This window comes from Bos indicus x Bos taurus, chromosome 8 (assembly GCF_003369695.1).
Source record: "Bos indicus x Bos taurus breed Angus x Brahman F1 hybrid chromosome 8, Bos_hybrid_MaternalHap_v2.0, whole genome shotgun sequence".
Lineage (NCBI taxonomy): Eukaryota > Metazoa > Chordata > Mammalia > Artiodactyla > Bovidae > Bos > Bos indicus x Bos taurus.
This window is the reverse complement of record NC_040083.1, coordinates 7,630,978-7,702,469: the sequence shown is the minus strand read 5'-3', so window position 1 is coordinate 7,702,469 and position 71,492 is coordinate 7,630,978. Positions and strand designations below refer to the sequence as shown.

The 71,492-nt window shown below is 46.7% G+C and overlaps 1 protein-coding gene across 2 annotated transcripts; it reads left to right on the top strand.

Annotated features, from left to right (window-relative positions):
- Window positions 1-18,304: 18,304 nt before the first annotated feature.
- BLK (BLK proto-oncogene, Src family tyrosine kinase) lies at window positions 18,305-70,197 on the top strand. Of its 2 annotated transcripts, none has more exons than XM_027548990.1 (13): window positions 18,305-18,479; window positions 51,689-51,797; window positions 54,126-54,180; window positions 55,603-55,696; window positions 56,536-56,634; window positions 57,627-57,730; window positions 61,860-62,006; window positions 62,469-62,621; window positions 63,888-64,067; window positions 65,168-65,244; window positions 67,641-67,791; window positions 68,746-68,877; window positions 69,561-70,197. In XM_027548990.1, exons 2-13 carry the CDS (start codon window positions 51,690-51,692, stop codon window positions 69,764-69,766), a joined length of 1,506 nt encoding a protein of 501 aa, XP_027404791.1. In that variant the 5' UTR covers window positions 18,305-18,479; window position 51,689; the 3' UTR covers window positions 69,767-70,197. The 2 variants fall into 2 exon arrangements, with proteins under 2 accessions (XP_027404791.1, XP_027404792.1); XM_027548991.1 differs by lacking the exon at window positions 18,305-18,479 and adding an exon at window positions 47,711-47,988.
- Window positions 70,198-71,492: the final 1,295 nt, after the last annotated feature.

Here is a 71,492-nt window from a genome sequence, read left to right as displayed (position 1 = left end):
TCCAAGAATTATATACCTCAAGGACAGACCTCTTTAACTACCCTAAACTAAACTGCTCAACTAAAATCAACACAAACTGATTGTCCCCATGGAAGTTGAAGCAAATGGGATGCACGCTTTCCCTGCCACCCAATCCTGACCACCAAGGTGGGGATGAGGGATACCGAATGCCCAGTTCTGGTTTTGGGGACCTTGGGTCTGGTTCTAGCTTTGCCAGTTGTTACTGGGCTGCTTTAGGCAAATAACTACCCTTTGGAGCTTCCATTTCCCCTTCTACACATCAGGGGTCACAATACCTATGACTATGGGCCGTGGTGAGGATTAGAATGAATGTGAATGCTTGCCTATAAAATGCCTGATGTGACGTTTGGCACAGAGTAGGCACCCAATAAAGAATGTTTTTTTAACCATGTCTGTGCACCAACTGATCTTCGATTGTGCCCCATCTGAGAAGGGTCATGCCTGTTGCTCATTCTAGTCTAACCCACAGCACAAGCAAATATTAAACAATCAAGCTGACAGGGTTCCCGAATGTCTTAGCTGCCTTATTTGCCTTCCTTGAACATGAGGTAGTCCTGTAAGGAACCCGACACTAGGAAAACAGGATGGAGCACAGAGCAGATCACATACCCCGTGGTTCGGCCGCAATCCTCAGGCACAGACTCAGGGCACTTCCTGGCAGGGATGCAGCCAGGACTTAGCATGGGCGGCTGCGACTGCCTTGGCTACTGTCTCATGCTTAAGACTGTTTCTGGTCCACAGAGAGAACTAGAAGCAGACGGGGAAAGGGAAATAGATGCAGGCACCCAGAGATGGGCTTACTGACGCTCTCAGGGATGAGGGAGACCAAGGGAAGGGTGACAGGTGGTAAACACTTAGAGCAATTACTTCTGCAGGACACCCTGCAGAAAGTGAGTCACCTTCAGGTTAATGTTTCTTCATCAGATCAAAATGTTTAGCGAACAGAATCAGCCCTCCTTGAAAACGGTTGGTTGCAATGATGCCATAGGCTTATGAGAAGGAGGAGGAAGAAAGTGAGGGTGGGGAGGGAGGGGAAGGAGAAGGAAGAGGAGGAGGGGATGGAGGGGAGGAGGAGAAGCAGAAGAAAGGTGGAAAAGAGAAAGAAAATATTCAGAATAGTGCTGTGGCTTGAAACTTGTATGTTGCAATCCTAATTCCCACTGTGATGGCATCAGGAGATGGGGCCTGGGGGAGGTGATGAGGTCATGAGGGTGGAGCCCGCGTGAATGGGAATAGTGCCCTTAAAAGAGACCCTACAGAGCTCCCCTCACTCCTTCTGCCCCGTGAGGACACAGCAAGAAGACACTGGCTATAAACCGGGAAGCGGGCCCTCACCAAACACCAAATCTGCTTTGATCTTGGACCCAGCCTCCAGAACTGTGAGAAATAAAGGTCTATTTTTTATAAACCACCCAATCTGTCATATTTTCTTAGAACAGCGTGAATGGACTGAGATGGTGGGATACATTCTTCCTCAGTGGCCTGGCATCTTGGAGTCAGGGACTGTGTGAGTGACCGGGACTCTGCCAGGATGAGCTAACAGCCTGACTCTGCCCCCTGCCCCCCAGGAAGGCAGCCCTCGGTCCATGCAGGCCAGGTGGCCCAGCTGTCCCAGGAAGGGTCGGTCAGCCGGGGGCCGGGGGTCCTGCACCCCACCCCCTGCTGTGGGGCACTCCAACCTCAGGCAGACTCACCATACCATACCATCTCTCACCATACCATCTCTCTTAGGACCCACTCTGTTCTCTTTGGACTGACCTCAGTTTTCCAAGCCAGTTTTCCCTGTGGGCATTTCTGCATCCTTGCAAGTTAGAGCTCATACGCTGAAAAGCGTGGATTATGTTTGAAGTTTTACAAGGGAGAAAAGTAACTTGTTGGCAGTTGGGAGAGAGGAGCACCTCAGAGGAACTCTAAAATCCTCCCACTGCCCCCGCCTTCCACCCATGCCTGCAAAAGTAGCCTTTCTTACCCTGAAGTCCAGCTATGCGAGCAGTGCAGTCCTATGGGACTCAGAGTCTAAGAGAGATCAGATGGAGCCCCAGAGAAATCAGGCAGACGCCAAGTTCAAAAAACAGCTAACGATCCATAGAGAAATAGAGAAATGTATGGGCACCAAGGACGAAGAGGAGGAGTGGGATGAACTGGGAGATTGGGGTTGACATATACACACTACTATGTAAAAATAGATGACTAACGAGGACCTACTGTGTAGCACAGGGAGCTCTACTCAATGCTCTAAGATGACCTAAAAGGGAAGGAAGTCCAAAAAAGGGGATATATGTATATGTCTGACTTCCCTGGTGGCTCAGTGGTGAAAATCCGCCAGCAATGCAGGAGATGCAGGAGATGTGGGTTTGGTCCCTGGGTCATGAAGATCCCCTGGAGGAAGAAATGGAAACCCACTCCATTATTCTTGCCTGGAAAAATCCCATGGACAAAGGCGTCTGGTGGGCTACAGTCCATGGGGTCACAGAGAGTCAGATACAACTGAGCGACTGAGCACTTGATATGTACAGCAGAAACTAACACGATAGTGTAAAGCAACAATGCTTCAATAAAATTAATTTTAGACACTAGTTAATTTTACAAAGTTAATGACCCAAACATCTTAGTCTTCTAAAACATCTTAGTCTTTTCTGCATCGTGACTTCTTGCCTTCAGAAGAACCATCAGCTTTCCACTCACATACAAACATGCCCATTGAAATATATCTAGTACCTGCAAAAACACTAGACTCTGGGCTACAGATAATTACACTCATATCATCCACTTAAGTGTTGAAAGGAAGCAGAGAAAGTGTTTAATAAATCTGGTCAGATGTACCTGTTTGCAGGTCCTAGAATACATTGATTCTCTAATCTTTCCTTACGTGTATTGATTCTATTCCCTCTTTCCCCAGTAATCACCGCTCTAACTCAGATTGGTCCCCCTCATCTATGCTTCCCTATCACTGAAGACTAAATGTTGCTCTGACACTTCACCCTGAGGTCACCTATCCTTGTCTGTCTCTCCTAATCCTAATAGAATCCAAGCCTGTGAGGTCAGGGATGGCGTTTTATCTTACACTGGAAATGTACCTGGTGCTAGTTCAGGACTGGGACACAGAGAGTGCACAATCAGTGATGCATGTGTAAGTGAACAAACCAATGAGTGAACACATGTTCTTATAAACCCTTGTCCCTAGTCTCCTCTGCCAAAGAAGGCATGGAAGGAAACGAACTAAGCCAGGGGTGCCGGAGTGACCAGGGCCACAGGTGATAGGGTGGGTAATTTGAGACCTGGGTCGTCTGTCCTAGGCATGAGTTGATATGGCTCCTGTAGTTCATCTCCAACGTAGTCTGGCCACCACTGGCCTGCCTTGACATTGACTTACAGAAAAATGACAGAGGATCTCTCTCTCCACTGTTATTTTTTTTAATTAACTTTTATTTGGGTACAGACCATAGGGTCACAAAGAGTCAGATACGACTGAAGCGACTTAGCGCGCACACGGTTGTTTTGCAATGTTCTGCTGCACAGCAAAGTGAATCAGCTAAACATATACATACATCCCCTCTTTTTTGGATTTCCTTCCCATTTAGGTCACCACAGAGCACTGAGTAGAATTCCCTCAGCTCTATGGTAGATTCTTATTAGTTACATATTTTATACATGGTATTAAGAGTGTATATATGTCAACCCCAATCTCTCAATTCATTCCCCCTTCCCTGTTATTAATTGGCCTCTGTGAGCAATCCTTTTTTCTCAGAAGCTGAAGAAGGGTAGTAGATTATACTATCTCCTTTCTTAGGAAATCAGCAGAGGCTCAGCTTTGTTCTGTCTTTCCTGCAGGTAGAGAGGTGGAGGTGAGAGTGGGCACTTCCGTCAATGCCCTGCAGCTTGTATGGGAACCTGGCTGCTAGTCGGGACTTGTCTTCCCCCTCCAGCCCTGAGTGTGGGAACACTGGACATTCAAATGTTTTCCACGCAGTAGTTATGACTTGGGAAAATTCCACAACCTACCCCTCCTTCCCCCCAGGCCCAGGCAGATGAGGTGTTTGTATCTGGGTATCTGGAATGTGTGTGAGCCAGTGGGGGAAGGGGGACAGAAAAGGAGGGCCCTGGTACACTTCTGGGCCTGAGGCAGGAGACAGATGGGCCCCAGGCTGAAACTCCACAAAAGCAGAATGATGGAGGAGGCTGAGCCCTGCCCAGATAAGAGATAAAAGATCACATATTCCTCACTCTCAAAGTTAAGGAGACCTCCTCAACTACATGTAAGTAGAAAGGCTCCTTGGAAGTCAAAAAGGGAGGAGACATCACCTCACAGGAAGTGATGTCAGCTACCCATGAGCCTCTTTGATAGAATCCATCTTGGCTGACAGATGAGCACGCGCAAGTAGGAGGTTCCTGAGATACACCAAATATGGCCTCAGGACCAGGCAAATCAAAGTGACTGGCCGAAGGAAACCTGAAGAAATGCCCAATAAAAGTAATTCGATCTGCCACAAGGATGCAACCCAGCAACTCTCTCTCTGGGCCTGCCTGTGTGTCTATCCATGCGTGCGTGCATGCTAAGTCTCTTCAATCGTGTCCTCTGTCCATGGGAGTCTCTTGTCACTGACCACTGGTCTAGTGGCTAGGATCTGGTGCTCTCACTGCTGAGACCTGACCTCAATCTCTGGCCGGGAACCAATATCCTCCTTCAAGCTGCTATAGACAGAGGCCACCCGAGATCAGGCCTGGCGTTCATTCCTCTTGAGGGGTGGTCCCTCCTGATGCTGGAACAGGGGAGTAAGAACTTAAGCCCATCTGGCTGTAGCCCTCTTGTAGGCTGAAAGCGCCTGTGTGTCCTGTTTGGGAGACGGTTTTAGGCTGGAAGGCTGAGGCAGGACCCGAGTCTGTGGGAAATGGGCTAAGTGGGGGAAACTGAAGGCAGAGCAGTGTTGACCCCCTCTTGGGAGGCCGAGAAGAGACCTGAGGCTCAAAAGGCAGCTTGAGCCTTCACCCTCCTCCTCTGGGCCTTCAGGCTCCTGCTCTGGATTCTACTGAGCCACCCAGCTTGGTCTCAGCTTCTGCTACCTCTGAAAATAGGGTAATTGCTAAGTGATCCTTGCAAGGTCAGCCTCAGCAGGGTGAGGAGGTAGAGGGCTGGCTGCTGAGGGTCCAGGTTGGACCTGGCTGGTGAGGTCGGCTGATGTCTTAAGGGCAGCTGCTGTTGAGGGGAAGTATTTTTAGGATAGTAAAGAATAGGACACATCTGAGATTAAGGAAAAGAATCAGGGAAGAAGTCTGTATTGAAGGTAGAAAAAAAATTAAGGCAGGGGACAATCAGAAAAGTACAAAGAAGTGAGCCCAGGTTTGGATGAAGGAAGAGGAGAAAATGGGATAGGTGTAAGATGGAGAGGAAGAGGAAAAGGAGAGGGAGAAGAAGAAGGGATGGTAGAGAAGTTTACACCTTTCCTCAACAGAAGAGGAGGAAAAGATGGAAGATTAGGATCCAAGGTCTCAACTCTCAGCCTCAAAAGAGCTTCTACTGACTCAGCTGTGTCCGACCAGGGGTGACTCCAGCAGACTGGGGTGGGCCCTCGGGAGGCTGGGTCTGGGGGCTACACAGAGTTGCCAAGCTGCAGAGGTTGCTGACCTCTTCCTAAGGAGAAAGTCTGACTTGTGGCAATTCAGCCTTCAGAATTCGATGCTCCCAGACCATCTGCTCTCAGCTCAAACAGGTCATTAGTGGGCTTGTGAGAAGGAGGTCTGGGAGGAGCTTGTTAAGAGGCTGCACGTTGGTGAAGAGAGAGGACTGGACCATGGGTCAGGAGCACTGGGATCCAGTCCTGATGTTCCTGCTCGCCAGCTGGCAGCAAATCTCTTTCCTTCTCTGAACCCTGAAAAACGGAGACAGGAAAAAAGTGCCGTAAGTGCCCCAGGACTGGTCCCAAACTTCCTCCGCCCTGGGGTTGTTCCCACTTGTCGGCATAAAATTTGTACCTGTTATCTCCTGTACCCATAGCCTGGTTCCCACTTAGCTGACCAGTAGGAATGCAACTGCAAATAGTGACAATATGTCAGTGACACCAGGTGACTTTTTCTGGTAGGGCATTCTCCTCCTCTCTTTTTATGGTCGAGGGGCAAAGGAACACTGCCTCAAATCAACAGCGTTATTGATGGAATTGGTGTTTAGATTGAGATCTGGCAATCCTTCAATCCAGGAGCCAGCATCCTCTCTTGTCTTCTACATTTCCCTCAGGAAAAGGGTTTGTCCCCTGTCCCCTACCCTAGAAAACTCATCATGCTGAGATCTAAGCCCTCAGAGGGTTCTGAACTGCTGAAAGCCAGCCCCCAATCTAAACAGCCAATAACTCCATCAGTAATGCTGTTGGGTTGGGCAGAGTCAGCTGTCATTACCATCATCGCACAGCAATCCTAGGGAGGTTTCTTGTTGGTTATGCCGGCGTCCCAGATTTCTCCACGAGCCAGTCTTTATTGTTGGAGAGGTGGGTATTATGGCTTGTCAGGCCCTTCCCTGTGAGCAGGCAGCATGTCTCTTACCTGAAGAGGGAAGGGAAATCTGGGAAAGCAGATGGAAAAAAATCAATGAAACAAAAACCAAAGCAAAACTAAAAACAGCTTCCGTAATCTTCCACAGATTGCCCCAAGCTATTTGGTCTACTGACTCACAGGATGGTGGTCAACTTAACCTCAATAACTTTTAGCCTGTGGCCATCCATGGTTGAATGTCACAGGATGGACTCTGCATGGTTCTGCTCAGCTGCCAAAACAAAGCACAACAGAGCGATGGTTTCAACAATAGACATATATTTTCTCTTCATTTTGGAGGCTGGAAGCCCAAGATTAAGATGTTAGCAAGGTTGCTTCTGAATGAGGCCTCTCTCCTTGCCTGCAGACAGCCACCTCCTCCTTGTGTCCTCAGGGCCCCTCCTCTGTGCAGGCACACATCCCATACTGCTTTTGTGAGTCCGCACTTCCACCTCTTACGAGGACGCTAGTCAGATTAGATTGGGACCCACCCTAAAGGCCTTACCCTGACTTGATCAACTCTGTAAAGGCCCTATACAAATCCAGACACACTCTGAGGCCCTGGATATTAAGGCTTTTACATATGAATGTTCAAGGAGCATAATTCAGCCAAAACCTAACTCCACCCACAGAATTACACAGACATTAGGAGGATTTCAGAAATCCCTGAGTCCATTCCCTGGCATTTGCAGTAATGCTCAGGGTCATGGAGCCTTTGCCCAGAGTCACAGAGTAAGTCAGTGCAGGGCAGGGGCCTGAGTCCTGGGGCTGCCCCTGCTCAGCGGCATGACCCAGGTGGGCACCATCCTCACCTGTAAGAAGTGGATGAGGAGTTCTCTCACACTGGGCTATCTGTTGAGAACTCAGAGCACAGTTACACTCGTAAACATGCTTTGTAAATCTGCACCCTGCCACCGAACTGTACAGTCAAATGTGGTTAAAATAGTATGCTTTATGTTATGTGACTTTTACCACAATAATAAAAGACATTAAAGATAAAAGAAAATAAATCCATCCAGCTACCCTCAAGAAGTATAAAGCAAAAACAATCATGGTCTCCAGCCTGGATACATTACTCTTGGGAATCTTTTTCTAAAAAATAAACCTAGCAGAAAGGAAAAAAGAAATAGAACAGAAAAGAATAAAGTGCACAGAAGAAAGGGGAAGGGATAGGAATAGAATACAATAGAATAGCTAAGAGGTGAGGATAGGGAATTGGGGGTGAGACTTCGGACTTAGTTATTTACATGTGTGTCCTGGTTTGCAATGTAGGCTGTGGTTCACAAAGAGCTTTGGAAGCCAGTGCTGTGCTTTCCAGCCCCTTGTCTGCAAGCGTCTCTTCTAGGACCCAGGAATTATGACTTTCAAAACCTTAATGATAGGGCCTGACCCTGTTCAGTCTTGAATGGAGTTATTTCTGAAAAGTAAATGCTTTTCCTATTGGGGTTCCCAAAGATTAGGGATAAGACTGCCAATGTGGTGAACTTCTGGATGGCAGCTAAAAATCACGTTTCCTTGCTGCCTCAAGAATTTTTTCAGGGCCATACTCCCAGAATCTCCTGTTGCTTCTGGGCAATATTCCACTTGTGAATACGGAAGCTCCCCTACCCACCGATAACCTGGGTCATCTGACTCCCCATCCCAATACTATTTTTTTAAATCTAGTTTTTAGTGTCTATCTGGGCCATACATGTATGCAGTTTGAAGACTCAGAGAGGCTCGCCATGAACAAAGGGCCTCTTTGCCTCTGCCAGCTGCCTCCTCTTTTCTGTTCACATTGGAGTTCACAGTCTGTTCACAGACTGTTCACAGTCCACATTGGAGAATTTTTAATGGATACTTGTGGGCTGGAAGCAGCACAAGCTGGAATCAAGATTGCCGGGAGAAATATCAATAACCTCAGATATGCAGACGACACCACCCTTATGGCAGAAAGTGAAGAGGAAGTAAAAAGCCTCTTGATGAAAGTGAAAGTGGAGAGTGAAAAAGTGGGATTAAAGCTCAACATTCAGAAAACAAAGATCATGGCATCTGGTCCCATCACTTCATGGGAAATAGATGGGAAAACAGTGGAAACTGTGACAGACTTTATTTTGGGGGGCTCCAAAATCACTGCAGATGGTGACTGCAGCCATTAAATTAAAAGACGCTTACTCCTTGGAAGGAAAGTTATGACCAACCTAGATAGCATATTGAAAAGTAGAGACATTACTTTGCCAACAAAAGTCCATCTAGTCAAGGCTATGGTTTTTCCAGTGGTCATGTATGGATGAGAGAGTTGGACTGTGAAGAAAGCTGAGTGCCGAAGAATTGATGCTTTTGAACTGTGGTGTTGGAGAAGACTCTTGAGAGTCCCTTTTACAGCAAGGAGATCCAACCAGTCCATTCTGAAGATCAGCCCTGGGATTTCTTTGGAAGGAATGATGCTAAAGCTGAAACTCCAGTACTTTGGCCACCTCATGCGAAGAGTTGACTCATTGGAAAAGACCCTGATGCTGGGAGGGATTGGGGTCAGGAGGAGAAGGGGACAACAGAGGATGAGATGGCTGGATGGCATCACTGACTCGATGGACGTGAGTTTGAGTGAACGGGAGTTGGTGATGGACAGGGAGGCCTGGCGTGCTGCGATTCATGGGGTCACCAAGAGTTGGACACAACTGAGCGACTGAACTGAACTGAACTGAACTGTGACATTTACCTCTATGTCAACAAATAACAAGTTTTGACCACTGCTTCTCGATTTTTTCAGTTTTAGACATGATCTTTTTATTTCTTATTATGAAGCAAATTTAGCTCTTTCCCGTTTCTCCAGCAGGCCCTTCTAATCTCACAGTATCTCCAGTAGAGTTTTGTAATTTCTATAAGTATTCAGGGTCTATAGTATGATTATATAAATTCTACTCACAACTGAGCCATATAATATACTATGTTTTTTTCCCAAACACAATTTTAAGTCTTCCCTGGATAGAAATGACTCAATTTTTCATTTGCTTAATTATCTATTTGTTTAGCATTAATTCTACCCTTTAAACGGAGAAGGTGATGGCACCCCACTCCAGTACTCTTGCCTGGAAAACCCCATGGACGGAGGAGCCTGGTGAGCTGCAGTCCATGCGGTCGTGAAGAGTCGGACACGACTGAGTGACTTCACTTTCACTTTTCACTTCCCTGCATTGGAGAAGGAAATGGCAGCCCACTCCAGTGTTCTTGCCTGGAGAATCCCAGGGATGGGGGAGCCTGGTGGGTTGCTGTCTGTGGGGTCACACAGACTCGGACACAACTGAATTCGGCTTAGCAGCAGCAGTAGCTACCCTTTAAACTAGCTGTCCCTAGTGTATAAGTCTCCTCTGAATACCTTCCAACACACCAGGCAATGCAATAACACCACCTTCTTGAGGAAACCCCCCAGAACCCTCCAACCTACTTCAAAATATGCGGGTTGTTTCCTAGGCCTGTTTCACAGTTTTTTCTTGAGAGTTCTCTTCATTATTTTCTTGGGACTCTCTCTCATCTTAGCTGTTTTCGTTCTCAGATTCCAGGTCTTTTTCTTCCTTAATTTCTTTTTTCATTTTTATGATGCACATCATGGAGTCCCTTTCTGAGAAAGGGAATGTGGAACCAATGGTTTGAGAGCTGGTATACCCCCAAAATGTCTTTATTCTACTCTTCCCCTTGGCTTAAGACAGAATTCCAAGTTGGAAATAACTTTTCCTTAGACTTTCGAAGATATTGTTCTATTATCTTCTGGCTTCCAAGGTTACTTTGAGGAGTCCCAAGCTATTTTTGTCATTGATCCTCTGTCCTCTGTTTCTCTGGAAGCTTGTGCATGAATATTCTCTTTTGTTGCTCTGAAATTTTGTGATGCAGTGGGACAGCTTTATTTTATCCATCATGATGAATACTCAGTGGATGTGTATGGAGGTGGTGAGGGTTGTTGGGGTCCTTGTTGGAGAAGGCTGCTGGGGTGCTCCTGTTCTCTTTATTCCCCTCAGGAAGATGCTGTGGTCACATCCCTCTTGGTGCTGGGTTTGGCCTGAAGGCATGTACACTACTGAGGTGACACCAGAGTGTGAGGTGTAGTCGTGTTTGGAGTGGTCATAGGGCACACGAACCAGTAGCCCCCAGATCCAAGGTACAAGCATGCTTGGTGTGACAGAGATTGCTGTTCAGTTGCTCAGTCATGTCCTACTCTTTGCGACCGCTTGGACTGCAGCATGCCAGGCTTCCTTGTCCTTCATCAACTCTCAGAACTTGCTCAAACTTATGTCCATTGAGTCAATGATGGCATCCAAACATCTCACCCTCTGTCATCCCCTTCTTCTCCTACCATCAATCTTTTCCAGCATCTGGGTCTTTTCTAATGAACCGGTTCTTCACATCAGGTGGCCAATGTCTTGAAGCTTCAGCTTCAGCATCAGTCCTTCCAATGAATATTCAGGACTGATTTCCTTTAGGATTTAGGATTGAGATTCAATGATCTCCTTGCTGCCCAAGGGACTCTCAAGAGTCTTCTCCAACACCACAGTTCAAAGGCATCAATTCTTTGCTCCTCAGCCTTCTTTAGGCTCACCTCTCACATCCATACATGACTACTGGAAAAACCATAGCTTTGACTAGACGGACCTTTGTCGGCAAAGTAATGACAATGATGCTGGTGTCTAAGATGCAGGCACACATGGAGTGACCGCGGCTCTGAGGTTCAGGGCACAGGTACACTTGCGGTGGTGGTGGTGGTGCCAATGTCAAGTGTATACAAAGTGGTTTCTGAGCTAGGGTCTGGGGCATGTGTGCAATTGTTTGGGGGGAGGGAATGGAGTGGGGGCATGGAAGCTCTGGCCCTGGGGGATGCAGTGGCAACTCCTCTCAAGGCAGGGAGTGCAGCGATGGCTCCTTTTAAAAGAGTGGGGGACAAAGTAGCGGCTGCTTCTCCAGGGAGGCACAGCAAGGTGGATTCCAAGCAGCTTGGTTTGCTGGTGTCAGGTCAGTGTCAGCAAATACTGCAGCAGTCGGGTGAAAGCTTTGGGTGTCTCTGTGCTGACAAGGGCTGCTGTGCTCTTCTGACCTCTTTCCCCCCATGTGGGAAGGTCCTGCCTAGGGCATCCGTCTTGGCACTGAACTGTGCCGGACTGGGAGATGGGGGTGATCCCAGGATGATGCTTCCGATGCTTTTCTATGCAGTCATCCTTGGGTTTTGTGCTCCACTGAGTTGCTGCAAGTTCTTTCGTTCAGAGCTCTTCCAGTGCTATGCCATTTCATCTGCTTGCAGTTCTTCATTAGCATGTGTGTGTGTGTGTGTCTGTGTCTGTGTCTGTGTGTGTGTGTGAAGGACAAACATTGGAACTTCCTAGTGTGCTAACTGCCTGAGATCACTCCTCCTCCTTACTTTTTACCTTTGATTTTTTTCCTCAGTGTTTGCTCTAGTGATTACAATGTTACTGCTGTTGGGTTGCTGAGTCGCATCCAGCTCTTAGTGATCCCGTGAACTGCAGCATGCCAAACTCCTCTGTCCTCCTCCATCTCTCAGAGTTCCTCAAATTCATGTCCACTGAGTCAGTGACGCTATGTAACCATCTCATTCTCTGCCATCCTCCTCTCCTTTCACCTTCAATCTTTCCCAGCATCAGTGATTACAATATGCCTCTTCAATGGATCATGAAAGCAAAAGTGAAGTCGCTCAGTCGTGTCCGACTCTGCGACTCCATAGACTGTAGCCTACCAGGCTCCTCTGTCCATGGGATTTTCCAGGCAATAGTACTGGAGTGGATTGCCATTTCCTTCTCCAGGGGATCTTCCCAACCCAGGGCTCGAACCCGGGTCTCCCACATTGTAGATAGATGCTTTACCGTTTGAGCCACCAGGGAAGATCTACTTTCAATTAATGTAGTTTTTGGTGAAAGAAAAAGGAAACTTTGCACGCATATATCTCCACTGCTCACTCTCCCCTTCTCTGTGCTATTATTGGCACGTATATTTATGTGCGCTACAAACCCACAGTACGATGTTATAATTTCTGCTTGAGCAATCATATGTGTTTTTTTAAGTTAAGAGAAGAAAAGATAATATATTATTATATATTTTTAAATTTACTTACATGCTTGCCATTTCCAGTGCTTTTCATTTCTTTTTGTCAGCTGGTGAACATCTGGTATCATATTCTTTCAGTCAGATAGAAACAACTTCTCTGTTTTACTTACTTGAAAAAGTGTTTATTTCACCTTCACTTTTTAAAGATATTTTTATTGGATAGTAAATTCTTAGGTGATAGTTCTTTATTTTTTTTTTTTAATTTTAGCACTTTAAATATGCCATTCCAGTGTCTTCTAGCCACCACCATTTCTGATGAGAATTCAACCACTAATTGTGTTGCTGTTGCCATAAATACGATGGATCATTTTTTTCTCTTGCTGCTTGCAGGATAATCTCTTCTTTGGTTTTCAGTATAGAACCATGATGACTCAGTGTGGTTCTCTTTGTGTTTATACTATGTTGGGTTCATTCTGTTTTCTGACTATGCTAGTCTGTTTGGGCTACTATAGCAAAATATCATGAACTGAGTGGTTTATAAATGTAAATTTATTTCCCACTAATCTGAAGGCTGGCAAGTCCAGGATCATGGTGCCAGTAGATTTGGGGTCTAGTGAGTGTCTGCTTCACTGATGACCGACTGTCTTTTTGCTGTACACTAGCATGGTGGAAGAGAGAGAACTCTCTCTATATAAAATTTTTAAAAGGCCTTTTTTATTTTTTAAGTTCACTAATTCTTACTGTTTTCCAGGTAAATAAAAGTGAGGGAATTTGCCTTTATCCAATTTACATGAGGCCATTGGAGAAGGCAAGCGCACCCCACTCCAGTTCTCTTGCCTGGAAAATCCCATGGATGGAGAAGCCTGGTGGGCTGCAGTCCATGGGGTCACTAAGAGTGGACACGACTGAGCGACTTCACTTTCACTTTTCACTTTCATGCATTGGAGAAGGAAATGGCAACCCACTCCAGTGTTCTTGCCTGGAGAATCCCAGGGACGGGGGAGCCTGGTGGGCTGCCGTCTATGGGGTCGCACAGAGTCAGACGTGACTGAAGCAACTTAGCATGCTCTCATGGCCTAATCACCTCACAAATGCTCTACTTCATGATTAGGTTGGGCACACTGAGTCCAACATATGAATTTGGGGGCACACAAACATTCAGACCATAGCATTGACACTTTAAGCTAATATCATTCACTAACACTGAATAATTGTCAATTTTTTTTTCTTCAAATAGTTTTTCTGTGTCTTTTCTTCTTTCTTCTATTTTTGGGGTTCCTATTACATTTATATTTGAACATTATACTTCATTTGGCAGTTCTCTAAGTCTCGTTCATTTTTCTTAACTCTTTCTGCTTCTCTCTCTTTTTTTTATTCAATAACTTTTATTGCTCTATCTTCAAATTCACATCTTTTTCCTGTCATCTCAAATCTGCTGTTGAGCCTATCTAGTTAATTTTCAACTTCAGTCTTTGTAGTTTTCAACTCCAGAAATTCCACTTGATTCTTGTTTATAATTTCCATTTTTCTGTTGAGAGTCTCTTATTGTTGACATATTCTCCACAGAAATTCCTTTAATTCTTAAACATATATTCTTTTCATTTCTTGAACATAACTAAAAACGCTGTTCTGAAATCTCTGTCTGCTAAATCCAACATTTGGGTCCATGTGGCATCAGAATATTGACTTTTTTCTGGTCACAGTTTCTTGTTTTTTTTTGTGTGCCTAGTAATTTCTAGTTGAAAACTGGACATTGCTGTGAATTCTATTTTATTCCTGAATTTTGTTTTATTTTTCTGAAAGTTGTTTCCTGTTTTCTTAACTTTTCCGCACCTGAATTGCAAAGTTGGTCTCCTGCATGGTGTGCAGCCATTGATATCACTGTGCAGGGTTTACTTTTAGTATTTTACTTTGTTTTTCAGTCTGGCTCCCTAAGGGTGTTCCCAGTTTGTGTGCTATTTAGTGGTCAGGTCATTATTTGGATAGAAGTCCTGCTCAGAAACCTTGAACATGTGAGCCTTCTATCTTCTGCTGTCTAAGTTGTGTGTGGTTGAAGGAAGAAATTCAAATCTGCAGAGTGTCCTTCAGTCTCCCTTGATTTTCACTTTTCTCTGGACTCTCTCTGGTCCCCCTGACTTGTGCATATTTTAGGAGTTGGTCAGGGACATGTGGGGAGTTATTATCTCAGCCCTTTGGGAGCTCTCTTACTTCCAGATTTTCCCCATTGCATTTCTGGGTGATCTTCAGGCTACTCTGAACAGAAGTTGTGCTCTCAAGTCCAGTAAAGCTGCAGTTTTTCCACTTTGATCTGAACTGTTCTGTGGCCTTTAACCCATAAGTAGCAGATTTTCACCTCCTCACTCCAGATCACATCTGTCACCTTCACCTGGCTGCTGGTTTTCACTAACAGGCCTCAAACAAGTTCATCATTCACACGAGTAAAACTGTGGTTCTTGGGACTTGCCTGGTGGTCCGGTGGCTAAGATTACACACTCCCAATGCAGGGGGCCCGGCTTCCATCCCTGGTCAGGGAAATAGATCCCGCCTGCCACAGCTAAAGATCCTGCATGCCACAGGGAAGCTCACAGATCCCTCAAGCAGCAACTAAGACCTGGCGCAGCCAATAATAACATTATATTTTAAAAAATAAGTCATAGTTAAAAAAAAAAAAAAAAAGCTGTGTTTCTCATCAGCCAGGCTGAGGTGTGTGGATGAGACACAGAAAGTCCAAACAAGAAGACCACAGGCTCACAGCCGTTCTGATGCAGGAGCAGTTTTCCAAGATTAAACACTTCTCAATCTGTCTGCCTTTGGTCAGGCTCCAGTGCCTTTGAATGGTGAATTTTGACCACTTTATCTGGCTTTATACTTGTTTTCTTCAGAGGGAATTTGCCCCACTTCTCACACCACCATGCCTAAGTGAATCTTGGACTGGATTATTTTAATGTTTCTTCCCTCCAACTATTCTATTGTCCACAGCTTTTGATTTTTTTTTTTTTTCCCAGAAATGTTCTGATGTCAGAAGGCTGTTGCAGACACATGGAAGGATAGCTCCACATTTTGCATATGTCACCTCAAATGTGCAAAAATAAATGGGGCAGCCAGTGAGGCTGAACACTGAGCTGAGCGGGGGAGGGTCAGAGCGGAGTCTCATCTCAGCGCAGCCCTGGAAGCCCTCTCTGAGGTTCTCCAACAAAAGCTTCTGTTAAGGACACCCCTCGCCTCACTTCATATGTCTTGCTGCTTCCCATCTTCTCTCCCAGCTCCTCCCCTCCTCCCCCTGCCTTTCTTATGGATGCTATGACTCTGTCAGGGTGAAAATGGCTGAAAGTAACTTTCACTTCTGCTTAGACAACTGAAACCCAAGAGTAAGGTCATTTCCTCCTTCTTTTCTGGGTGGCTGCTGGAATCCATTTTTGGGTTTTTTTCCGATCCCTGTCTGTTGGGGGTGGACAGAAAGGTGAAGCTTTTTTCCCCCAAAATCATACAAAAGCCAGCTTCTCTAAACTCCTTTCCCTGCAAACCTCACACATCCCCTCTCACTCTAACCTTGAATAGATAAGTCATTGGAAGAAATGGATTTTCTCTTTAGAAAGATAGACTCCCTATTTCCCACTGTATTCTCTGTATCCTTGAGTTCAAGTATGTAAAAAATTCTTCACAACTCACTTATTTAAGCCCCATGGATTAAAAAAAAAAATTAGACATAATTCAGGCGGTATCACTGGACCCTTGGTAAGTAAAAAGCTCAATGCTGGCTCTGCCTCTGAGAGTTTGCAGGATCCTTAGGGACAAACCGTGTTCAAAGCCGTCTCCTTGGTAATGTCCTTCAGTAGTCCCCGATGGAGTTATTGTTCCTGCCTCTGTTCTAATACTGTGCCTTGTTGAGGCACCAATGGCTGCACTTACCACACCCAGTCATGGTTGTCTACCAGACCCCTCCCAGACACCTTAGACTGGCTCCCACAGAGGACAGGCATGCTTATTTATATCTGCATCCCCAACCTCTTGTGTGTTCTTAAAGCAAACAATCAGAAAAGTTTGTTGTGTTAGCTGAATTGAAATAACAGGACTGAATAATCTCTCCTCAATTCAATAACTTTTCTGTATTTAAGATTTTATTTTTTTGACTTCCAAGTTTTGTTTTATTTTTAATTGGAAGATAATTGCTTTACAGTGTCGTGTTGGTCTCTGCTGTACAACGACGTGAATCAGCCGTAAATACACATATATATGTCCCCTTCCTCTTGAGCCTCCCTCCCACCGCCTTAATCTCTCTCCTCTAGGTTGTCTCAGAGCACCAGGCTGAGCACCTGTGTAGTTACTATATATCAAACCATTAACTTTTAAATCACAAGTTTAAGTAGTTTGGGAGTCTTCAAACTAGAGCGCAAATGCTTAGGTCCAACTCTCAGGTGTCAGGAAGTGACTATAAAAATAACACCTACGATTCACTGAGCACAGCCAATTCTGGGCATGGTTCTGGGCCCTTTGCTGTCAAGGATGGAAGAAGACAAAGCAGTTTTTCTAAAAGATCAGATTTGGCACTTGGATTAGACATATTCACATCAGCTACCAGTTATTTGGAGTTCTCATGTGCTAAATACTGTAATAGAGGCTTTTTATACATTAATCCGTCTTTTCTCACAAAAAAATCTTTTGGGGAAAATAAAATAGATTGTTTCCAAGGAGTCTTAGAACCTAAGATCTCTATGTTGCTGCTACGGTTGCCATGAACATCTGTCAAAAAAATCTTTCCTGCCAGAGACTCACAGCGAATTACTCTCTTAATCCTAAAATCCAAGGGAAGGGACTCCATGAAGAAGCTGAGATTCTGAACTGTAGTCCCAGGGCAGGAGTAGAAGCCAATGTGTCTAAATTCTCTCCTTGCCCCCTGATATTGAGGTTCCCAGACATAAGGGCAGGAGAGGAGACCACCCACTGGCTCCCTTTGGTCCACAGATCAGAAAGTAGGAGGCCAGTGGCTCCCTATGTCCGGCTGAACCAATACATCTCCAGAGGGCATCTCAGCAAACTTCTTGGTCCCATTGGTCCCTCAGCTGGTGTGGTAAAGGATGGCACCTCGCCACTCTAGATGTTACGGTCCTTCCCCATCAACTCCATCAGTCTCTGTTCCTCTGAGTTTTCACAGAGGAGTGACATAGTACAATTGAAAAGGCTCTGAGATCAGAATCAAGGACTGGCTAGAGTCAAGGGAATTTCCTTACTAGAGACAAGGGAATGAGCCAAATTTTTGCCGTCACTCCATTCTATCACTTGTGCTCTTCGTATCCCATGAGCTGGGTATCATCAGGACTATTTGGAAGACAAGACAAAACCAGCACGGCTGGGAGATGGCCACCTCGCTCACACAGAGGGCACAAGGCAGCCGAACCCAAGCTCCTTCTTGCCCTGCAGACAACCCTGCAAGGCGGCGTGAAATACCTTGCAGGGTTAACTTGGAGGTTTACTAACTGTACCTACCAGGCTCGCTGCAGGAAAAACACCTCCTTGTTGTTAAACCAAAGCCCCTTGGGAAAACTTTCTGACGGCAGTGGGGCACAGTGACAAACGTGGCCCAGCTCCAGAGAAAGGACCAGCTGCTCGTGGTCCTTGCTCATAGGCTTTTCCTGGGCACAGTGAGCCCACGAAAGCTTTCCAAGGGTCGGTGGGAGGGGCGGAGCTCGGTGGAGGCAGCTGTGACCACAGACGGGGGTGGGGGGATAGCCTGCCACCTCGGCGGGTTCTTGCCATCGCCGGCAGGAAGCCACGAGCTACTGAAGTGACTGAGACGCCTGGGATGGGCTCCTGCTTCAGGATTGTTTCCGAGTCGCTGGTTGAAGCTAGGAGGCCGCTGCCCGATAAGGCGCGGCGATTTGAAGAGCTATGGTGAGCAGCCGCTGAATACTGCCAAGGTAAGACTCATCTTCCGCCTTCCTGACCATCGCATTTCCTCATACAGCGCAGACAGTGCTTAGGGGCCCGTGGAGACCCTGGGAGAGTGGGCAGGAACATTGTTATGGGTGTTATAGAGGAGAGGGAAGACTTTCTTAGGGTCTGAGCCCCAGTTGTGGATAGATTGCCCCGTCGTTTGTTCATTTCTATTTTAGACGTTTTTTTTTTTTTTTATCTTATTTTTAATTGGAGGATTATTACTTGACAATATTGTGATGGTTTCTGCCATACTTCAATATGGAATGGTCACCCAAGAGAGTTTTTTTGATTGATAAAACTTCAGTCCATCCAGGATAGAGTCTGCTGCTCAGCCTTTCAAAGCTGGAAAAGGTGGTGAATGTGCCATGGAAGAGAGACAGAAGGAGGCTGTGGGTGGGGTGAGGGTATGGATGGGCACTCGGGGCTGTGTGCTCCAGGCAAGAGCCTCCCTGTAAAGGAGGGTAAAGGTACCATGGTGCCAAGCTGATGCAGGGCAGCAGTGATGTGTGGAGGGTCTGACTCAAGGTCAATGATTGCTTGTTGCTTTCATTTCATTTTGGTCTTCTTTTTACAATCAGGTTTTCCATTTTCCAGACATTTGGAGGTAGGGTGATGGAATAGGCTTGTTGCTGTTTGGTTGCTAAGTCATATCCGACTCTTTGCGACCCCATGGACTGTAGCCCGCCAGGCTCCTCTGTCCATGGGATTCTCCAGGCAAGAACACTGGAGTGGGTTGCCACGCCCTCTTTCAGGGGATCTTCCCAACCCAAGGACTGAACCTGTGTCTCCTGCATTGGCAGGTGGATTCTTTACCACTGAGTCACTAGGGAAGCCCCGGGATAGGTTTAAAGATGGCCTGTTTGGCTAAGAGAGCTCTTTGGCCAACTGTGAAAAGGAAAGAATAGTTGATATCTTGAGAGAATTTAAAAAATACTAGGATTTTGACAACTTTTCCAGTCATTTCCTAACTGGCCAATGTGTTCACTTACCCTCAATTGCCACATGACCAAGGAACTAAAAAACTGTTATTATGGTGCTTCTGTCATTATAGAGAAGAATTCCACATGATCTATGTCTCCACTCTTCCCTCCTGGAAGAGAGTTAGAAACCCCTCCGCTTAAGTGAGGACTGGACTTACTAGAGAGGAGGAAAACCGGTAACCCTGCAGTGGAGAATCCTGGCCCCAAGGTCAAGGTTAACATCTCCAGGGATAAGTCACCTTGTATTCATTGTCTAACTTTGGCTGCAAGGAGAAAAGTACTTCACCTCCAAGCTATTCCTTCCTCAAACCCCTAACCTTAGTCTAGTTATGAGAAAACATCAGACAAACCCAAATTGAAGGGCTACAGACTACTTGACCTTCAAGATTCTCAAGGTCATGACAAACAAGTAAAGAGAGGGAAATTGTCACTTCAGAGGAGAGTAAGGAGAAATGACAGCTAAATTCAGAATTCACATAGGGGTTGGTTTGGAGCCTGGAACAACAACAACCTCAAAGTCATTAGTGAAGAATAGGTGAACTCTAAATAAAGTCTGGAGCTTAACAGCTATCACTGATGTGCCTCTCTTGGTTCTGGCAAGTGTACCATAGTTAGGAAAGACACCAACACTCAGGGAAGCTGGGTGCAGGATGCAGGGCAAGTCTCTATCCTATCTTTGTAATTTTTCTGTAAACCTAAAATTATTCCAAAATGAAAAATAAAAATCTATGCTCATCCTGCCTTGGAGCAGAAATAGTCAACATCTGAACATGCTTGGGACAACTGGTGTTCATGGCCTGGGGGGCCCACCCTCTCTTTGAACATTCTGGAACCCAGAAAGCCTCTTGCATTTTCTATCAGCCTCTCTCCCAACTCCCCACCTGCTTCTCAGAAAGAGCCGTATTTCCCTGTCTTCGTGGTCTTCCTCATCATTCATTTATTTTTTCATTCAACACACATTTCTGAGCCTTCACTCTGTGTCAGGAGGATTTAGGCCTAAGGACTGCACTTCTGTCTCCCAGCGGAGCTCACTGTGCTGGTTCAGGCTCCTGGGCCTCCAGCTCATGCCCAGCTACCCACACCTGACCCATCCCCAGTGGGGAAGCAGGAGGCCGAGCGTGGAGGCCAATAAGGGCCCAGACCCGGTATGGAATACCCGGATGGACTCTGCCATCCTGGGCTCACCCTTCCCCGCAGAATCTGTGGCCAGCCAGGCAGCACTGAACTGTGCTGCAAACACTCTTCCACGAGCAGAGCATCTACTGAGGAACACAGAGTCAAACTGGAACTCTAAGAGCCAGCTCCTGCTTGAGTGACGCCTGGGGGGCCTGGTCCCTGCACAGACCCTAGAATCTGCAGCATCCAGATGAGATCACCAGGGGCAGCAGCCTTGCTTTAAGGATCAAGTGTTTAGAGAGGTACCAGGGAGACAGAGAAACCCAACCCACCCCCCTCAACACACATACACGTTCACATACATACACACACATACATGTGCGTGCACTTGTGCTTCACAGGCCCGGCAGAGCAGGTGTGCCCTTGTTCAAAGGCGATGTCTCAACCAGATTAGAGAAAGCTTCGGAAGCAGACATGAAAGAGGAAAGAATTATGAAGCTGTGGGGAGATAGCATTTACATGAAAATCACAACACTGAGATGAAGATCTGAGCTGAAGAGCGGTGATTACCGCTGGGCCTGCAGTCGCTTTCCTGTCACATCTCCTGCTCCACCACTGCTTCTGGAACACACCAGGCCCCTCCTGCTGGTCGCTCTGTGGTGCACCTCTCTTTCTCATCCAGGCAAGTCCCTCTTGTCCTGGCTCTCAGGATCAGCGCCCATGTCTTCTCTCTTGTCGTGTCAGCCGTGCCATGCCAAGTCGCTTCAGTCGTGTCCAACTCTTTGCAACCCCATGGACTGTAGCCCACCAGGCTCCTCTCTCCATGGGATTCTTCAGGCAAAAATACTGGAGCGGGTTGCCATGCCCTCCTCCAGGGGATCTTCCCGACCCAGGGATGGAAACTGTGTCTCTTCTATCTCCGGCATTGGCAGGCGGGCTCTTTACCACCAGCACCACCCGGGAAGCCTGCTGCTGCTGCTAAGTCGCTTCAGTCATGTCCGACTCTGTGCGACCCCATAGACGGCAGCCCACCAGGCTCCCCTGTCCCTGGGATTCTCCAGGCAAGAACACTGGAGTGGGTTGCCATTTCCTTCTCCAATGCATGAAAGTGAAAAGTGAAAGTGAAGTCGCTCAGTCGTGTCCAACTCCTAGCGACCCCATGGACTGCAGCCCACCAGGCTCCTCCGTCCATGGGATTTTCCAGGCAAGAGTACTGGAGTGGGGTGCCATTAGCCTACCAGTGCCCAGATCCACCCCTGAGTCCCCAAGGCTTCTAGCACATGCCTGGGGCACTTTGTTGGCAGGTCTGCTGCCCCTCTGGATCTGGGCTCCCTCCAAACACTATCCAAAACAGGAGAGGGTTTTAGAAAGAGCTTGAAGCATGATGAGGGTGTTAAATAAGAATTATTAACATAAATCAGTTCTTTATTTTTTCACCAAGAGGGCCAACTTATGGTGAGATATCTGGGTGTGTTTATTATAGTTAGACAAATGACCTATGTTTCAACTGTCCATTTTTACAGTTATTCTACCTTGTATTGCTACAGAAATTCTATAAAATTATTTCACGGTAAGATTCTTTTTAGTCCTACCATTTCTAAAGTTAATGAGACTTTTAAAAAACAAATTCTTTTTATTTTTTAATATTGCTCTTGAAGATAGGATCAAAAGTAATAAACCATTTTATGATTTTATTTGGGTGGCTTTATGGGAAAGGCTGAAGTTTCCATTTCCTAATGGGAAGGAGCCATTTCTGTTTTGTGGTGTCTGTCCCTTTGTCTGTCTGGCGGACTCCCTCGCACAGTCAGGGCTGTCGGGGACGTGTCAGGTTAAGAAGACTGAGAACAGGGGTGTACTGGCAAATGTTTAACCTCCAACTTTCCGGGAAACACACATACACATAAGTTAATCATCAATTTTACTGGTATAAATGATAAGCAACACTCATTTACAAATATTAATATATGTAATACCCATTCTTATAAATTCCACGTAGCCAACTGATTCTCCACAGAATGATCTTGTGAACTTTTGCCAAACTCTTGGACCCAAAGTCAAGCAATTGATGCACATGAACTTCACTGATATTTTCATTTATTCTAAGAAGTAAGATCAGAGTGAAACCACATGTGTGAACTGCACTTGATAGTCTGTGGGCTGACCCACTTCTTTACTAAATTGAATAACAGTATTTTATTACTTGAAAATTTTCTCCATGTTGAGGGGTGCTATCCACAGCTGCAAATGTTTTAAAGCAAAATCAACACTATTAATGTTTTTTCCATCACCGTCTTAAGTCAGGGAAATAAACAAAAATGCATCAACCACACATGTGTTCAGTTCAGTTCAGTCGTTTAGTCATGTCTGACTCTTTGCGACCCCGTGGACTGCAGCACACCAGGCTTCCCTGTCCTTCACCAACTCCAGGAGCTTGCTCAAACTCACATCCATCGAGTCGGTAATGCCATCCAAACATGTCATCCTCTGTCATCCCCTTCTCTTCCCTCCTTCAATCTTTTCCAGCATCAGGGTCTTTTCCAATGAGTTAGTTCTTTGCATCGAGTGGCCAAAGTATTGGAGTTTCAGCTTCAGCATCAGTCCTTTCAATGAATATTCAGGAATGATTTCCTTTAGATGGACTGGTTGGATCTCCTTGCAGTCCAAGGGACTCTCAAGAGGCTTCTCCAACACCACAGTTCAAAAGCATCAGTTCTTTGGCGCTCAACTTTCTTTATAGTCCAACTCTCGCATCCATATATGACTACTGGAAAAACCATAGCTTTGACTAGATGGACCTTTGTTGGCAAAGTAATGTCTCTGTTTTTAAATATGTAGCCCTTGCCTATTCCTGTGGTATAAACACTCCTACCATAGCGATTTCAAGCTGCCAAAACATCTGGACTGAACATGCAGCTAGGAAACCAGAAAGGGGCAGGTAGCACATGGTTATATTGTTTCCACCCAACAGATACAACTGAGATAAACAACTTCAGGGTCAGAGATAGCAGTAAAATATCCAGGAAGTTTCCACATATATGTGTTAACATATGGTTTTTGTTTTTCTCTTTCTGACTTACTTCATTCTGTATGACAGACTCTAGGTTCATCCACATCTCTACAAATGGCCCGATTTTGTTCCTTTTTTATGGATGAGTAATATTCCACTGTGTATTTGTATCATAACTTCTTTATCCTATTGGCAGGGCAGGAAGAGATGCAGATGTAGAGAATGGATGTGTGGACATGGGGTCGTGGTGGTGGTGGGATGAGCTGGGACACTGAGATGTACCTGTACATATCATATACATATACACACCCCTCTCTCTGGGGGTCAGCAGAGCCTCGGTGAAGGAGCTACTGCACGAGTGCAGGCCTGTGTGTGCTGAGCACTTTGGGAAGGAAACGCCAGGTGTGCAGGATGGTTGGTCTTGCTGTTCGTGACACCCCAGCTACAGGGCTGGGGAGATAAAAGGGAGGTGGTTAGGAGCTTGCCTGAAGGACGTGAGCCAAGTCTGAGGTCAGAGCTGTGCTGCCGTGTTGCTCTTACTCAGGAGCCTCCGTGCTCAGGACTGGTGTGCTGACTGACCGTGACCTCAAGAAGGTCAAGTCCCGACTGATGAAGCTGCTGCCTCCTCACCCCTGGCAGGTTGCCCTGCAAGAAGCTCTTTGGAAATTTTCCCTTGGTGGCTGTTTTGAGAGTAGCTAACCTCCCATGACCCAGGGGAGGGGTCTGTCACGTGAATGGGTCCTTTACTTCTGACTCTGTTTGTGGGTGGTGGGGGAGAATCTAAACACCAGAAGCTCACGTGGATTTAGATATGAAATTCCTCGTGTTCTTTGCGGGAACCAGTGTCCCCCTCAGCCCAGACTCAGATGCCAGGGATCCAATCTGTGCCTGGTCTACCAGGAGTGAGGAGGTGCTCTCTCTCTGCTCTTTCAGCCACAGGCTCAAGGTTTGGTGCTCAGTGGGGGCCTGTGGGGCTCTGACTGAGTCCTCTGGGGGTCTATCTTCTTCACCGGCTCACTTAGAAAGCCTTCTAAGCAGGGAAACTTAGAAGCAGGAGATCAGCCACAACCCTTTGGGAGAACAGGTTGATTTTGTACAGATATATCATGTATCTCCTTTCTTTCTAACTATAACAGTCATAAAATACCAAAAAAAAAAAAAAAACCTTTTGGAAACAGATATGAGCCATCAGTAACTCCACCTCTGATTTCTACCCAAGACTTGCATGCCTTTGTTTGTAGTATGCAGCTTTTTATTACTGGAATCATAAAGGACAGAGACCTTTGGAGTCTATGTTTTTTCCTTGCTTTCTTTTTTTCATCTTAACATAAGCATCTTCCCCATGGCAACATGTCTTCACAATGATCATTTTTTCTATTTTTATTTAAATATTTAAAAAATTATTTTTACAATATTGTGTTGGTTTCTGCCATACAACAATGCAAATCAGCCATAATTCTACATATATTCTCTCCTTCCCTAGCCTCCTTCCCATCCCCTTATCCCATCCTTCCAGGTCATCACAGAGTGCCAGACTGGGCTCCCTGTACTACGCAGCAACTTCCCACCAGCTGTCTATCTTACATACATATATACAATGGAGTATTACTCAGCCATAAAAAAGAAGGAATCTGAATCAGTTCTAGTGAGGTAGATGAACCTAGAGCCTGTTGTACAGAGTGAAGTAACTCAGGAAGAGAAAAACATATTTGTATATTATATTGTATAGTATATTAACACATAGATATGGAATCTAGAAAAATGATATTGATGGACCTATTTGCAAGGAAGGAATGGCCACAAAGATGTAGAGAATGGGCTTGTGGACACAGTGGGGGATGGAGAGAGTGGGACGAATGGAGAAAGTATTATCACAATGATCATTTTTGAAGCTGCATAATATTTCCTAATCTTAACTATATTTCAAACTGGACATTTAGTTCCCCCCTTTTTTTTAACATGATAGAGGGTTATGATTGGGAACAAAATAACATGTAAATTGTAAAGTCCTTCTGAACTACATCGTACAGCCAAAGAGTATTCTTCCCATTGTCCAAGGAACAACGATTATACAGAGAAACAAAAGACTTATTTGGCGGTGGAGTGGGGTGGTCTTGGATTTGCATTTGAAGTCATGGTGATCGTGGCTTGAGTTCTTGTCTTCTCATCTAGCTCCCTCATTTTCAACAGCTATATTCGTTGGCCAGGGTTACTGATGTGGTCTTTGGCAAGAGAACAGACTTTCCTCTCTGTGAGATGAAATGACTCAGAAGGAAAGAAAACCCAAGGATTTGGCCTCATTTGTCCCACAGTCTAAACCAAGATTCCTAATCAGAGGTCCATGAATTGTTGTGCAGGTTTGCGGGGAGAGGAGTCCTGAAACTGAACACAAAATTGGATGTGTCTGCATGTAAGTGTACTTGGGAGTGACGGAAGTGTCTGTAGTTCATCAGGTTCTCAAAGGAGATTGGGGTCCCTGAAAATATTTTTAAAAACAACTGATCTTTCTTTCTGTCTTCTTCCCTCCCATTCCCTTTGGCAAGTCTGGTGTTGAAATGAAAGAATTCTAAAGATCTGTGCCTACACACAGAAGTCCAGATGTGGAATGGGGACCATATTATTCCCATCTGAGGAGCCTTTGGACTAGAACCCAAGTGTATCTCACTGCCTGATCTGTGTGTGCATACCCATTACCTGAGGCTTTCCAGATGGCACCAGTGGTAAAGAATCCTCCTGTCAAAGCAGGAGACATAAGAGACGCAGTTTCGATCCCTGGATCAGGAAGATCCCCTGGAGGAGGGAATGAATGGCTATCCACTCCAGTATTCTTGCCTGGAGAATCCCATGGACCAAGGAACTTGGCAGGCTATGGTCCGTAGGGTTGCAAAGAGTTGGACACAACTGAAGCAACTCAGTACACACACACGCACACACACCCATTATGCTAAAGTGCCCTATGGTTAAGAGAGTTGCTTCTCTTTTTACTTCTTTAACCAAAGCTAAATGCTAATGTGTTCAAGGTTCTGCCATGATTATGGCTATCTTTGGTTCTTCACTAAACTTCACTAAATGTTTTGATTTTTTTTTTTAAGCCTTGCATTTCTCTCCAAGGAGTCAGACTGACACAGAAATATTTGTGGTGGTTAATTGTTCTTTCCTCCTACAAGCATTAACCATAGGAGATGAGCTGTGTTTATCAAACGGAAATGTTATCACTCAAGGCTTAAAGAGCCAAGGAAACTCTGAAGTCCAAGAGATTGAACCCAACAGTCCAACCCAATGGGTGGGAGACTTGAGCTCATGATTTACTAAATACAAATGGACCTTTTCTCTTCAGATGTTTTTAGTAACAACAACCTACTTGGCACCTGTTGGTGACTTTGGCTTCCTAAATGTGTTTGATTTCCTTTCTGTCTTAGTAATCTTGTCCTGAATCTCCTTAAACTCAAGTGTTCATGCTGCTGCTGCTGCTGCTAAGTCACTTCAGTCGTGTCTGACTCTGAGTGACCCCATAGATGGCCTCCCACCAGGCTCCCCCATCCCTGGGATTCTCCAGACAAGAACACTGGAGTGGGTTGTCATTTCCTTCTCCAATGCATGAAACTGAAAAGTGAAAGTGAAGCCGCTCAGTCGTGTCTGATTCTTAGTGACCTCATGAACTATAGCCCACCAGGCTCCTCTGTCCATGGGATTTTCCAGGCAAGAGTACTGGAGTGGGGTGCCATTGCCTTCTCCACAAGCGTTCATACCTGCAGGCAAAAAGATGGGGCAAAATTTAATCTCAAGTCTCCTTACTTCCTCTGAGAATTTCTGCTAAGTTAACCACTTATTATTATTACAGAAAACTGGCAGCCTTGAAAGAGCAAAGACTTCCTGAAATTTGGGAAATAATCATGCAATAGAAAAGAGTAAATTATAATTTCATCTTGGGCATCTTATATGTAATACAACATTAAACGGTAGATCAGTGTGCCTTATTGGCCCTCTAGTTTTGCCTGTGATAGATAATCAGTACATGCAATAACCCTGGCTTTTGATATAAATGGCATCTTTTTACCATTGCCCTAGAAAATTAGACTGTTTACTGTTTATGACAGGGGAGTATTAGGGAGAAGTGGGTGAGAAGGCATTTTATTATATTTGTGTTTTCTCTTCAATGCAGAAGACCCAGTTTCAGTCCCTGGGTCAGGAAGATCCCCTGGAGAAGGGAATGGCTACCCACTCCAGTATTCTTGCCTGGAGAATCTCGTGGACAGAGGAGCCTGGTGGGCTGCAGGCCAAGCAACTAACACTTTATAATAATATATTATTGTGCCATGGTTTAACAGTAATAACTCACATTTATTGAGTCCTTACTATGTGTTGAGGCACTCTTATAAGTGCGTTATATATTTCATCTTATTTAACACAAAATCATTCAGTAACTTGCTTTCATAAGAGCATTTTTGGCTTTTTTTGCCTTTGCCTCAATTTCTAGATGAGTCTAAATTACTCACTTTCAAGGTTTTCTGGGCAAAAAGCATGACTGCCTACCCAAAAACAGGAATTAATTATTCAAGAAAGGCTGAAGCAAAGTCCTCACAAAATTTGTTGTACCCTTGATAGAATATTTTCATACTCTATCACAATCTGCTAAAACATTCGTCTCTACTGCCAGCTCTGGACTGAACCCAGGCAGAGAGTGCCTGGGTCCTGAGGCGCGTCCACACGTTGGGCCCCAAGGAGGCTGGTGCTGACACTGGCGTGCTTGGCTCCAGAACTGGGACCCCCAAACCTTAAAGGAAGTGGCAGCAGTTTGGGAGATGGGGATGGCAAAGTCAGAGGAACGAGGCTGAGGGCTCAGAGGGGAAGACAGCTGATCTGTGGGCCATGATAAAGGCAGAGAGGGAGTTGAGAGGGGAAGAGAAAGCAGTCTCAAAGAGATATTTGCATACTGTACAAATATCACAGTGGCATTATTCGCAATAGCCGCATGGTTGAGTGGATAAATACATTGTTGCATGTATATGCCATGGAATATTATTCAGCCTTAAAAAAAAAAAAAAAAAGGAAATTCAAACACATGGCACGACATGGATGAACCGTGAGGGCATTATGCTAAATGAAATGTCAGTCCCAGAAGGACAAGTACAGTATGGTGTCACTTCTATGAGGTCCCCAGAGTAGTCAATTTATAGAGACTGAAAGTAGAAAAGTGGTTATCAGGGACTGGCAGAGGGGGAAATGGGGAGTTTTTCTTTAATGGAGATTAAGTTTCAATTTTGCAAGATGAAGAAGTTCTGGAGATTGGGTGCCCAGCAATGTGAATATTTGTTCCATTACCTAACTGTACAGTTAAAAATTAAGATAGCAAATTTTGTGTCATGTGTATTTACCTAATTAAAAAAATCTTTTTTTGAGAAATAGAATAGGATAGAAAATACTCAAACGCATTGCTTGAGTGAGGACAAATAACATTGCATGAGCCTTTGTTTCAAGGCGTGGGGGCTGTGTGTGCACATGTGCACCTTGGCGTGTTCCATCTTGCAGGTGTACACTGTGTTCTTACTGAGGGTCAATCTAACCAAGAAAAAACCTTCTGATAAACACCACAGTGGACGACCTCAGACCACACAGCCCAGTAAGGCTTCTCATAACCTGTGTGGTTGAGCCATCCCTCCCCCGGGGCACAGCAGAAGGGTGGTTTCTGCTCTATGGTTCTCACCTCCCAAGGCATCTTTTCCACTCAGAAAATGCTCGTTAATTGACAAGCAGATCCCCTAGGAGGTCTTGCATTGATACTTCTCCATCTTCTCCCATTTCCCCAAGAACTAAACTCAGAAAACTGCGTGGATGTGGGAGAGAAAGGAAATGACTGTGTGCTCAGTTGCTCGGTCATGTTCTGCTCTTTGCAACCCCATGGACTGTAGCCTGCCAGGCTCCTCTGTACATGGGATTTCCCAAGCAAGAACACTGCAGTGGGTTGCCATTTCCTTCTCCAGAGGATCTTCTCAATCTAGGGATCAAACCTGTCTCCTGAGGCTCCTGCATTGGCAGGCAAATTCTTTGCCACTGAGCCACCTAGGAAGCCCTGAGAAAGGAAATGACAAATACTAAATTTATTCCAAAACTGCCAAGGGAGGGAGGAATGGAAGGGGAGAAGAAAAAAAGGAAGGAAGATTGATGGCTGTGGTTTTGATTTCTGAGACTTGCAGAGTTTAGATAAACCCTCTGTAACCTCAGGAAGCTCAGAGGCTCACCGGAAGCATTACTAGGGCTTGGACAGGGGTCTGGGAATCAGTCTAATTCCAGGGAAGTGGCAGGAAGAAACATTCCATCCTTCTGGGCCTTCAGGAGGGATGGGGTCTCTGGGGGGAGAAGGAACAATAAGCTGCCCCACAGGTTCACCCAGAGGGAGACATTCGTTCTCTAGGATAGTTTTGGAGGGGAGCCTGTGGAAAGGGGAAGAGTAGAGTGTGTGTTTAATATAGTGGCTGCCATTAGCACCTGGCTTGTAGCATCTATAAAGCGCTGCTCACATGAGCGGCTGTGAGATCCGCATGCCAGCTCCTAGAGGAGGAGAGGGGCATTCAGCTACCAAGAGGCAGAGCTGTGACTGAAATGCGTCCCTCATGATTTAAAATCCCTCCTCTTCTGCTGCCTCGGGAAAGGTGGTGCTGTAGTCCTGGGCCAGGACGGGAAGCGAACAAGGCAATGGACCAAAAGGAGGAGGAGGTTTGGATCCTGGCATATCATGCAATAACCCTGAAGCCTCGAGGGCTGGGGCAGGGATGGAATTTCACGATGCGATCAACTGCCTCTGTCGATGGTAGAATGGATGCCACGTGAGAAGAGGAGCTGTCTGTTCGCTCACTCAGACATAACTATGAGCTTTTCCTGAGGCACGAGTCACATCAGTGGACAAAACAAAGGCCTCTTCTCGTGCAGGACGACAGACACCAAACAAATTTGGAAATCTATGTCGTGCCAGGTGGTAATCGGGAGAGAAGTGGCATGGCCTGACCTGCATCTTCCAGCATCAGGCTGGTGGGAGGGCCGGAAGAGAAACAGAAGAACAGCTGGGAGGCCACTGCAAGGTCCTGGCTTTGACTGGAATAGCAACAGTGGCCCAGTTCTGGCTGCATGCTGAGCCCGCAGAATTTGGTGATGGTTTGTGGGAAGTAGGAGAAAGAGCGGGAGAAACTCCAAGATGGAGGCACTGTTTAGTGAGATGGGAAATCTTTGAGGCCTAGGGAGTTTGGGGAAAAAAAACAAGGGGGTCCTTTTGGCCATTTCAAGTCTGAGCTGTTTACTAGAAATCCAAGTGGCAGTATGATTGGTGATGTAGTCCACTGCTTCTCTGAGCTCTACCAACCCCTCCTCTGGCTCTGTTCCCCCCTGAGCATCACGGACTTCCTAGCCTCCAAGCACACTGGAACCTTTCAGATGCCGCCAGGCTTCCCAGAGCCTCCTGCTGTTGCAGCATAGGCCTGGCTTCTCTGTGCCCCACCTACTTGCTGAGTCAAATTTGATAGGGAGCTTTTCCTGGGCATAAGCAGCACCTTGTGGGGCAGGAGGCAGCTGCCCAGCTCTTGAAGACTGCGCTCCATTGGTGCTGAGCCCACCGTGGTGAGACCCTGCCTACTGCTGGTGCAGCCCCAGCTCTGTGGTCAGAGTTCTTGGCCCCATTACATGATTGGGTGCTATTTCCCAAGGTCCCACAATTGGATCCTGAGTCCAGGGCCCTCCCCCTCAGCTAAGAGTGACTTCTGGGAAGCCAAAGAGGTACCTTTCTCCTGTAGCAGCTTCTAGAGCAGCCCAGCGCTGAGCCCATGGTTCAGGAGGGTAACCTCCAAGAGGAGGAAGCTGAGCTCCCTTAGATGCTGATGACAGTGATGCATGCTGGCTGCTCAAAACTCACTCAACAGGGAGGAAGCTGAGGTAGGCAGCAGATGGGGGAAGACACAGTGTCCACAGCCAGCTGATGGTTGAATCCCAGTTCCTCCAGTTGCCCAGGAGCTGGCAGCACCGCCCCACCCCACACTGAGCAGCCTTCTGGCTTCACATGGGCACTAGAATCGCTTTATGCTAGACAAGGCACAGACGATCCTTCAGATCCAGGCTCCAGCCAAGGCTGTAGAGAGCAGGTACTCCTGGCAGAACTTGGCTTCAGACATCAAACAGCCACTTTCATGTGTGTTTACTTAGGACATTCAATTTTTGAAGACTAATCTGTGGAATCCCTGCTGGGAACTGGGTTCCAATTCTGAGGACAGACATCCCCAGGTGGGGGAGGGTGAGAGGTTCTGATCCGTAGGAGGAGCATGGGGCAGCTCTTTCCCCTCCACGCACAGCCCCTCCCACAGCTAAAGCTCATCGTCACCTTGTTTGGCATCTCCCCATCCCCCTTCACATCCCCCTTCTCCGATCTCTCGTCCACCACCTTTCACAGAGGCCCTCTGCAGCTGCCGTGATCTTTCGATCAGGTAAGTGGGTCCACTTGAAGCCATCTAGAGGTTCATGTGGCTTCTTGAAAGGAAGCCCGGCTCCCTCACATGCCCTCCTCTCTGCCCTCACCTACTCCATCCTCCCCACTGACTCTGCTCCAGGCTGAGCCCCTCCAGGGCTCGCAATCCTCAGCCTCGCAACCCAGGATCTTCCATCCTGCCGTCCCCCTGCCCTTTCAACCTCAGGCAGCTGCCTCTGGTCACTCAGACCTGGGAGGGCTTTCCTCCACTGAATAACCTCATGTCTCTTTCAAATCCATCACACGGGCTCTGCTCTCTGCACAAACTCACCTTTCTCAGAAGTGATTAGCCATTTTCTCTGCTTGTATGCTGTCTGGTCTGCCTTTGGCTCACCTCTCTGCCAGCCAGCACGCAAGGTCCGGAGCGCATCCCTGGTCTCTGCTCCCCACAGCATGCCCAGGACCTGTGCTCACGGGCCTCTGTCAGGGAGAACAGGCTCTTCACAGGAAAGGAGGGAGGCAGGAGCACGTCAGGGGGCCACACTGCCCGAGGTGGGCCTGCTCCCACACAGCTGCTGGCAAACCGGGTTGTCACAGGAAAGCAGTTTGACAGTTTGGATCAGGAGTCTTGAAATAGTTCCTTGGTGTTGAAGCAGAGTAATTTTCCTTCTGAAGGCCTGAACAGAAGGAGGAAATCTGAAAAATAGGCAGTCCAAATACTATAGATTATAGTATCACGATGACATTCATTTTTTAACTGGAAGTTTATACCTCTTAGAAATGCATTCTTTTTTTTTTTTTCTGGTTAGGACATATCTTTCATTTACACAACACTGAGGGAAAAACACAACACTGAGAGTTAGACCATGACAAGTTGCTTTCATGATGGTGTTGATCAATACATTACTCTGTTACCAGAACTTCTCTTGCCTTTTAAATTTCTCTTATCCAGTCTAAGGAATTTGGCAGTTGTCTTCGTGTGCATTGCTTCAAATGTGATAGCAAATCCTTTTATACATATCTTGGTTACAGACCATAGCAAAGTTTCATCGATTTGTAAATAGTTTCCACAGTAGGAAAAAAAAAATCAATAATAACCGAAAATAAATGAGTTCTTTTTTTAAAAAATAAAACTGCAATTTTTCTAAATGGTCAAAGGATATGAATGGGCCATCCACAGAGGGAAAAACCCACATAAATCAATAAACATCTTAAAAGTAATCAAGAAAAAACAAATAACAAAAAGATTCCATTTATTACCCATTGGATTAGTAAAAAGCAATGTCTCATGACACCGGTTTTGGCAAGCATGTGGAGAAATGAGAATTCTTGAGTATTGCTGGGAGGAGGACAATTTGGTACCTTGGAGACAGTTTTGGGACTCCACAGCCAAACTGAAGGATCTCACGCTATAGCCCTGTGGGTCCTCACAGTACCCTGGAGCCACGCTGTTCAGAGATAGTCTCACACACGTGCAGGGGGACATGGGCTCCTCACCATGGAGTTTGTCATCGTGAAAAAGAGGAGACAACTCAATTGTTCCTTAGCAAAAAATGATTAAAGGGGCAAATAAGATGTGGTTTATTCACTTAATGGAATACGATTTTTTAAAAATAGAAGAATTAGGGATCTGTATAGCAAAATAAATAAACCTCAAGAATAAGTTTGGGTAAAAAAAAACAAGTTTCAAAAACGTTACTTGCATTATGAGGCCATAAGTCACTTCAGTCGTGTTCGACTCTGTGTGACCCCATAGACGGCAGCCCACCAAGGCTCCCCTGTCCCTGGGATTCTCCAGGCAAGAACACTGGAGTGGGCTGCCATTTCCTTCTCCAATGCATGAAAGTGAAAAGTGAAAGTGAAGTCGCTCAGTCGTGTCCGACTCTTAGCGACCCCATGGACTGCAGCCTAACAGGCTCCTCCGTCCATGGGATTTTCCAAGCAAGAGTACTGGAGTGGGGTGCCATTGCCTTCTCTGTTGGCAAAGCATACAAAAGTATATATTGCTTGTGGCTGTTTATTTGTATGTCATAAATGTACAAAATCATATGTGGTAATAACACCCAGTTACTTCAATATAATGATGACTTTGGAGACAAAGAAAGGAGAAAATTATGATCAAGCTTTAGTAATATTGGTGACGTAAAAAGAGAGAGAGGAAGAAAAAGAGAACTGAAGTAAATGTGACAAAATATTAATACGTGTTTGATGTTAATGCTGTTACATTTGTTTCTGAGTTTTTTATGTATATAAAATATTGTGAAAAAGCTAATAGTGAAAATTAATAAATACATACGTAGGTGTATATATCTATAATCTTAGGTTGGGGAAGATATTTCTAAGAGGGAACACCAAAAGCAAAGATTGGTGAGAAAGATTAGTAAACTGACAAGATAAAGATGATAATCTTTTGTGCACAGTAAATACTTTAAACAAAATTTAAAAGAAAATGAGAAAAGTATTTAGAATATATTTGACAAATTAATGTACAAATTAAATGTATCTATGATATAAAGAGTTCCTGTATGTAATTAGGAAAAATGATAAACACCTCAATGTAAAAATAAGCAGAGACTGTGGACAACCAATTCATCACATGAGAAACACAAGTGGTTGATAAATACATGATAAATATTCACAGAAAAGTAAATTAAAGCCATGTTGCTTTTCACTTATTGGATTGGCAAAGGTTTGCAACTTGATAAAAGCTCTTGACAAAGATAAAGGGAAATGAGCTTTCTTCATTGCTGTAAAAATATAAATTAATACCATCTTTGCAGAAATTAGTATCAGAGTTCAAGATCCTTAAAAATATGCATCTTCTTTGACTTCATAATTCCTCTTATAGAAATATAGCTTTAAAAATATTGGACAAACAACTAAAGATTTATCCTATAAGGATGTTTACTACAGGTTTATTTATAGCAATCAAAGGTTGAAAATAACTTATTTGAGCAATAGTGATTAAATAAATTAATGTTGTCTGTAGATGGCATGCAATTAATAATATTGGTTCCCAAATTACCCTTATGTATATGTAGTTTACACTGTACTGTTTGCTGAAATAACCACGTTATTATACGGCATAAACAGGCTGGTTCCATCTTCTTAAGGGGATATGCAAATATGAAAGCTCTGCAAATTCATCACCAAAGTGTTCATAGTGTTTTTTTCATATGTGGTGAGATTTTGAGTCTTTCTAATTTTTTCCTTTATATAGATCTTAATTTTCTGATTTTCAACATATGTATATTACTTACTTAGTCCAGGGAGTTGCAAAGAGTCAGACACGACTGAGTGAACGACAGCAACGAAACAAAAAAATTAGATTGAAAAGTAAAAGATAACTTTTTAAATAAATTAACTTAGTATAAAAAGAATAATAACGTTTCCTAAAGAAAGTACAGGGAAATCCATATATCCAGTTGTCTGAAAATGCCTAAAGGACAATTTGGCAATTATGTATCAGAAGACTTAAACATATTATGCTCTTGAGGCCAGCAATCCCACTTCTAGGATTTTTAACCTCAACAAAGATTAACGGGGGACTTGAACAAGGGTAGGGTATATGAGCAAAGGACATGTTTGCAGAATTATTTCTGATACTAAAAAAATGGAAGCAGCTTGGGCATGGAAGCAGAAGAATGGGTAAATTAAGTACGGTACCGCCTTCCAATAAGAGGCCCCACAGCCCTGCATGTGATGCAACATGCAAAGGGGGTAAATGACAGGAAAAGGTAGCCGTGATAGTCTTAGAAACAGGTCACAGAACCGGATGTCGATCACGATCCCAGTTTTGCGTTTTTTTAAAAAATGCCGATGGAAAATGGCATACCAGAATGTTAACTAACAGTGAAGTAAAGTAGCTCAGTCGTGTCCGACTCTTTGTGACCCCATGGACTGTAGCCTACCAGGCTCCTCCCTCCATGGGATTCTCCAGGCAAAAATAGTGGAGTGGATTGCCATTTCCTTCTCCAGGGGATCTTCCCGACCCAGGGATCGAACCGGGTCTCCCGTATTGCGGGTAGATGCTTTAACCTCTGAGCCACCAGGGAAGCCCTAACTAACAGTGATTATCTCTAAATAATGGTGCTGTCAGTAAATCTTATCTTCCTCTCTACTTTGTGAATTTCCTATAACTGCAAGCAGATTACGTGCGGAAAGAGGAAAGTATATTACTGTGATTCATCAGAGGAAGCCAGGTCCTCCAAGCATGGCCTGAACCCACAAAGGATAGAATTCCGTCACCTCTTTCATCCTTTAGAATGTTGCTCAGGGGCACGTGTCCCATATATTTTTTTAGGGTAATTGCCAATTCATTTTTTTTTTACTTCACATTTAAAAAATAATATTTAATGGTATTGGGAGAAGGAAATGGCAACCCACTCCAATATTCTTGCCTGGAGAATCCCGTGGACAGAGGAGCCTGGCGGGCTACAGTCCATGGGGTCACAAGAGTCGGACTCGACTTAAGGGGCTAAACCACCACCACCACCACCACCATTTTATGGTATTATGTATTTAAGCGTATTGTTCTATGTTTAACACAAACCGCACCGAAGGGTGTGAAGTAAAAATATAAAGTCTTTTTTGGTCGTGAATTTCACTCTCCAGAAACAGCCCTGTTGGCAGTTTTATTTATACCAAAGGGCTTTCAGACATTTTTTTCATTTGCAAATATATTTATATACTCCCCTTTTTTTTTCTTTTCTATGATTATTTATACAAAGTACTCTTCAATAAACTCTTTCACCTAACAATAATGTATTCCAGGCATTTTTGGTCAGTTAGATCTTTTATTCTTTTCCTAATTTATTTGTCTACCCATTCATTTGCCGAGTTAGATTTTATCACTACATAAGTTATCCATAAACATTATTTCTTAAAATGTGGAAAGCTCCAAAGGGTCTAAACTGAAAAATAGAAATTTGTCCCACCCCTCCCTCTCTCACCCCAGAAATAAAGGATGCTAACAGTTTGTGTTTTTAAATCTCCTTTTCATCACCTTTGTAACTTTAAAGAATACCAATACTTTGATTTTAAATATATCTCTGGGGCAATTATATCGATTCCCACTATGAAAGATGCAGAAGCCCTTCCTTACCTGCCTCCCACCTGTACCCTCTCTTCTTTATTGAAATTTTCATTTGTGGTTGGTTCAATCTGTAAATACAAAAACTGTGAATATGAAGGGCAGACAAGGAGGTATTTTGGCAAATGTGGAGACTCCTGGAATCAAATCCCCGTGCATATGAGGGGGCTGTGTATGGAATCAGACAGTATACATTTTTTGTGTTTTGTTTCCTTCTCTTAGCATGGTGCTCTGGAAGTTCACCATGTATAGCTGCTGCTGCTGCTAAGTCACTTCAGTCGTGTCCGACTCTGTGCGACCCCATAGACGGCAGCCCACCAGGCCTCCCCCGTCCCTGGGATTCTCCAGGCAAGAACACTGGGGTGGGTTGCCATTTCCTTCTCCAATGCATGAAAGTGAAAAGTGAAAGTGAAGTCGCTCAGTTGTGTCCGACCCTCAGCGACCCCATGGACTGCAGCCCACCAGGCTCCTCCGTCCATGGGATTCTCCAGGCAAGACTACTGGAGTTAGTATAGCTAGAGTGATCAATTACAACTGCATTTTTGAAATCCATTTATCAGTTAATGGACCTTTGCGTTGTTTCCAGTGGGAGCTAATGAGTAAAGCTGCTAGGACTGTATGCCCACGAGTCTTTGTGTTAGATGTGTCCACTGCTGTTTGATCAATAACTAGAAATGAAATCTCTGGATCATAGAATAGAAGCTCCCAAACTGGTGTCCCAGGCTTCTGTTCCATTTCGCTTTGCTGTCGGCATTCAATGCTGTGTGAGAGCTGCAGTTTCCCCGGAGCCCGCCCAACATTTGCTTTGGCTGGTCTTTTAGCAGTAGCCATTCTGGCGGGTATGTAGAGGTATCTCTTGGTGATTTTAATCACCATTTTCTCTAACGATTGATAATGTTGATCGCCTTTTCATGTGCTTCTTTGCCAATCATATAATATCTCCTTTGTTCAACTATTTAAGTTAAATTTTTGTCTTCTTTTACTGAGTTGAAAAAGTTATTTATATATTCTCACATCAGATACATGTTTTTCAGATATTTTCCCCAGTCTGTGGTTTACCTCTTCATTTCCTTAATGGTGTCTTTTAAAGTGCAGACATTCTTAATTTTGAAAAACTCTAATATATCAAATTTTCCTTTCATAGTTCATGCTTTTATGTTCTAAAAGATTTTTTGCCTGTCAAAGTCAGAAAGATTTTCTCCTACGATGTTTTGCTAAAAATATAATGTATCCTTTTTAGCAGTTTTTAGGATTTTTTCATTATCGCAAGTTTTTAGCAATTTGATCCTGATGTAACTTGATGTGGTTTTCTTCATCTATGAGGTTGAGTGACTTTCTCAAATCTTTGAGTTTATAGTTTTCATCAAATTTGGAATTTCCATCTTTCATTTCTTCCAATTTTTTTTCTTTTCTATCCCTCTTCTGATAATCCAATGACATGTTTTTTGACCACATAATACTGTCTCACAGGTCACTGTGCTTGTTCTTTTTCCACTTTTATTTCTTTTTTATTTAAAGTGCTTCACTTTAGTTTCTTTTTCTGTTGCTATGTCTACAATTTCCAAGGTCCTCATCTTGTTCTAAAATCCTATCATGATCTACTTTTACTTGTTTATCAGTTATTACTTAATTTTCTAATCAGTTTCATGCTTTTCGCAGATGTCATCTCAGTGTCTTATTTTCATTACTTCACATACTTTGGAACAGAGTAGAATCAGCTAACTTTCAAATCTATAGGACTGATTTTTAAATATCAGTCCGTGACTCACTATATAGTCTTTATCACGTCTTTGGACATCGGTGAGCCTCAGTTTCTTCATCTATAAAAGGGGAAGGAGTGTGTCTGCTGTCAGTACTAGAGGCACTACTTGGAATGCCCTGGCAGTGTGACGGGCTTTGAGCAGGAAGGAGCACAGGCACTCTGCGTTGGTATTCACTCTCCCGTTTGATGGGCAGATCCTACGACAGAGAGTTTTTATAAGTTAATTTTAGATCTCCGTGCCTGTCAATCCTTGTCTGTCGACTATTACAGATAATTACAATAACTGTAACATTATTACAGTTAACCCCAAAAATGTCAGGGACCTAAGACCTTTTTTTTTCTTTCTTTTTTGCTGTCTTTACCTTTCCCAAATTCCTGTTTGCAAGCATAAAATAGAGCCAACTTTTTCAGTCCAAATGTCCCCACCACCCCCTAAAACCTGTGGAGGTGCTTCTCTGCGCAAGTCTCCTTTCTGTTTACCAATTCCACTTCTGAGTTGTGCTTAATAAATATCGGAGAGGAGGCTCTCGAGGACCAACGATGGATAATGAGAAAGAAATTCAGGCTGTGAACAGATGTGCATTTGGGAGCACAGCTGTGAGCCTCAGCGTGAGAGAACACGGCTTCACGTCAGAGAGGAGACTCAAATGCCTGTTCAGTTTCTTCTGCTTCTTCCCCTCTGTCTTCAGCCTCCAGAGGATGAAGGTGAGGATTCTGCTCACAGGGTTGTTCTGAGGCTCCTGAGATACACATGTGAAAATGCTTTGCCAATTGGCAAATATTAGAGTCATGCTGGCTGTTCTTGTAGAAAGGGAAGTTATCTCCCCCATGTCCAAAAACTATATAGAAATATATTAATATGGAAGGAATATGTGTATGGAGGACAAAAAATGTTTCCTTTCAAGATAAGAGGATCAGTGGTAGGAAAACTATAAGCATTATTTATGAGAGACTCTTTTTTGATTTTATTTATTTTTTAGAGCTTTTGTGTTGGGGTGTAGTTGATTAACAATGTCATAGTTTCTGGTGAGCAGTGAAGGGACTCAACCATACATATACATGTATCCATTCTCCCTAAACTCCTCTCTCATCCACACTGTCACACAACACTGAGCAGAGCTCCCTGCACTAAACAGTAGGTTCTTGTAGGTTATCCATTTTAAATACAGCAGTGTGTATATGTCCATCCCAAACTCCCTAATTGTCCCTTCCCCCTCATCCTTTCCTCCAGAAAACATGTGTTCATTCTCTAAGTCTGTGAGTCTCTTTCTGTTTTGTATGTCAAGTTATGAGGGACTCAAATGAAGGTCTGCCTGCAATCTGGGAGACCCAGGTTCGATCCTTGGGTTGGGAAGATCCCCTGGAGAAGGAAATGGCACCCCACTCCACTATTCTTGCCTGGAAAATCCCATGGACAGAGGAGCCTGGCAGGCTGCAGTCCATGGGGTCACAAAGAGTTGGACACGACTGAGCGACTTCACTATGAAGGTCTGCAAGACTATCTTTTAATCCCTTTTGCAAGTAATTCTCTGGAAGTGCAGCCAAATAAAAGAAAGAGTCTTTGTGAAGTGGGGTAGGTGAACTTGTCTGCATCAGCATGGTCAGGGAGCTAATTAAAAATGCAGACACTTGGCCCCAGGCTGGACCTCCATGTCAGAACTGCTGGGGCTGGAACTCAGGAATCTGCAAACTCCCAGCTGTGATAATGCAAGTTAAGCAACGACTATGCTAAGAAATCATAGCTGACTCCATTAGGAAGTAGTGAATTCATGATTTAATTTTGTAATAAAAACAATGCAAAAAAAGAAACAAAGTAGATTAAAGTCCACAGTCCCATCAGTACCAAATATACCAGTAGCTGTTTGCATTTCGACATATGGGCAGCATGTTTTACTTACCACTACTGTGGTTTTTTAAATAAACATGTATATGGTGTCTCCAAATAAAAGAATTTTGTTCACAAGCTAGTAATTATCACAAGAATTTAAATACTATCCTGGTGCCATTTTTACACATAATTTGCCTAACAAATTTCAAGCTTCGCTATGTCAGCAGAATCAAATGTAGGTGACACAGTAAGCATGCATCTGTATTTTAACACATTTTCACAGAAATGCTGTCTTCCTTCCTGAAGTTTTGCTTAGCACCCTCAAACGTTTCACCACCTGAAAACAGTTTCCATCAAATTTATCATTGTGGGGAGTGAATTTCCACTGTGGGAACATTTTCAATTTGCAAAATCGAAACAGCCACATGTGTGTCTACTCATCGCCAAGCCTAAGTTGGCAGCCACTTTGGCCCAGGGCACACACAAGTCCAAGTTCACTGCCAGCTCGCCCAGCAGCCCCAAGGTACCCAGGCAGGAGTTCCAGCTCTGACAGTGGGTCCTGTGAAAGCACTGGGCAGATATCCCACTAGTATTGAAAATACTGCACAAGGCATTCACTGTGGTTTCCTGACTGATTCCATCACATGCTCTACAATCTAGCCAATGGAAAAACTCTGTTTTCTGAACAAGGGTTTTGTCTCCATGTCTTTGGGAAAGCACTGTTTCTCTATATGTGGATACTACTTAATCCTAGTGGAATTATGCATGGCATTTTTTTTTCGGATGTTCTCTCATTCTCATCCTTTACTCTCTCAACTCCCAACTAACAAGTGTGAAAGGAATGCTGGAATTAAAGCATCCGTATTCAGTGACCTCTCATGGAACCATTAGCTGAAAATGTTGATAAGGAGCTTTTCAATGAAAGGATCAGGCTGGCATCACCTGAACCCAGATCTATCTTAGCATCTCTGAGGTGGTGCAGCTGGGTATTTGAGCCTCCTGACAGATGAGCCTCCACGTGACGTGAAGCACATATCACTCCTATTAGGCATCCCTATCAGAAGAAGATGAACCTGGATGTAGTGAATCCTGCAGGGTTAGTTCTATGTATGAGAAACACCAGCAACCTCAGACATGCGGCTGATACCACTCTAATGGCAAAAGACGAAGAGGAATGAAAAAGCCTCTTGATGAGTAAAGGAGGGTAAAGGAGGAGAGTGAAAGAGCTGGCTTAAAATTAAATATTAAAAAAATTAAGATCATGGCATCCAGCCCCATTAACTCATGGCAAATAGAGGGGGAGAAGGTGAAAGTGGTGACAGATTTTCTCTTCGTGGGCTCTAGAATCACTATGGATGGTGACTGCAGCCATGAAGTCAGAAGACGTTTGTTTCTTGACAGGAAAGGTATGACAAGCCTAGACCGTGTGTTGAAAAGCAGAGATATTACTCTGCCACCAAAGGTCCATATGGTCAAGGCCATGGTCTTCCCAGGGGTCATGTACAGTTGTGAGAGCTGGACCATAAAGAAGGCAGAGAGCTAAAGAATTGATGCTTTTGAACTGTGGTGCTGGAGGAGACAGGAGAGTCCCTTGGACAGCCGGGAGATTAAACCAGTCAATCTTAAGGGGAGTCAACCCCGCATACTCATTGGAAGGACTGATGCTGAAGCCAAAAGGCCAGTAGTTTGGTCTTCTGATGCGAACAGCTGACTCATTGCTGTGAACGATTGAGGGCTGAAGGAGAAGAGGATGAGATGGCTGGATGGCGTCATCGACAATGGACATGAACTTGGGCGAACTTTGGGAGATGATGAGAGACAGGGAGGCCTGGTGTGCCACAGTCCGTGGGGTCGCAAAGAGTCGGACACGACTGGGTGACTGAACAGCAAGAACAATGAGACACAGGGGAACCCATTATGAGCCATCATGAGGAAGCAAACTCCAGAAAGCGGAACATTCCACAGGGCCACCAATCTGGATCTGACAAATCAACGGCATGAAACAAACCCAAGCAGGGGCTAGGGTGGGCGAGGGTGGGAGGTCACTCCAGTAAAGGTGGCCCAAGGGACTCAACCATCCCATACAATGTGTGAAGCTTGTCTGAATCCTGAATAGGACAAACCAACATCAGGAAGCCCTTTTTGAGACAACTGGGGGAAACTGATTATGGATTGGATGTTAGATAAAACCACAGAGTTACTGCTCCTTTTGTTATGTGTGATAATGGCATTGTGATTATGTGAGAAAAATGTCTCCATGTTTTAGAGATGCGTACAGAGTATGGAGGTGACACAGCATGTTTCAAGCCATGAGTTTCATTTCACTTTAAAGTTTAAATCCTTTATAAAATGATTTGTCTTAAAACACTTAAAGTATTTCCATCAAGAAAATAATTTCTAAGCCTTCCCTGGCTGTCCCGTGGTTAATGCTCCATGCTTCCAGGGCAAGGGGTGTGGTTGATTCTTGGTTGGGAAAACTAAGATCCCACATGCTGGGCAGTGTGGCCAAAAAAGGAAAAAATAAAATAAGTAATAATAATAGTATCTAAAGATAAGTGGTGAATCTGGGAGATGTGTATAGAGGTGTTCATTATACTTATGTTTTATATTTTGAATTTTTTCGTTCAAAACAGTTTCGATCTAAAAAATTATATCTGAACCATCCTTTAAGGATTACTTAGTGTTTTCTCACAGGTAGAAGTGATTTCTTCTTGCTCAGCTCACAAGACCTCTCTTTTGAACGCCACCTGCCTACCCTGCTTGTTGTGACTTGAGTGTTCGTGTCTCGTCTTACCATCCCTAGAGAACAGATATCTTCCTTGCTTCGTCTCTGTGTCTTCGCTGCGCCTGACACAGTATGCAGTTTCTGTGACTGAGTGGACACAAGAATGTAGTTTCTAAGAGCCAGCACTGTTAGAGCACCTGTGACCATCATGACCACAAGTGGAGGGGATGATCACACAAGGCGAACTGCCTTCATTCAGGCTGAGTTATCCTGAACAGGAGACTCGAAAAATGAGTTTTGGTTCAAGTTCTTTGGCCTCTTTTTAGATCAGAGTCATAAGCCCATCATTGTATTCTTCTCATCTAGGAAATGGGCATTGCGCTAGAGGATTCATGGAGGGGGGCAACACTTGGAATGCTTAGACGTTGGCCAATACTCCATAAGGATGCAAGGAACTCACCAATGGGAGGCTGGTATCTCATCATGAGACACCAGCCAGTGCCCAAAATGAGCCCTGGCTCTGCTCATAGGCTCACCTGTTCCACCTTGAATTGGCCCCTCACGTCTGTCAGGTGAAGTCAGAGAGTTGAGATTTTGGCCAAGAACACGACAAAATTTCCAGACACCAGACTTAGGAACCAGTCAGAGGTAGGCTGTCCCCGCAGCTCACTAGCTCAACTGGGCTTCAAGTCTCAAGTCCATCTCATCTGTAGAAAGAAGGTGGTGCTGCCCGTTTCACAGTCACTAAAGAAGCTGTGACTGGTAGTTATTTGTATATGTGGAGTAATAGTGAAGTATTTATTAAACACTTACTTTATGGGCCACGCACTCTTCTAAGATGTGCCAGGAGCATGGAATAACTCATCGAATCCTTACAGCAGTGTTAAGCAAATTTCGCAAGGACACAGAGGTTGAACAGAGCAAGACTGGGGTTCAGACCTCTGCAACCTTGTCTTTGGCGCTCTGTGGTCTGTCTCAAACACGACAGTGTTTGTGGGGTGTCTGGCTCAGTATCTGGCACAGGAAGGCCACTTAACACATGAGAGTACCTGGTATTTAAAAAAATCTTTTTGTTGCAAGGCATGCGGGATCTTAGTTCCCCAGCTAGGGATCGCACCCAGGCCCCCTGCACTGGAAGCAGAGTCTTACCCACTGGGCTGCCAGGGAAGTCCCGGTACCTGCTCTTTAAAAGAGTAAACCAGAGCCAAACGTTGTACTTTGTGTACCTCAATTTTTCAAAATTAAAAAAGTAAACCAGCGTCAAACTGATTTTTCTGTCTTGCCACCATGTGCATTCCAGGGTTGACTTCGTATAATAGAAGATTTTTTCCCTCTACATCCACTTCCTGCCTCTCAGATAGGCTGCTTCTGGAGCAGCCAGTGCAGGTGGAGGGACTCAGAGCCATCAGCACTTCTGGGGCCACGTGGTGACCTGCCATTCACATTGGCCTCTCCGGGCCCTCAACCCGAGGGGAAAGGTCAGGGACTTCAGGGGGTCCCAGGCCAGCTCGGAGCACCGTGAGGCTCTCCTCTGTCACCCAGCTCATCCTCCAGTTACGATTTATTTAGTACCCTGTCTGCTCTGGCTCTTTCATCTGGTTTGGTCTGGATAACAACCGTATGACTTATGTACAGGCCCTTTGACCTTTATAGAACCTAGGGAGCTGCACCCTGTGTCCACATTACAAACGTCTTCCACACACTAACTTGGACTTGAGCACGTCAGCTGATGAATGAACCGCCACCTGTGTGTCAACAGTTCCGTCTCGTCCGGATTAGCACTTTCATCTGAGTAATAGTGTTTGCACAACTGTTTCCATGTTTTGGTGCCTTTTCCCCTAATTTTACACAAATGGACAAATAGTCATTGGAATTACACCTGTGACTGTGGGTAAGTGCATAATTAAAAGACATCTGTGAAAGGCTAAAAATAGACCAAGTTTTTCCAAATAGGCAAGACATAATTGACAGGTTATCAGTATTCATTTAAAAACATGCTAAAAAAAAATGGTGTTCCATAATGCCAGGACCAGGATGAAGGAAGCCCACAGACAGAGTAATGCAAGCAGAAAAGTGCATGGAAACCTGGTTTAATTCTGCAGAAACAAACTGCCTCCTCAGCCCCAAACAGGAAAGTCTATTGTTTGGCTTTTTTGGCATTCACCTTTGAGTATGTTTTTTCCAAAAGTCTTTATATATGAAAAGGAGGAATAGTTTCATACTTCCCCATTTTATCGGTGAGAAGACTGAGTCTAGAAGATGAGATGATTTGCCCAAGTTCACCCAGCCTATTGGTTGCTTGCTTGGACCACCCACTTCCCCTGGACCAGGGAGGAGGGAGACTGCTGTGCCAGGCTCTCCCTGGAATTCCACACATCCCCTCTCCATCAGCTCTCGGAGGGCTTTTCCTTCAGAGGCAGGTGCAGTCCCCACAGAGATGAAGATAAGGTGTCAGAACTCGAACAGTGAGCCCTGGTGATAGAGCCCCAGGCAAGGCACCCATGCACCCTCTTTGGGCAGGGAGGTCGGGGGCAGGATAGGCTGAGAACTCCTTCCAGCCCCTGACTCCGTCACCTTCAGTGTGATCTTAGCAAGTCACCTGGCCACTCCATCCTCAGCAGTGAAATGAGAATAATTGTAGCCACCCTATGGATGCTATGTGCTATGCTAAGTCACTCCAGTCGTGTCCAGCTCTATGCCACCCTAGGGACTGTAGTCTGCCAGGTTCCTCTGTCCACGGGATTCTCCAGGCAAGAATATTGGAGTGGGTTGCCATGCCCTTCTCTAGGGGATCTTCCCAACCCAGGGATGGAACCGGCGTCTCTTATGTCTCCTGCATTGGCAGGCAGGTTCTTTACCACTAGCGGCACCTGGAAAACCCTATGGATGCTACATGAATATCCAGTAAATCATATCTATCAAGTCCTTTCAACCTGTGAAATGCAACTGTAAATAAAAGGTTCTAAGGTTGAGGCTGTGTTTCAGGCTGCAGGCATCTTCCGTGGGGCCCACATTGATCTCCCTGCTCCAGTAAAGGTCTGCACGGGGATCTGACCTAGTCCCAATAAACAAGCATGAGCCCCTCCCCAGCCTTCCCCTTCTCTTGCTACTCCCCCACCCTCTCTGCACTACACACACACACAGCATACACACGGTTGCTCTGCCATGCGCACACACACAGGTGCACGGGTGTGCGCTCTCACACTTACACATATATCCTTCTCCCATCAGTCCTTCATTGCTGTAAGGAGCCCAGTATCCCCTGAGTGCAGCAAAGCCCCTGAAGCTCCTGGGACCTGCACATGTTGCCTAGGGCTTCTGCACGGACCCTGAGTTTCCTGGCTCCACCCAGCCTGACACTGCTAAAATTTCACAGCAGGGTGACAGCCCAAGCACGGGGCAGGACGCTGCTCGTCACATGCCCTCCTGATTAACTCGGGCTCCAGTCAGAGCCCCAGGGGTGGAGGGACCCTGGAGAACCTATGTGTTTAGAAAACCCATGGAAAACCATCTGCATACACACTGCTAAGGAACTGAAGGACAAGGAAGTGTAAGTAGTGGTGATTTAATCTGAGGAATTGTATTGATACTTCTCGTCAAGTTATGTGGATGTCCAGTTCTGTTGTTTAAGTGGAGAGAAAGGTTTGCACAGAAAGTTTAAAACTGGTGGCAATAGGGTTGACCAGACAGGGTTGGTCATTTGCACAGGTGCAGAACCAGATGTCCATGTAGGGAAAATTCTAGAAGCTGCTGCCCGCCGACCCTTCGTTGAGCCAGGAGGAAAAGCCTGAGACCCAGGGAGTCGTTCCCCAGTGCTGGGGCTGACCCTGGGGCAGGTCTTACACCCTCTCTGGTGCTGAGCAAGTCATTCACGTCTTTTTTCATTTTTCTGCTTGTACCAATAATATGTGCTTGCTGTTAAAGAATTCAAGGAACATATAAAATCATAAGAAAGCAAAAGTCACATGAGGTCCTATTATTTGAGATAAACAATATTAACATTTTAGGAAATATCTTTTTGGAGCCCTACTTTGCATCAACACTCCTACACACACCCACACACACATTTTTTTAAATTTGCTTTTTCCTTCTGTTGGAGGTTGGGGGTGGGGGTGTTCTACCTCCTTTTCTGTCTCTACCTCCCCCGCCAATAACCTAAGTAAACATCTTGCTGTTTATCCTCCCAAACCTAACCCTAAGCCTATACAGGGGTTTCTCGTCTCATTCTTTTGTTTTTCCGAATGTGGGTAAACCTCACCTGCTTCGTTGCATCCTGCCCTTCTCACCTAACAATATGTTGTAGAAATTCTCTTAGCCTCGCTGGTAAAGATCTAGCACTTTTTAAAAATAGATGTATCATATTTTAGAGAGTTTTAAAGTCCAGCTTTATGGTTGGTGAGCAGTTACAAAGTTTTTTATGTTCTGGTTTTTGATGCTTTATTGCTGCAATAAAGCATGTATATCTTATACATTCTTATATAATGATGTCTTATTACACGGTGAGATTCTTGGAAGAGAGATTGTAAATCGAAAGGTATGTATATTTTTTCATTTTAATAGAACTTTAAAGATTGCTTTCTAAAAGTTTGGTAATATTTAATCTTTTATTTGTTCAATAAATGTTTATTAAGCACTTATTCCATGCCAGGCACTGTTTTGGTAATTTAGATTTAACAATGTTTAATACAAAAGTTCCAGTCTTCATAAAGCTTTCAACCTAGAAATGGAGTGAGAGAGAACAGATGAAATAACAATAATAAATACTTTTGTACCAGAAGTGTAAGAAACACAATTTTCCCTCTATCATCAACAATTGGTATTACCATTCCTTGTATTTATTTCCCAATCTTATTGATGTAATATAGTGTTTCCTTGATACTCTGATTTGCGTTTTCCAATTGGGAAGTAATTTTAGCATTTTCACATGCCTATTTAGTGATTCACATTTGTGTTGGATGGATTGCCTATTTATATTTTTACTAATTTTTCTATTGAGTAGATTATATGCTAATCCCATACTTCTTGTCAATTTTCATGAGCTCTGTGTATGTTATAAATAGACATTTGTCTGCCATACAGTTTGCAAATCTTTTCCCCAATCTGTTGCTCATCTACTGATTTGATGCTTAGTACCTTTAGCATTTGTGAATTTGCCTTTTTGTTATGAATATGTCTTTATATTCTCTCGTAGTTTCCAGCTAGTCTATCTTGGTTCATTGTTATCTCCAGCTCTGAATCATATGTTGTTGTTCAGTCACTAAGTCGCATCTATTTCTTTTGCAACCTCATGGACTGTAGCCTTCCAGGTTCTTCTGTCCATTGGAATTCCCAGGCAAGAATACTGGACTGGGTTGCCATTTCCTTCTTCAGGGGATCTTCCTGATCCAGGGATCAAACCTGCATCTCCTGTGGCTCCTGCATTGGCAGGTGGATTCTTTACCACTGAGCCACCAGGGAAGCCTGGGTCATACATATTAGACTCCTAATTTTTCTTCCAAATTTTTAATTTAAAAAAATTTTTAATATTTTTTTCAGTATACCCGGAACTTATTTTTAATGTGGTGTGAGATTGAGGTGCAGTTGCACTTTCTTCTAAGTAGATAGATATCTTCTCAATACCTTTTATTAAAATAAACCCTCAGCTCTGCACTGAATTAAAATGCCACATTTCCATATGTACTGGACTCTGTTTGCATGCTTATTGTTATGTTTCACTGGTGAGACATCTGTTCTTATACCACTTACATGCTATTTTGACTATGCTCTCCTTTTTCGTAATTTTAAAGCTGGTATAAAACTTTATTTGGTCTTAGAAACTTTCAGATAATTTTATCCAATTAAAAAATCATACTTATTATTGAAAGTACTTTTAATGTCTGTTGGGAACAAGAAATAAGCCATAATCAAGAAAGAGAAGAAATGAAAATAATTACAAAACAGTATGATGTAAACCTTCATTGCAATGAATTTGAAAAGTAAAGGAAATCAAAGACCTCTTATAAATCATATAAATTATCAAAATGGTGTAAGAAGGAGGAAAAATAGCAAGACACAAATTCCTGTAGAAGAAATTGGAAATTTATTTAAAGATCTATTATTTAAAATCCCAGGAACAGAGGACTTACCAGCTGAGTTCCATTTAGCCTTTAAAGAACAGATAGCCCCAATGTTATTAAATTACTCAAGATTATAGGAAAAAAGATGAGCGCCCTGGTATGTTAGGAAGCCAGCATCATCTTAATTCCTCATAGACTAATCACACTTGGGAATATAGATTTTCATTCAAAATAAAATATTAACAAATAGGATCTAACCATGAATCAAAAAGACTAATGTACTGTAACCTAATAGCTTTTACTCCAGAATGCAAGGATATTTCAATAGAAAAAAATTTATCAAGATAATTCATTACATCAACAAATTAAAGAAGAGAAATTACTGTGTTAATAGATGTTAAATAGGCACCTGGTAAAATTCAGCACCCTTCCAAGTACAAACCTACTATCCCTTATCCAAGATATGGATCCCTAAAGATCTCTGAAAACTGAAACGGTGACCTGTCACTTTGGCGCTATATTTCATTTGATGTTAAAGGTGATCTAAACCAACAAAAGAGACTACTTAAATACAAGTAAATACAAAAAAGGGGTTTTTCTGGTGGCTCAGCGGTATATAATCCGCCTGTAATGCAGAAGACCCAGGTTCAATCCCTGGGTCGGGAAGATCCCTGAAAGAGGGCATGGCAACCCACTCCAGTATTCCTGCCTGGAGAATCCTATGGACGGAGGAGCCTGGCTACAGTCCATAGCATCACAGAGAGTCAGACATGACTGAAGCAACTGAGCACGCACACCACAAATACAAGGAAAAAAGTGTTATTCTTTAACAATGTGAATTATCAGAACTGTTTTCATTATTAGTAACTAAAACTAATTAGTAATTAGTTTACATTGTTATTACTACTAATAATTAGTAATTATTATAGTACTAATAAAATTAGTACTATATTACTCACATAGTTTACAATGTTCTGTATGAGAAATATACTAAAAAACAATACTTGTGGGTTATTTGTTATTATGGTTCTGTATCCATTATTCACAATTATTATAGTCTTTTCTGATTTCAAGATGATTTTGAAGAGAAATAATACGAGGCGTGTGCTTTTTAACTCTGAAAGAAATGCTTTACGGTGTTACTTTGAGTCTAAGAGGCTGCTGCTCGGAGGGCTAGCGTTTATGTATCTCTAAGAGAGAGGGGGAGATGCTGCTAATTACCCATGAATCATCATTAACTATAAGGCGCTGAGATGCGGGAAAGGGGTGCACGATGTATATATCCTATGGCAGTCAGGAACCCCGTCATCCACACACCCTCCAGACAACAGCCCTTTCCTCCGTAAGCACCTGCCTGGTGGGGGCGGGCCAGCGTGAGCTGGAGCGTGGTGGTCTAGGGTCAGCCCAAGCTCCAAAACTGGCTCTGTGTGTCTGACCAGGAACCAGCTATTTACCAGCTCAGACCTCCCACTTGCACTCATTTTGGAGATCTGAAGGATGATATGAGATAGGTACAGTTGTTGGCAAGAGTAAGCTCTCCCCGAACAGCTGCCCCTGGAGTGAGGGTGCTGATGACATGGTGGGGATGCTGGGGGCTTCTCCACATCTGTCACTGAAGTCTCTTTATTCAATAAAAGTCTCAATCATATTCCATTCGCTTCTAGAGAACTTTCCCAGGTATTACTGAGAAGTTGACCTTGGGTGCCTGTGCTCTCACTGTGCTGTAAGTTACAGCATCTCATCTGAAAACCTGAGCTGGAAAGAACCTCAGAATGTTCTCATGGTCCACGAGACGGGGTGTGATCTTCCCAAGTTAAGACTGAAACCCAGATCACCAGATGCGTTGGTCACCTCTTTCTAGATAGCAAGGCTCCTGTCCCCAGGGCCTGGGATCCACCCCAGCAGGTTTCGGGCACTTTCCTCAGACCAGACCATGTCTGAGTCCTAAACCCAGGCGTCTCTCCTCTCTGGGCCACCTCTTCTGCCTCTTGGAAAAAGATGCAGACAAGCTTAGCCCGCCCAAACCCCTTCTGAACTCATGTTCTGACTTTGACATTCACACTCCCCACTACTGCCTCTCTACCTTTGTAATCGGCCACCGGAAGGGGTTTGGGGGTTCTCTTGTGCACAGAGGTTCTGAAAACTAACATCGCTGATCTGCTGCATACTCTCTGACAGGATGGGAGTGGTGAGCAGCAAAAGGCAGGTCAAGGAGAAGGGTAGGAGGGGATGGAGCCCTGTGAAGACCAGCACTCAGAGCAAAGAGCCCCCACCACTGCCATCCCTGGTGAGTGACCTGGGTGCCCAGCTGGAGAGGGTGGGCGACGGGAGCACAGAGCCTACCTGTGTGGCTCCAGGGCTGTTACCTGTCTCCAGCCAGGGCCAGCACCATCTCTAGATAATTCAGGGCTCCGACAAACAGGTCCCCTCCCACGGCCACCCTGGCTCAAGTCGTGGTGGTGGTATAGTATAAAATTAAGCAGCCAGGTTGTTGAGTCAAAATTTATTAGCTGTGTGCTTCGAAGCAGGTTACTTACCTCCCCTATGCCTCAGTGTCTGCATCTGTAAAATGGGTCCAGTTAGAATGCCTTTCTGATGGGGCTGTGACCATATGCAGTGTATATACAGGTATAGAAGGCACACTGCCTTTAGCACAGGACCAAGCCTGGTAGGCCCACCTGTTAATTCTTAGCCAGTTTTCAATGGGCAAGGGCAGCCTGAAGAGAAAAGGAAATAAAGAAATGTCAACTTGAAAAAAGGAAATTGGGGGAGTCTGGAGCATTTAGCAACATCTGCTGTCCCATCACTGCCCAGAAGCTCCTGGAGATCACTGTCCCCTCTGGTCTGCTCACAAAGCACCATTTGATGGTACCATCCCCAAAGATGCACTTTTAGACGACTATTCATGTCTCCTCCTGCCTGGCCACCTACCCCTTTTCATTTGGGGCAGCTGGGAGTCATGCCTGGATCCCCCACTCCAGATCTCTCTGCCCTCATCAGCATATCCATCTGGCCATTGCTTTATTCTGACAGTGACCTGAGGTGGTTGGGGGAGAGGGGATTGCTAATCCCATTTTCTAGAGAAATCTTCTCCATCTATGTCCCAATTTAGTGCAGGGCTTGGCAAATAACGAAATGTTTGTTGAATGAACGATTGATTCACTGGGCAAACTCTGACTTAAATTGAGTTTGTTACTTGCTAATAAGTATTAGAGTTTGGAATGCTTTTAACTTTTTTTAAAAAGTCACATAATATATATTAATTATGGAAAAAAATTATAAATACTCATTTGTCCCACTGCCCAATGATACCAGGATTTTTCACTTCAGAGCTCCTGCCTCCAGACCCCTTTCCTGTATGTTACTTATGTGTTTATATTTTCAATGGAACCATGCGATACATGCCTTTTTGCAAAATGCTACTTCAAAATTGTGTTCAGTAAATATAGAATACAAAAGGAATATTTGTAACACATACATCAAGTTGAAACTAAGAACAAAATGAACACCCAGCACAGCACCCCCTCACCCTCAGAAGCAGAAAGTGACCAGTTGAGACCGTCTGCTGCCCCCAGTCCATCATCGTCACCTCGGGGCTCACTGACCTGAGTGTTTATCATTTCTCAGCTTCACTTTTTCGGTGTGATCACATATGTATGCATTTCTGTATACTATTCAGTTTGATTTTGCCCTTTGAATCAGATGGCACATATTCGTCGAGACGTGGGATCTTTTTTTTTTTTAATGTTTATTTATTGGTTTATTTTTGGCTGTGCTGGGTCTTTGCTGCTGCTCAGGCTCTTCCCTAGTTGTCGTGCACGAGCTTCTCACGGTGGTGACCTCTCTTTTCTCAGAGCACGGGTCCTAGGGCACGCGGGCTCCGTAGTTGTGGCATTCAGGCTTAACTGCTCCTCGGCATGTGGGCTCTTCCCAGATCAGGAATCGAACCCGCGCCTCCTGCACTGGCAGATGAATTCTTTACCACTGAGCCACTAGGGAAGCCTGGAGACCTGAGTTTCTGATCTCTGTTACATATGTGGGTTTTATCCACGTGAATGTGCAGGACTATAGCCGCAAACTCCTAGAGCTGTCCAGAATTTCATTGCATGACTTCCCAACCAGTTTGTCTATTTGTCTGTCTTTGGTCAAAGAGTGATTTCCACACTTCAACAATTTTTATTTAATTTTTTGGGGGGCTAGGAGCATTTCTGTATAACACTTTCTGGGAATACATTCATTGAATTTTAGCGAAATATGCTTTTTAAATAATTTCCCTCGAGAACAAATACTCTTTTGCCACTTCATCTTTTAAAGCAGAGCCAGGCTTATACCCTGGCTGGTGATCCAGTTCCCCGCCCCCAATTCCACAGCTGCTTCTTACGAAGTTGGGGCATCCCCATGTACTCCTCCTCCAACCCTGTGTGTGGTCTGGCAGACGGTGGGGGGTGGGTAGTGGGGATTGGTGCTGGCACCTGGAGAGTTTCAGCAGCTCATGTAGAATTTAACTGTGCAGCTCGGGCTCCCCCAGACCCTCCAGCTGGCAGCCTCGCCCCACAGGGCCCCACCCAGACCTCAGGGTGTGAACTAATATAGAGCGCCTGCATTTCCGCTCTAGGTTGTGTTTAACCACCTGACTCCCCCACCTCCTGACACCACGCACCCAGATCAAGGTAAGAAGGGGCTGCAGCTGAGCGCCCCCTGGCCACGTCCTCTGGGCCCCGGCTTCGTGAGGCTGGACCAGGGGCTAAGGCGGGAGCCGCTGCCTGGAGAAGACAAGCCCTCGTGGGAGAAGTCTGGAGGGAGGCTGAGTGAGGTGCCCCAGGTTTCACCTGTCAAAGGGGATCTCTCCAGGAGTCTAAGCACCAGCTCCTTCAGTATCTGAGCCTCAGTCTTTGCAAAAGACTTTACAAACTATAAATGAACAGCAAAAGAGTTACCGCAAATACAGACAGCATCATCAAACCCAGGCTTTCAGAGATTCCAGCACCCAGCTTCCAAGGGTGAAAGCCGATGTTCTGCCTCCCAGCCCCTGCTCTGTCCCACACATGGAAGCACCATCTTGTTTCCCAACCCACTTTTAAAGGCCCCCCACCAACCTTCTAACCACCCCCAGCCTCCACTTCACTCTGATGGGAGGGACTGCGGAGATGACATAATGAATGACCTTGGCCGTCCTGCGTCAGAAGCTCAGACTCGGGCAGGGGGCTCATGGGGTGGGGCTTCCAGGAGTGCTTCACCGCAGCATCCTCATCACCCACCTGCACCCAGCACCTGGGGTCCTCAGGCTTCAGGCAGTCACACCACTGCACCAAGCAATCAACCCAGAGCCCAGCTCTGCCCCAGGACTGCGGAGGATGCCAAATTAATTATGACATGGCCCTTCCCCTGAAGTTGCTCAGAGTCTGTCTACTCAGAAGAGCTGGAGCCCAGTTAGGGGCCTCGCCTGGTGCCTGGAGTTTCTTATCCTGCTGAGGACACAATGAATCACCATTGTGGGGTGGGGGGTGTGGGTCCTTCACTTCCTGCTGGGGATTTCGAACCTCCAGGAAGAAAGCTCAGGGGAAGGAAATAAACCAACAGCCTTCAGCACATGTATTCCAGCCCCTCCTTCCCGCCAGAGGGGGTGAATAGCCAGGCTTTGGTGACAAAGCTGAGTCATCTACTCCCAGGGAAGATAAGTGGTCTCCAGGTGACCTTTTCCTGGAGGGGTCTTGGCTCCCCAGAGCTGTGCAGAGAAGTAGTGGTCCCTGGAAAAACGCTAAGCCAAGCTCCGGAGCCCCCTCCCCACCTCTGTTGTGGGACCACCAGCTTGTCTGGGTACTGTCAGGCTGAGCACTGTGACCAAGCCCTGGGCACAGTCACAGGTCAAAGTTACAGCTGTTGTGTTCTGAGACCACTACTCCCCTTGGAGCAGAGGCGGGGAGGGCAGGAGGGGAGGCTCACGGCCCACAAGGTGCTGAGAGATCTGCCCACGCTGGTCCCAGACTTAGGTCTGCAGCTCTCAGGTCCACAGAGCTCATCTCCCTACACCCCTGGGACTCTCCCAGCCCCTACCACGGCTCTCGCGGCCATGTCTAACCTGTTCCCTTTAGAGAATCACTTCGTGGTGGCCCTGTATGACTATAAGGCCATGAACGACCGGGACCTGCAGATGCTGAAGGGGGAGAAGCTGCAGATCCTGAAGGAGTAAGTGTCCAGGACACCATCCCCATCCCTGCAGGACCCCCTCCCCTCTCCCCACCCTGACACCCCACAGCTGCCTCCTGAATATCTTCTCCAGCCCAGTCACCCAGCACTTTCTTAAACTTGACCCAATCACCTTTCCTCCATGTACTTTTAAAACGTCTTTCTGGTGAGATGGCTCCTATTCACTACCTCCTGCTCTGCTGTCAAAATCCTGTCCTTCCTTCAAAACCCACCTCTAATGTCACCTCCTCCATGCAGCCCTCCTGACACCCACAGTGCTTGCCTGACTGCTCCATCACAGCTCTGGGTTAGAGTCAGTTGTGTCCAGATTTATCCAGGGTTTCTTCTCAGAAACTCCTCCAAAGTCTATACTCTGCTTCAAACATCGTGCTTGTCCTGTGGAACCTGGGAGCTGCTTTTGTTCTCGAAGTTCTATGAGGGCCTCCAGCCAAGAGCAGAATGGCTCTTGGTTCGTCCTTTCTTAGCAGCCCTTCTTGTTTCTGTCTTTCCCATCCAGTACAAACTTACTCCCTAAACTCTAAAAGTGTCCCATTTATCGAGAGGAGGCTGCTCACTAGAAGACTGGGCCCCTCTTGGGTGAATCAGGCTGTGCAGATAAACCTCCCCTGGAGGCCGTATTATCCCCTTCTTCCCTGGAAGGAAGCTTGCAAGTTGGAAATGACCCAGACACCTCAGGGACTGAGCCACTGGCCCCGTCCCTTCTCCCTACCCGACTCTGCCTCTCGAATTTTCTGCCTGAGATGCTGCTGTGGGCTGTGAGCTACCCAGGGAGAGGCCCTTGAGAGTCACTACCCATTCTGTTTTTCCTTTCTTCCTAGAACTGGAGACTGGTGGTTGGCCAAGTCTCTCATCACAGGAAGAGAAGGCTACGTGCCCAGCAACTTTGTGGCCCGGGTAGAGACCCTGGAAGTGGAAAAGTAGGTGGACAGACAGCCCCACAGGTGTGCTGGCTGCTTCTGTTCCAGGCAGGACGGAGCCAGAAAGTAGCTAAAAAGCAGAGCAGGGTGTGAACCCGGCAGAGAGGGCACAGGACTGGGGTGGGGACTCGGAGTTGCTGGGAAAGGCTTGTCTAAAATCCCAGACAATGTTTAAACGTCTGTGTGACACCAAGGACACCAGGGAGCCTACGCAGTCCTCCCATCTGTAAAATAAGAGCTGCCCATTTCCTGGCTAACCTGATAGGGACGCCCTTAACCAGCCAGCCTCCTCCCCTGCCTCCAGGGGGCAGCACTCAGGGCTCACACCCGGGGGGAGCTCAGAGGATGGGGGCCTTACAGGAGAGCCTGTACAGAATCCTCATCACTCACAGCACACGGCACCAGCCACAGCCTCAGGCATTACAGCCCTGAACAACCAGAGCCAGAGCCCGGCTCTGCCCAGGACTGGGGAGGACGCCAAACCAACAGTGACACGGCCCCTCCCCTGAAGGAGCTCAGAGTCTGTCAAATTCAGAGCTGGAACAGGTTAGCAGCCTCGCCTGGTGTGCCTGTCCAGTGATGCTCACCCTCGGGAGGGCTCCTTGCCCAGCACGCCCAGTCCTGGGCCTTTCCTTGGACCAGAGGGAGGCTAGGGCAGGTCCACCTCAACCAGCCACGCTCAAGGAGCACTGGAGACCAACCCCAAGGAGGGTGGGCTGTAGGCGAAGGTATCGGGTGCATTTACCCAGAGCGAAATTAACAAAGGGCACCAAACACCATTCTCATTTCTTGTCAAGGAAACACCATGTCCACTGCTGACAGGAGGAAAAGGGACTGAGGGAATTTCATGTATCAAGACACGGGGGTTCAGCTCAGGGTCAAGTTGGCAACAGGAACACATTGTATCTCAAGGGGGAAGGGACTCGGGTGACAAGATCCCCAGGAGCATGGCCACTCTCAGCTCTGCCTGCCTTTGTGCTTTTCCTTCCCAGGTGGTTCTTTAGATCAATTTGCCGGAGAGATGCCGAGAGGCAGCTTCTGGCTCCAGTCAATAAGGCTGGCGCCTTTCTTATTAGAGAGAGTGAAACCAGCAGAGGTAAGCCTGGGGCCCTGCTGCCCTCACCATGCAGCCGGGGACCCCCACCTATGGCCCTGCTGCCCTCACCATGCAGCCGGGGACCCCCACCTATGGCCTTCCTGCTGGGAGTTGGGCGGGGGTCAGGGGAGGTGCCAGCCAGGAGAATCTGATAGCTTCCACCTGGGTGTCCCCGCCACATCAGGCCAGCCAGGACAGCCCATGAGTATCCAGTATTTGAGGCTGTGCACACAGACAGCTCTCCCAAGACCTGGCTAGAAATGCACCCAACACGGGTGGGGGATTGGAGAGGGAGTTAGACAGCTGCTCCAGCCACTGCGGGCCGGTCTCACACTGCCTGGGCCAGCGGGAGCGCTGAGGCTGGTGGGGGGCAGAAAGGGGGGGTGACCCATCTGGAATCAAAGGATTTGAAAGAATCTTTAGAGATCATCTCAGTCAGAGGCTGTGGCTCAGACACTTGCAAGAGCCTGGGAGGCATCGGAAGTTTGGGGCACCGCCTGTGATACAAAAGAAGGGGGTAGTGATCATGAGAACTGCGGGGACTCCTAGATTTAAACCCACTGACCGAGTGGAATGTGTCTGCCGCCACTCTGAGGTCACTGGGTTTTCTCTGTTAGTTTTCTGTATTTCCTTCTTAAAGTGCTTTTGGCTATCAAGTATAAAACACATCTAAAAAATTGCATCAGTTATGAACAAGAGCAGAATTATAACCATAGGCATAATAAGTAAACATCTGTGTAACCACAAGAGCAAGAATATTCCAGATGCCCAGAGCCCCTCTCACTGCCCCACCGGTACCCCTTCCTGATTCACCTTTCACCCCCAGAGGAGCCACCGCTATCCTGACCTTGATGGAAGCCCTTCCTTGCCTTTCTTCATAGTTTTACCACGCATGTTTTGCCTGTTTTTCACCTTTATTATACAAATGGGATCAAGCCATTTTAGTCTTTGTGTCTTATTCCTTTCACTCAACATTGTAAAATTCTGTATTTGTTTGCTAGGCCTTCTGTAGTAAAGTACGAGAAACTGAGAGGCTTAAACAGCAGACCCGTGCTTTCCCACAGTTCCAGAGGCCAGGAATCTAAGGTCAAGCTGTCCACAGGGTTGGTTTCCCTTGAGGCCTCTCTCCCTGGCTTGTAGGTGGCTGTCTTCTCCCTGTATCCTTATGTGGTCATCCCTCTGCATATGTCTGCGTCCTCATCCCCTCTTATAAGGGCACCAGTTGCGTGGATCAGGACCCACCTCAATAATGTAACCGCCCCTTTAAAGACCCTATTTCCAAAGATAGTCACATCACTGGGGTATAGGACTTGAGCACAGGAATTAGCAGGGATGGGGGGACACAGTTCCATCCATCACAGATGCATTTGCATGGCCGAGGCAACAGCAATAATCTGTTGACTTTGACAGCTAAACAGAATCCAGGATATGAATATTCCATAAGCTCTTTCTCCATACTGGTAGCATTGGGCTTGTTTCCAGTTTGGGGCTGTTATGAAGGTACTGCTGTGAACCTTGAGGCATATGCTTCCTAGTGGGTTTGCCTCTAGCCTTCCATCTTTGAGATACTGGGCCGGTATCCCCATTTGAAAGATGGGGAAACTGAGGGAAGAAGTGACTCGCTCTAGACCAACAGTGAAGATGCATCAGGGCCCAATCATCTGAGAGGCTCTGAAAGTTTTCACAAGCTCTAAAATGTGTCAAACAGACCTAACACTGGGCAGATGGAGGAGAACTTCCCAAACAGGGTGAAGATGACTAGATGTTTTGTTTGCTGTAGAATATTTCAAACACATACACAAGTAAAGCAAATAGTAAACGGAACCCCTGTACTCAACACCCAGCTTCAACAATAATCAACCCAGATAATCTGATTTCATGTACATCCCCAGCCCTATTACTGTGAAGCAAATGCCAGACATCACGTCATTTCACCAGGAAATGATGTTTTAATGGCTGCCTGTTGCTAAGGGGCCCTCTGGAGGGAAAGCCACCCCAACCTCAGTGTGAAGGAGGAAAGGATCTCTAAAGGTGGGGTGTCTCTTCCTGTCCTTGCCCCCCACCCCACAGCTAGTCCAGGCTGGGATTGGCCAGTTGGAGCAGGGGCTAGAAGACCCCTCGCCAAGTATACAGCACCTCTATACACATGCGCACACGCTCCGCAGAAATCCAAAGCCTCTTCAGGTGGGAAGGAACACTGCTCTCAGAAGGCGGGCAGCGAGTTCTAACCTAAGAGGTCTCCAGAACATCCCTTAGCTTCTCGAGACTAATTTTATTGATATGTTTGTTAGAACTGACCAGTTTCCCAGTTCAAGGACAGGTGGCCTTTACGAAAATCTCAGTCTCTGGGAGCCCAGCCCCGCATCCCAGAGCATTCCAGCCACAGGGTGGAGGCAGGGCAGGGGATCCAGATATTGTGAACAGGAAGGATTGAGACCCGTCTTAAGAAGAAGGAATGCCAAATTGTAAAAAGATGTTAGGGACAGGCCCTGAGAGGAGCCCACACAGCAGAGAGGCCCTAAATAAGAGCTCCCGTGGCACTGGAGGAAGAGACTCGGGCCTCCTTGGCTGATCTGGAGGCATCACAAGCAGGGAACAGCAGAGGGAATGGAGAAGATAGCTCTTTTCCTCACTACGGTGGTGCGTGGATGAATGTGCTCACTAGCGCCACTCTCTGGTTCCTGTGATACCCGAGCTTGCTGCACTCGCCAGCGGCGAAGTTGGGAAGACACTGTGCAGCGTGCAGGTTGGGCTGAGGTAGGATACGAGGGGCGGGCTGTGTCAGCGGCAGGGCACGCCACAGGACGCGCGGCCTCTCCACATCCTTTTGCAGGTGGGCGATGAGAGAGGCGCAATGGCCAAGGTAGGGGAGAAGGGATTTGAGATGGGGTGATAGTCTGAAAAGGGAGGAAAGACGCCTGAAGACAAACAGCGCAGGGCAAAAATCAAGCGCCCACGCCCAGGACAAGAGGTGTTCGAGCCTGACACCTGGTGGCGGAGGGTGGTACTGCCTGCGGTAGGCGCGCCTTTAGTATGGTCACGGGAGCCCCAAGCCAACCACTTATCAGCCAAGTGCCCTGGGGCAAGCGACATCCCCCTTCTGGGCCTCAGGTTTCTCATTTAGCAAATAAAAGTGGAAGTATGTGGCACCCAGAGAGCTGAACAGAGGCGCCTTATAAAAATATCAAGTTCATGGAAAATTTCCCAGCTGGAAACTCTTGCCTCCTAAATTGCTCTTAACCCTTGGCATCTGCAACCTCCGACAGCAGAAACATTAACCTAGAAAACAGAATACGTAGATGTGTGTATGGATTTGAACAGAAGCCCTGGGTTGTGTCTTATTATGCTCTTCCCCAGGGACAGGAGTGCTTCCGGTTGTAATTTGCTATTGCATGCATTGGAGAAGGAAATGGCAACCCACTCCAGTGTTCTTGCCTTGAGAATCCCAGGGAAGGGAGAGCCTGGTGGGCTGCCGTCTATGGGGTCGCACAGAGTCGTACACGACTGAAGTGACTTGGCAGCATTGCATGTGGGGCAGAGTCAATCTTTAAACGGAATGAAGGAATGAATGTGTGAGTCAATCTCCTAGTCCCTCCAAAAAACTCTGTATTTCTCAATATTCCAGGGCAAAGGGTCCTCAAGTCACAGGTGCCCAAGTAGGGGAACAGCCTGATGGCTAAGAGAGCATTCTGCATGCTCCAGAGTTCTGGAGCAGTTTTAGGAGGCTTGAGGAGGAATGCCAAGGACAGAGTTAGAATGAGCTGAGAGGAAAGGCTTCCAGGAGGGTGGAGGGTGGAGGGTGAGACAAAGAAAAAGGTAACTGATGATGGTCAAAATGGAAAGCAGAATTGGGGGAACTTACCTGCAATGCAGGAGACCTGGGTTTGATCTCTGGGTCAGGAAGATCCCCTGGAGAAGGGAACGGCTACCTACTCCAGTATTCTTGCCTGAAGAATTTCATGGACAGAGCAGCCTGGAGGGCTACAATCCATGGGGTCTCAAAAGAGCTGGACACGACTGAGCAACTAACAGCACTTTTCCAAGGCCTTGAAATGAAGCCCCAAATCCCAATCCTGATTTTCCCTCGTTGTGTCTTACTTCTCATGGTGTGTCTTTGTTAACTCTCCAGGTGCCTTTTCTCTGTCTGTGAAGGATGTGACCACACAGGGGGAGGTGATCAAACACTATAAGATCCGCTCCCTGGACGAAGGCGGCTATTACATCTCCCCCCGGAGCACCTTCCCCACTCTGCAGGCTCTGGTGCAGCACTATTCTAGTAAGAGGGGGGCATCTGACAGAGGGCTGGGCTGCGCCAGAGGAGCCCTCGTGTCCCTCCGTCACTGAGTTCTCAAGATCGCATGAACCATTGGTGCTGTTTTGGTGGAGGGGTGGAGGATTATCCCAAGGCTGGACCTGAGGTGTTAACTGTCAACATAATGATTCCCTGTCTGTCTCCCTGATCCTCTATGTTGGCTGTGACCACATGGAGAATAGCAAGTATTTTCACTCTTAGAGACAGCAGGACAATGATATCATGCTTATTTTATGTAAAACAAATGCAGAGAGCTGAGTGTGTGTGTGTGTGTGCACTTGTGCACATTGAACTTGGGGTGGATGTGGGGCTGTCAAGAAGGAGCAGGGACACAGCTGGGAATGATACAGCTCTCATGATCTGTATGGTCTCCACAGATCTGTCAGTGCTTGTGACCTCCAGCTCATCTCTTCTTTCCTAATGCAGAGAAAGGGGACGGGTTGTGCCAAAGGCTGACCCACCCCTGTGTGAGCCTGGCTCCCCAGAACCCCTGGGGCCAGGATGAATGGGAAATCCCCCGGCAGTCTCTCAAGCTGGTCAGGAAGCTTGGATCCGGGCAGTTTGGTGAAGTCTGGATGGGTGAGTATGTGGTACTCCAGGAGTTGCTCACCCACTGCCCTGCATCCTAGAGCGCAGAAGGCTCGGGATCTGCACTGGGCCTCGTCCTTCCCATAGAGGCTTGTGAAGGGGAAGGGACTGCGACCATATACCCATTTTACAGACAAGGTAATGGAAGTACAGAACACTGAAGTCACCTGCCCTCAGCTGTTCTGATATGGTGATGAAGCAGGAGTAGAATCCAGCTCTCCCCCTGCCTCCACCCCAGCCCGTTCCTGCCTTCCTTCTTCACTGCCCAGAGCTGCCTTTGCCATTGACACCTGTGTGACCTGGAAGAGGAGCCTGGCTAGCTCCTCTTAGCTTTGTCTCACTGGGTGGAAACACTATGTTAACCAGGGTGAGAGGTGAACCAGGGGCTCCAGGACCCTGATAACAAAGTCACCACATGCAGCTGTGAGACTGGCCCGTCCCTTAACTTCCCGGCCCCTGTGGCCTCGCCTTCAATTACAGTGAATGGCTGCTCCTCTGCTTACCAATGTGCGATCAGAATATAAAAGATGCTTTATTTTATCCCTGGAAAGGTCCGTGTCTCTGGGGCATGGTTTCAAGGTGGGACCCTGCTGCCTCCCTGATTCCTCCGGCATCCAAGACTGATGCCTGGGGCACCCCTGGCAGGCGCTCCCCCTGGTTCCTTGCAAGTCTGAGTCCTGACTTATCTTTTCACACAGTGGGCTGTGTGGTGTCGGGGGTGGGGGTGGGGTGGGGTGGGAGGGCGGTGGTGGTGCAGGAGCTGTAAGGATCTAGAGATGAACATCACAGGGCACAGAGATGGGGCACAGAGGCCCCGGCCACCTCTGCCTCCTCTATGATTCTGCCACGGGCTGTGATGCTTACTGCCATACTGACGCTATCAAGTGGTTGAAGAGATTCATTAGGCAGGGATAGGAGGACAAAAGGGATGCACCCCGGACCTGGCTGTAGGGACCAGGAAGTGAAACGGCCCCCCTCCCAGGCTGGGTAATTTCCTTAACCGCCCAGGGTTCCTGTCTAGCAGAGGAGGCCGGGACAGGCTTGAATCCTTCTAGGTAAGCGGGCGCATCCGTCACCATGAGGAGCTGTAATTCCAGCCCAGGATCACTTCCGGGGGCGGGGTTCTGGCCTCAGTGCCCCATCTATATAGAACAGGGATGGCTCCTGGAAGCTTACGTAGATTTTGGATAAGGGATCACCTGCCCCCACCTCCAAGTCTTCTGAACATCCTCTTCATCTTCTGTCCCCCGGGCTCAGGTTATTATAAAAACAACATCAAGGTGGCCATCAAGACCTTGAAGGAGGGAACCATGTCTCCGGAGGCCTTCCTGGGCGAGGCCAACCTGATGAAAACTCTCCAGCATGAGAGGCTGGTCCGTCTCTACGCTGTGGTCACCAAGGAGCCCATCTACATCGTGACCGAATATATGGCCAGAGGTGGGGACCTGCCCGGGGCTGTGTCCCTCACACAGAGGCAGGAGGGCTTGAGGGTGAGAGTCCAGGCTTGGGGGCTCCGAGAAGGATAAGGCTGATCTGCTGGCCGGGGGACCTCGTCAGGGGACTACTGAGGCATGAGCTGGATCCATCAGCCAATATCCTGCAGATCTAGTGTTCCACATGCATGGGTGGGGGCAGAGTGAAGGATGATGAGAACAAGACAGCTAAGTTGTCCTTATAGAGGAGTTTCCATAGCTTAGGAGACCCTGAACCAGCATCTTTGCAGGGAGCCTCCTGTGCTTGGCACCCCCTGGGGCGGACAGAGGGCAGCAAAGTCTAAACAATAGTAGGCTGGGCATCCAGAGACAGTTCTAGTCCAGGAGACCTTGTACAACCCTATGAACATTTTCAACACGGATGATGAGAGGTTGGGTGAGATGGCCACTGAGGTCTAGAGTATGGCCATTCTCTGCTGGGGCCTGGGGAATCCTTCTTACCCCTCCTATGATCCTGACCACACCCCGACTCCTGTCAGATCCTAAAATGCTGTGTTAATGCTGTCTGTTCCTTAAAGGGTGTCATGAAGGGGTCCTACACTGAGCTGGAGGCATGTGGCTCCCTGGCTCACCTCTTAGCCACCCCTCAGGTGAGCAGTCCCCTGCTCTTAGGTACCAAAGAGGAGCAGCATCTGTCCCCTGTACCAGCTCCAGGAGATGAGTCTCCGTAATTCTGGTGATTTCTTGCATCCTCGGAGGCAGAATGTCTGCCAACAAAGGGTGAAGTGGACGGAAGATGCTTTGTAATGTCATGCAGGGAACGAGCAGTTTCTGACCCGGTTCCTTGACTGTGTGACCTTGAACCTGACCGAGACATCACGTCCTCCGAGCAGCTGGCAGCAGATCAGCGCCTCTTGGGAGCTGTGAGGGCTGAGATGGGAGTTTCTGTAGAGCAGAGGCACCTGCAGCTGTGGGGGCACAAGAGACCTGAAAGAGTGCCACCCACTTCCTGCCCAGGTGGGCAGCAGCCCACACCCCGAGAGGCCGGCCCGGCCAGGGTCGGGTCACCCTGCAGAAGTTCAGCTGCGACTTCTCTTTCCTCAGGCTGCCTGCTGGATTTCCTGAAGACGGATGAAGGTAGCCGATTGTCCCTCTCAAGGCTGATTGACATGTCGGCCCAGGTTTGTGAGCGCCAAGTGCAGTGATCCAGGCCCCTGGACCCTGTCCTCTGCCCTTGTGGCTCAGCGAGATCAACTCTTTGGAGGCTGTGTCCATTAGATTTAGGCTGGGCTGTGAGAGACAGAAAGCCCAAGTCATCATAGCTTCAATGTGTAAGCACCAGAGGTGGGCAGTCTGGGGCGGGCAGTGAAGCTTCCCTTCAGAGTCACAGGGACCCAGGTTTCTTCCACCCACTGGGTCTTAATAGATCATCTTCCCACCCAGGGAACCTGCTCATGCTTTAGCACCTTGTCCTCCTCAGCCAGGAGGAAGAAGTGGGATAGAGGGGGCAAACCGCACCCGCTCCCTTTAGAGCCAAGTGCTGGAAGTCACTCACTACACTTGCTCTCCCAGCCCCCTGGCCACCTGTCACCTGCCCGCACCTAGCTGCAAAGGAGCTTGGGAAATGTAGTCTTTCTCCTAGGCAGCCATGAAGGTTCTATTGGTGAGGACCAGAGGAAGAAAGGATGGTGTGGGGAACCCAGAAAGTCCCCACGAATTCCACGTCATATGGCAGGTCAGCACTTTGTGGTGACCTCCTCCATCCTCAGATGGTGCCAATCAATGCCTTCTGTAGACTCGGACATCATGAGGTGAGGAGCAAAATGAAGAGGAAGGAAACGTTCCTCCCGGGGGACTTTAGCTGAGGATTCTAACTGGCAGCAAAGCACATCTGGTGGCCCTGGGTGTGTGTCTGTTGAAACTGGAACTCTCAGAAGAAGAGCTCCGGTCTGTGGTCAGCTCGTGAGACGCAGAAACACACACACACATCCTGTTGGAGGGAGGCACCCTCCCCTATCCCACACTACCCCCACCCCCCTCCAAGTCGTTATCTGCTATTAGTATCAGGGCAGGAACTGAGGTCACCGTGCCTTTTTTCCACCCCCTTTTTTCCACTGAGGTGCGCACAGGCTGGGTTGAACAGGATGGTGAGGTGGTCTCGGAAAACTAAGCCTGGTAACTGGTTTCAAACCACAGCTCAGTGATAAGCCTGCCCACTCCCTTTTTTCCCTTTCTTTTCCTTTTCTCACTCGTTGTCAATGATCTCTGTCAATCCTTCAGGAAATCTTGGGTCCCCTAGAGGCAAAGGATATGAAAAGTCACCTGAGTTTATAAGTTCAGTTCAGTTCAGTCGCTCAGTTGTGTCCGACTCTTTCTGACCCCATGGACTGTAGCACGCCAGGCTTCCCTGTCCATCACCAACTCACAGAGTTTACTCAAACTCATGTCCATCAAGTTGATGACGCCATCCAGCCATCTCATCCTCTGTCATCCTCTTCTCCTGCCTTCAATCTTTCCCAGCATCAGGGTCTTTCCCAATGAGTTAGTTCTTGGCATCAGGTGGCCAAAGTATTGGAGTTTCAGCATCAGTCCTTCCAATGACTATTTAGGACATCAGTCCTAAATAGTCATTGGAAGTTCCTTTAGGATGGACTGGTTGGATATCCTTGCACTCTAAGGGACTCTCAACAGTCTTCTCCAACACCCAGTTCAAAAGCATCCATTCTTCGGTGCTCAGCTTTCTTTATAGTCCAGCTCTCACATCCATACATGACTACTGGAAAAACCATTGCTTTGACTAGATGGACCTTTGTTGGCAAAGTAATGTCTCTGCTTTTTAATATGCTGTCTAGGTTGGTCATAACTTTTCTTCCATGGAGCAAGCATCTTTTAATTTCATGGCTGCGGTCACCATCTGTAGTGATTTTGGAGCTCAAAAAAATAAAGTCTGTCACTGTTTCCACTGTTTCCCCATCTATTTGCCATGAAGTGATGGGACCAGATGCCATGATCTTAGTTTTCTGAATGTTGAGCTTTAAACCAACTTTTTTACTCTCCTCTTTCACTTTCATCAAGAGGATCTTTAGTTCTTTGTTTTCTGTCATAAGGGTGGTGTCATCTGCGTGTCTGAGGTTATTGATATTTCTCCCGGCAATCTTGATTCCAACTTGTGCTTCATCCAGCCCAGCATTTCTCATGATGTACTCTGCAAATAAATAGGTTTATAAGTAGATGTGGCCAAGAATCTGAAGGTTAGGAAAGCAGAAAATCAGAACCTTCCAGGTGAACAGCTTCTAAAACACATTCTGATCACGCTAACGCCTTGCTCTGTGTACAAACATACACACACGCATGCACACTCTGCCTTCTGGGTGCTCCTTATCTTGCTCTACAGCATGAAGTGCAAAGCTTCCCTCCAACCGCAGCCTGTGTGCCCCACTTTGCAGCCACATGGCAGCTCCCCCCGTCCTGTCATATCTTGGAACCTTCACCCCGCCTGGCTCTGATGCAGAGGGTGGCCTAAAGTCCTTTCTCTCCCTGAGGGGTCTGGCCTTCACTGTGGGGCCCCCTCCCACAGATTGCAGAAGGAATGGCGTACATCGAGCAGATGAATTCAATCCACCGGGACCTGAGAGCGGCCAACATCCTGGTGTCTGAGGCCTTGTGCTGCAAAATTGGTGACTTTGGCTTGGCCCGGATCATCGACAATGAATACACCGCCCAGGAGGGTGAGCAGCACCCCAACTCCCCAGTCCCCCTTGGACTTCTTGTCGTGCAAGTCTGACCTTACTCCCAACTAGTTCAGCATTTCCCCGACGTGCTCTGCAGACCACAGTTGCCTCAGGAGGAATGACTATGTGAGAGTGGGGTTAGAGATACCACCCATTCTGTGAGTCCTCTTGGAGATTCCCAGCCCATAGCAGCATAATAGAGGCAGTGAGAAGGCAGCAGCTAAATAACAGGGCACATATGTTTCCCGTTGTGTCTCCCAAAGTCACTGGAACCCCAGAAACTTTTTCCACGTAGGTTCTGTGAACCTCTCATAGAACCAAGGGTTCACAGAGCAGACTTTAGAAAACACTGCCCTAAATGCCTGCCTGCTCAGTCACTTCAGTCATGTCCAACTCTTTTCGACCCTATGGACTGTAGCCCACCAGGCTCCTCTGTCCATGGGATTTCCCAGGCAAGAATACTGGAGTGGGTAGCTATTCCCTTCTCCAAGGGATCTTCCTGACACAGGGATTGAATCCAGGTCTCCTGCATTGGAGGCAGAGTCTTTACTGTCTGAGCCATCAGGAGAGCCCAACTAAGGCAAGGACAAGTTAAATGACTTGCCCCAGTCATGGGTTCCTGTTAGTAAACAAGGCTAATGGGAGGTGGAAACGACCTCTTCAGTGCCAGGTGGAAACACATGCTGGTTGCCCAGTGAAGCCAGTTTAGGCAAAGACACAAAGCGGGAGACAGGGGTGGTATTTGTCCTTTGGTGCTGTGGATCCCCAGGGTCTTCACACTCCTGGTCATGCGTCCTATGGGTCTGAATGACTCCCTGGGCGCATTTCTGTCTGATACAGTGACCCAGGCATCATCAGGCAGGGCAGGGGCTGGGGGAGAAAGAGCAAGGAGTTGGGGGTGTGGAGGAAGTCAGTCATGGCCTCATGAAGCTGCTCATGGCTTTCTTATAGGGGCCAAGTTCCCCATTAAGTGGACCGCCCCAGAGGCCATCCATTTTGGGGTGTTCACCATCAAAGCGGACGTGTGGTCATTTGGAATCCTCCTGATGGAAATTGTCACTTATGGGCGTGTGCCCTACCCAGGTAGGCAGCTGTGTCCTGCAGCGACCCTCCCGGCTCAGGGCCGTCCTGAGACGCCTGTGATGGCAGATGTCCCATCCTCAGGGCCTGGGGCTGCCCACCTGCATGTCAGAATGGAGCCCCATGGTTGAAACTGAAACCCAGGTGTGCCACTCTGGGGGTGGGGCGGGGCTTCCCTCCCTCCCCTCAGCATTGCTCTTGGAAACAGGACTGTGTCCCCTGCATCCAGCAGAGGTCAGTGAGTCCACAAACCTGGAATTCAGTTAAGGTGGGGATCTGAATTCAAATCTCTTCCAGTTAGTTTGCCCTCAGTTGAGTGGCCAAATGGTCCCTCCCTTGGCCTTACATCGTGGGTACAGCCCCCAAACCTCCATCCTGAGAATCAACCCCCAGGCCGATCTGAAGGGCTTGGGCCCTTAGCAGCCTATGGGAGGGGCTGGGGCCTGTTCACCAAGCACCTGCTTGGTGAGTGATGCTCACCTGTGTGCCTGACAGTCCCAGGTAAGCAGGTAGCACCCCATCCAGGAGGAACTGCCCCGCACTGAAATCATCTACACTGTTCTCAAAGCAATAAAAAATAAATGGAGGGATGTGTAAAGGTGGCACCAACCGGGCTGAGGGCAGAGACGGCGGTGGATGCCTCGCGGGCCCCCGCCGGTCCTCAGCCACGTCCCTTCCACCTCCAGGGATGAGCAACCCCGAGGTCATCCGCAACCTGGAGCGCGGCTACCGCATGCCCCGCCCAGACTCGTGCCCGCCTGAGCTGTACAACGGCATCATCGCCGAGTGCTGGCGCAGCCGGCCGGAGGAGCGGCCCACCTTCGAGTTCCTGCAGTCGGTGCTCGAGGACTTCCACACGGCCACCGAGGGCCAGTACGAGCTGCAGCCCTAGGCCCGCGTGCAAAACTGTCTGGCCTCAGCCCCAGATGCACCGAAAGGCGGGGAGATGTCCGCACGCCCATTTCTCAGATGAGGAAACTAGAGGCAGCTGGGTCACGGCCTGGACTTTGGAGCAGGATCCAATCGCAGCGCCACACCTCTCCGGCTGTGCGCCCCTAGGCGACTTAGCCTCTTAGCGCCTCTTCCCACTGGCAGAAAGGGGATGAACCACAATAGAACCTACCTCGCATGTTCCTCACGAGGATGACCCGGTGACGAGGATCACACACTCCTCGGTGTCCGTCATCACGTCACAGAAGGCTCCCTGTGCTGGCACCAGAAACGAGGAGTCGGCCACCGGCGACCTGAGTCCAGCGACTCTCACCTGACCCAGACTGCGCTCAGCACTTTGGGACTTTTCGGAAATAAAGTCGCGAGACCTGACGTTTCCCGTGTCGTTCTTGGCGACAAGCCTGGACGTCGCATACCTGCCATTCGTGGTTGTATGAGTGGTGCCTCTAGGGGCTCGCAGATGGCACTGGGTTTCAAGAGGAAATCGAGGACCCCAGCCCCAAGACAAGGGCGCCATCACTGCCTTTTAGGGCAGCTAGAATAGCGCCAGCAGGTGGCGCTCTCACCTCAGACATCCTCAGCCTCCAGGTCTGAGTTGGGTGATGGGGAGAAAGGGGGTTTGCTCAGCAGTGGCGCATGCAAGGGAGGCAAGCAAGCCCCGGGCTCTGGGTCCCTGGACCGGGAGCATAAACAGGTGACTTGGGGATGGTAACACGAAGGAACGTTCCAGGCTCCGCACTGTTCACTGAAGCTCCCCATTTGTCATGTTTCTGTTTTGTTTATGCTAAATTTTACTTCTTTGAGCTGTTAGGGTTACAGAAAAATGAATGAAAAGTATAGAGAATCCCTATTTAACCCCTCATCCCGCCCCACCCCCAACTTTCCCTACTGTAACATCTTGCAATCGTATCAGTGATGAGCCAACACATTATTATTAACTGAAATCCATAGTTTACCTGTGTGGCTTCTCAGGTGGCGCAGTGGTAAAGAACCCATCTGCCAATGCAGGAGATGTAAGAGACATGAGTTTGATCCCTGGGTTGGGAAGATGCCCTGGAGGAGGGCATGGCAACCCACTCCAGTATTCTTGGGCAGCGGAGCCTGGTGGCCTACAGCCCATGAGGTCTCAAAGAGTCGGACACATCTGAAGCAACTCAGCATACAGTTTACCTCAGGATGCACTCTTTGCCTTGTGTTCTGTGGGTATGGACCTATGTATACTCCCATGCCGTCGTTCCAGGGTTACAGAATAGCTTCACTGTCATTCCCTGGGCTCCACCTGTTCTTCCCTCCCACCCTCCCCCAAACCTCTGGCCAACAACTTGCCGTGTTTCGACTCCTCTGATCCTGTGACAGTCTGAACTGAACAGAGCTTCATGATCAGTCCATATTTATTGGGTATAAAGAGAGAGGTCTCCAGTGTTCTTGCCTGGAGAATCCCAGGGATGGGGGAGCCTGGTGGGCTGCCGTCTATGGGGTCACACAGAGTCGGACATGACTGAAGTGACTTAGCGGCGGCGGCAGCAGATCCTATGATCCTTGTTTTAGAGATGAGGAAACCTGGGGCACAGAGAGGGTAAGTAATCAACCCAAGGCCACACAGCTAGTAAATAGCGGAGTAAGGACTCACCACTCTTAACAATTCTTCCAGGAAGATTCTGTCCAGA

Coding starts and splice junctions, on each gene's coding strand:
- BLK (XM_027548990.1), top strand. CDS start 51,690: ATGGGAGTGGTGAGCAGCAAAAGGCAGGTCAAGGAGAAGGGTAGGAGG. Junction 55,697..56,535: donor AAGCTGCAGATCCTGAAGGA/GTAAGTGTCCAG, acceptor CTTTCTTCCTAG/AACTGGAGACTGGTGGTTGG. Junction 64,068..65,167: donor GACCGAATATATGGCCAGAG/GTGGGGACCTGC, acceptor CTCTTTCCTCAG/GCTGCCTGCTGGATTTCCTG.